This window comes from Nicotiana tomentosiformis, chromosome 3, assembly GCF_000390325.3.
Source record: "Nicotiana tomentosiformis chromosome 3, ASM39032v3, whole genome shotgun sequence".
NCBI classification, from domain to species: Eukaryota; Viridiplantae; Streptophyta; class Magnoliopsida; order Solanales; family Solanaceae; genus Nicotiana; species Nicotiana tomentosiformis.
Window position 1 is genome coordinate 68,701,695 of NC_090814.1, and position 72,089 is coordinate 68,773,783.

Below are 72,089 nucleotides of genomic sequence, written 5' to 3' on the forward strand. Positions count from 1 at the left end.
GAAGCGTTATGCCATTATAGCTCAATGGGGGATAGTAGACGAGCTAATTATAGGGTGTACAAAAATCATTATACGTATTGGATTTAAGTTATGAACGCGAAAATGAAAAGATTGTTTTACACTGTTAGTGTAAATTACTTAATAAGTTAGTTGACACTTTTTATTCGGTATCAATCTATGCTTGTTACAAAGCTAGATTTATTAGTAATTATCTCACAAGTGATGATTGTTTAAATAATTTTTACACTAGTCAATGCATAACAGATGACATGCCAAATCACTACTTCGGTTTCATATTTCTATTTTAGGGGATAAATTAAACAAAGAAATGAAAAGAAAGATAAATAGATATTAATTATATTGTCTTTTTTAAAATAAAAAGAGAAAAAAAGACTCAGAAAAATACCAGCGAAAGCAATACCTTAAATAAGGAAAGTCTTCCACAGGTTAAATGTATTTTTGTGAATATACGTTATACTATGGATAGATAATGATAATTCATTAGGTGAGATTGATCCAGTTGCAATGGACCTAATCCAATATACTCACAGCGCTTCTAAACAGGAATATTTGGAAACCAAGTATTTCAAAAGCCTACGAAGTAACTTTTCTAATTCTTTTATTTACGCAACTTGTTAATTTTGCATCAAGTTGCTCCATCACTTTCTTTCAGAAAAACATAATAAGTCAAAAGTTTTTAGATAAAAAAAATCGTGATATAATTGTTGCGTTAGTCTTAGAGTTGAAAGGTTCAAGATTTTTCTTTTATTTGGGGTACGATATCTGTATTGAAGTTTCGATTAATCCAGATTTATATTGCGTAAGGCCCATAAATAGAGGAAACGCTCCCTACTAGGATTTTTTTCATTTTCAAAGTTCGAAATCGAGACCTCGACTAAGCATGAAGAGATTATATTTATTCTGCAGTGACTCTTAATGGTATAAAAAGTTTCAATAATCAGCAAACATCCCTCGTCTAAAAAGTAAACTAAGAAATGGCAAGAGTAAGAAGAAGAGTCTTTTAAGGCGCAAAATAATAGAGCTAACTTTTGTTGATAATATAACTTTTTTTTACTATCTGATTAGTTAAAAGTTTAATGTAAACAATTATCTATATTAAGTGAAATTAGTAATCAACAAAATAAGATAAAGAATTTCTTATGACATACTAAATTAACATAAATATTACATTATAATAATATAAAATAATGATAATATCATTAATAATAAAACTAACGTATTTCGTAGGATTGATGAAGGCAAATGCGAATGCAGCTTTTGAGTTACGAATTCAACCAAAATTTAATATTTTTGATATGAAATATATTATATAAGTGAAAAATATGACAAATATTAAAAATTAAATTCATAATATAAAATTTATTATGGTTAGAGAGATAAGCAAGTTGAAAGATGTGCACCGGCACTGTATAACCCAGCGCCGCGTCTGAGTATTCGGTTTCGGACCGTGTACGCCATCAGCATTATGTAATTCTTATTCAACAAACACTTGCTCTTATCTTAATGCAAAAAAGCTTTTTTATTTCTTTATTTGTCTCAAGCAAACAAAAAGGAAGTTTACGTTACACGTTAATTGTTTAATGCCATCCTCTTTACACTTTCCTAAACCCCCCCTCTTTCCCTCTCTTTGAGATATTTTATATTTTGTTGCGCTATCTTAGTAGACAGAGCTATTATTTGAAAGTTATGAGTTCGGAGTTCTAATAATTTAAAGTTATTGAGTTTTAAATTAAAAATTAATATATATTTAATAAATTTAATAAGATAAATACATAATTTGGACCAAAGGTTCGGCCGCTAGCTCCGCCCCTCTATGTCATTATTTAAAGCTCAATATATAGTAATAGTAGAATTATTATTTTCTTCATTGATCGGTTTAATTTTAACATTAACTACTACTACTATTAAGCTTTCTCACTCATCTGACTTTTATTACAATTTGCTTTTGCCTGATTTGAACATTTCTTGTGTGTCAGAAAAACTCGCATAATATCCCATTCTTCATCTCCAAGAAAATACGCCCACAATCTTCATTCTTGGATCAATACAATTTATACAAAAACCTCTGTTTACCATTTTCTTCTGATGGATACTTTGGATGGTTCAGAAAATGCAAATATTTCTCCCACATCTCCAAATTCGACGACTTTTGGAGTTCAATTCAGTCCGCTGCGCTTCTTCCAATCCCCAGTTTCCACTTTGCTTGAGTATTCCGGACTCCTTCGGGTCCGACCCGATAACCCAGAAACGGAGCCACTTGTAGCTGATAATAATACCAATGTTAGTGGAGATATTAATAGTAGCAGTAGTGGGGAGGTTTCAATTAGAATAACTGAGGGTGAGGATAGTGGGGAGGGAGAGGGCGGTGGTTCTGTTGAGGAGAGGGAGGGTTCTGGTGTGGACGCGTCCACGGTGCCTACTGTTAGTGCTGAGGATGATGATGATGATGCTGGGAGTAATAATAGGGATTCGACGTACCAAAGATTTGATATACAGCAAGTGGCAAGGTGGATTGAGCAGATTCTTCCATTTTCCTTGCTTCTCTTGTTTGTTTTCATCCGCCAGCATTTGCAAGGTATATGACACTTTGAGAACTTTGTACTAATATTACTCTGATAATGCTGTTTAGCTTATGCAAAAAGAATATGAGATGTCTTAGTTTGAGTTTGTGAGTTGAGCATGCGATTAATTTTTGATGAATCTGGTGTTATTGTTTCGGTATTGCTATAGCTTGGGAAATTAGGGTTTATACCTTTGTATGTAATGTCTTGGCTGGCTTAGCAATGTTGTATTTTAAAGGGTGTTGAATGGTCATGGTCAATGAATCACAAATCACAGGATCTGTGGGCTGTGGCTATTAGCAATCTATGGTTAATGTAAATTGATAGGTTCCACTCAATATTTCAGGTGTAGATGTAGTTTTTTGGGTGATATGCAGTCATATTCCTGCATATATGTGTATGCCGTGGCAGATAAAAAGGAATACACATGCATCGAACTAGCAAACTGAGTAGCCTTCTGTTCTCATGGTAATTTCAATTTTAATGTATGAACAAGTAAATCGATATATCGAGGCTATAGAATAGGTACACTGTTGACCTCGGTTTTTCCCTAGGCTTGAGTGCCTTGACGACTACCAATGAATGTTGGGATTTAACTCACTAGTGTCCTTTATTAGATTCTTTGATATCCTCATATCAGATCTTGGTGTAACAGAAACCTTCATGGAATATTTATTCTTTAACTGTTTGCTGGTGTTTCTATGTACTGATAACTGCAATCAGTTGAGCTAGATATTGTAGGACGGTTGCCAGGATAAATGATAATCTCATGAAATTAATTAGGAACTTATAACTTATATGCGATTTTTGATGGAAGTTGTTGAATATGAAAGCATTTTGATGGTGAAGGTGGTAATGTTTGTTAAACGACCCCTCGGACCCAATTACACCAATTGATATAGAAGTAGCATTATTGACAATTTAAATTGATCGTGCGTGATAAGCTTGGTTTTTCTTTTTCTTTGCCTTGGGATATTTTTAAGGTAAAAACTATTCCCCAGAGAAGAAAATATGAACAAGTTCAACCTAAAATGCACAAATCCATAATTTTCCAAGCAAATTGTGATTGTCTATTTTCTAAGAAAATCTCTACCTGTTTCATGATTCATGTATATCATGCTTTTTTGGGGATAAGTAAATACATGTATATCGTGCTAACTTTTATTTATGCTGAATCACATTCACCATTATATTCTAATTCTTGGACTGCAGGTTTCTTTGTCACAATTTGGATCACTGCCTTCATGTTCAAGTCAAATGACATTCTTCGGAAGCAGACAGCATTAAAGGTGTAATATGTGCTCCATTTGCTGAATTCTGATTTCTTTTTCTTTCAATGCATATTCTATTTTCATCTATCATCAGTAGAAAGATTAAGGAAAACTGAGAATCCTGCAATTATGAATTTTGGCTTTTGCAGGGAGAGAGAAAGATAGATGTCCTTGTTGGTTATTTTGTGGTTTTCGTGATTCATGTTATTGGAATCTACTGGTGGTATCGTAATGATGACCTTTTCTATCCATTGCTTATGGTTCCTCCGAAGGTCATCCCACCTTTCTGGCATGCTATATTCATGATCCTGGTAAATGGTATGGTTCTTGATCTGCCTAATACTTCTCTTTGTTGTTCGCACGTTATTATGGAGTATACAGGCTGTTGACCTTCCAATAATCTCCCAATGCATTGTTATCAATTGCATAAATACACTAAAGAATGAAATCAGGTGCTTTTGAACTCATAGCTGAAATCTGACATGTTCTTCTGATTTTGGCCATTGTTTTGCTCGCTTGAATAAATTCAAATGCATTTATTCCTTTTTCCCCTTCTTGTGGGTTCGGAAGTCAGGTTTATTTCTGGCAATCATATAGTGGAAAACCTCTTTCCTTCTGAACCCGCTCCATACCTTCTTCTCCCCCACTCTACCAAACTTATGGAAAAAGAAAAAAGAAAGAAAAGAACCCGTAAAGATAGGGCCAGATCTCCCAGATAAACAAAGGAATGGAAAAGGAAGAAGAAAGTAGATTCATTCATGGAATCCTGATACGATATGAAATATTGCCGAGCAGCAATTTGCTGTGTGGCCTTTTTTCAGACACCACTAAGGGCCTCTTTTCATAGTTCATGTCTTTCTGGCGTTTCTCTTTTTATATTAGACCGACCGTTCGTGTCAGTTTTAATGAAGTATGCAATTGAAACAAGGTCTTAGTAGGGTGTGCCAGTTTTTCTCTATATTGTTATGATTTCTTCCCATCTCTCCAAGCCTTGGTGGGTAGAGTTACCTGGTACCTGTGCTGGTGCGAGGTAGCAGGTATCTCGTGGAATTAGGTGAGGTGAATGCAAGCCGGTTTGAACACCAAGGTTATCCAAAAAAAAGGTGGGGGGGAAATGTTTTCTCCTCAGTTTAATGGAGCCTGCACTTGAAATAGGGCTTAATGCAAGGTTGTACCAGAATTTGTTTACCTCCTTTGAGGGGTAATGATGGAAAGCTGTTACATTTAAAATCTCATGGGAAGAGTATTGATTTGATCCTCACCTTCGTCTTAACTATTGTTGATTCCAGATACGATGGTGCGTCAGGCAGCAATGGCTTTGAAGTTGGTGCTGCTTATGTATTACAAGAATGGCAGGGGCCACAATTTTCGTAGACAGGTAGACTGTTAAGCAGATTCCTATGTGGTAATTTATTGATTTTCTCTATTCATCTTTGCAAGAAAAGTGAACTGTGTTGTCTTGTAGGGTCAAATGCTGACTCTGGTGGAGTACACACTGTTGTTATATCGTGGACTGTTACCTGCTCCTGTTTGGTATAGATTCTTTCTCAATAAGGATTACGGCAGCCTTTTTTCATCACTGACAACGGGGTTGTACTTGACGTTTAAGCTTACCTCAATTGTTGAGAAGGTAAGGTCTTTTTGTAACTACTGTATCTGCTTGACCATATCTGGTTTTATCTTGCTAATATCAAGTTTTCATGGGGAACCCCCCTTCCCACCCTACTTGATCTTCATGTTTTTGTTAAAAAAAATGTTTTGGCATGATTCCTCCGCAATCCCTCATACTCAGTTTATTTTGTTTAGGTAAAATCATTCTATACTGCTTTGAAGGCATTGTCCAAAAAGGAAGTCCATTATGGGTCTCATGCCACACCTGAGCAGGTATCATATTTTTACTGATTACTGGCTTGCAAAGCTCCTGAGATTTATTCTTGGGAGATGCCAAAAATTTGATTGTTGTTCTTTGTCATTTTGATTTGGTCTGATAAGAAGTTTCATCATCTTTTCTTTGAACCTCCCATGGCTTCTCTAGACTCTAGAGTGCTAGAGCAACTATATTACTATAATAGTTGACCAGTTTTTGCTTTTAATCAGCTTTTGCTAAGTGCTTCTGACTTGATAAAGCAAAGCTGTATTACCAACATTTACTGACGTTCTAAAACCTATTCTTTGTTTGCCTTTATATATATGTGTACAGTTGTACACCCACATACATATAAAACAAGTACTTGTAAACATCTTAGGAAACAAAATGTGTTGACAGGATTTGCATTGGCAGAGTAATAGAAAAATTGTCTGAGATAATTATGAAATGATGCATATTATTACTTTGATTAAAACATTCTTTTGGTTTAAATATAAGAAAGGTACCCCTGAATCTCCAAGTAGATGAAATTGTTTCTGCATTGAGATGTCCATTCCATCCCCTGTTCATGCATCCAGACAAGCAGGGCATGCCAAATACTGGAGCCTTTTTATGCATAGGCCTCGTCTCAGTTACCTAAAGAGGGTAGACTCTATGATTCGAAATCTAGAATCAGCAAATTTAGAAGTACTTGTTGAGTTAAAGTTTGGATGTTTCTAGAAAAAGTTAATTGTCTTAAAATCTAGAATCATCAAAATGAGAAATACTAGTTGAATTAAAGTTCTGATGTTTCTAGAAGATATTAATTTCAGCTAGAAAATATTTTACAAAGCCATTTCTCGCTTAATGTAAGCAGGTAGATTTTTATGGTACAAGCTTAATGAATGTTTGGATTAAAGTGTCACTAGATGTTTTAAGCTACAAATTTCAGGAATATTCTCTTTGTCCAGCTATTCCTTGGATTCGTTTGCTTCATTTTACATTGTCTTGAAGATTTCTAGCTTTCTTTGACAACTGTTGTGTACTTAGATTTTAAATGTCTACGCAGGTAAATGCGGCTGGTGATCTGTGCGCTATTTGCCAGGAGAAGATGCATGCACCAATTTTGTTGCGTTGCAAACACATCTTCTGTGAAGACTGTGTCTCAGAGTGGTAAGTCTTTCTGAAGCACTTCTTCACGAAAACCCTTTAGTTGAACAAATGCATTACGAAGTGCTTTATACTATTTTCTCTAGCAAAATGTCGGCATTACTCCAAAATGTTGTCAATTCGGAGTCAATAACTTTGTGGAAATCAGGGTAGTAGTGTTACTTCGCAACAAAAGGGGTAGTTGGGGGTAACTGACAGTCATGCCATCTTTGTGGGCTCCTACTAGGAAACTCCCAATGAAGAAATAAATGAATGCTTAGGTGACTCTAGTTTAACGATATCCTATTAGAACAGGATTGTTGCAGTTGTATTAGATTCTTTTGCTATGCTGAACTAGTCACCAAGATCATTAATATCTTAACCTGACAACACAAGTGAAACAATTTTTCTAGCAATGAGAGAGCTTTGGTGTATTCAAGATAGTATTTTAGCACTCAGTCTCATGTTGTTTTGGTAATGGTGGAAATGAAGTCTTACTTGACTAACAGAGAAACAGGAAAAGGGGTGAAAAGAAAAAGACAGTGGTCGCGATTTATACCAGTGTCACATAAATAGATAGTTCACGACTCCCATCTACTGCTACAGTTCTTGGGGTTTTGGAGTAGCTCTAATTTTATTTCCTTTTATGGGAATATCTTTATGACTAAATAACCAGTTCACCCTGTGAAGAACTGTACCTCCAGTATGTAATTCACCATTGAAGTTTCTTTTCTGGCTACCTCCAGTATATAATTCACAAGTCCCAAAATAGGGTTTGCTCTTCCTTTGATTTGTAGTGTAATCAAACCAATGACTTAGTGGTCCATGGGGAGATTGTGATTGGCGTTGCTACTACTTTTTTTGCTGACCACAGATAACTTCGTAATACATTTTCTTTTCGTTCTTGTAAATTGGCCTATTTGTTTTTATGTTGAAGCTGATCGTTTTGTCTCTCGTGCTGTATATTTTGTGCCACTTAAATTTTTTCTCTACTGTGAATTTCTCTTCTTTTCTTTGTTTTATGGATGCTGCTTGTTACTGTGTGCATCATCTAAATGAGGAAGTTCTATATCTAAATTTTGCTACCAGTTAGTGTTCTTCTAATAGCTAAAAGGGTTCACCTTCTATTTAGGTTTGAAAGAGAAAGAACTTGCCCTCTGTGCAGAGCATTGGTCAGACCGGCTGATCTAAGATCTTTTGGTGATGGATCCACTAGCCTTTTCTTCCAGTTATTTTAGATACACTACATCCGACCAGAGTAAATATCTTGTCCATGCAAGTGGCATTTTCCACAGCTTTGCACTTGTGGATTCTGGGGGTTGCCCTGTAATGGTTTTCCGCGAGAATGCAGCATTAGAAAAAGGCTAACTCTTCATTGGTTCTGGCTCTACGAAGAAGGAATTTGTGGGGTGAGATAATCTCCTAATCCCATATTGTACATAAATTGATTTTTTAATTATATTATGAAGAGAATATATTCCCTGTAATACTTCTCAAAAAATAGAAAGAAAGAAAATATCCTTGCAATCTGTATGTAAGTCACAATTTCCTAACCTAAGAACTTGCAAATTTTTGTTCTGTTTTGCGTCGTTTTGGGATCCTCAGTGTCATTTTTGAAAACGAAAGACATTAATGTTGTGAAAGTATTATAACATTTGTGTCGTTGCTTATAACGCCATATTTGATTATCACTATACTTTTTCATTTGGTCTAATGTAATGACATTATACTTGAAAGGAGGCAAGTATAATTCTTAGAATTGAAGGGGTTCCTCTTCAATTATGAAGATATACAAGAAAGACAAGTGATAGCATTTCAATCTTATAACGTTATGTCAATCCCTATAAATAGTTGATTTCCTTGTCAAATGGAGTCTAAATAACCTTAAATTTGTCATGCAAATTAAGTATGCCAATATTTTCCAGTAACGAAGAAGCTAGCGCAGTACAGTACATAGGATCAGTATGTAGTTAAAAAGTTAAACCATATCATGAGAATTTGCGACACCAATAGGCTGAAAGATCACAGTTTGAATCGTAGTATCAAAAGTTGAATCAAGTGATCTTATGGTCATTGAAGTCCTATTGGTTTTCTCTAGTATAGAGAAGTAAATTTTTAATAGAAGAGGCACATTTTGTGCGTTCAGGAGTTGGCGTTGAAGGGCAAATGATTCATTTAGAAAAGATCCCCTGCCAAGTAAGGGGGAGCTCAGTAAATGCAGTTTTGGGCAGAATGGCTAATCAAAAGTAATCTTAATCGAAATTTCCTCTGCATTTTCTTGTTATATCATATACATACCGAATCTCAGTATTTCTGGACAAGAAAATAATGTAGAAATGGCGTAGGATAACCACTTTTTAATATGGTATTTAGTTTTTATCCAGTATTTTTAATGCTGAGTAAAAATAGTCACTACTCTATTAAAATTAATATGAAAAGATATTTCTTCATTAGTGTTGTGTAAATATTAAGGACATGATGTCCTTAACATTTACACTGCATACATGAAGTTAAGGACGTTATGTCCTTAGCATTTACACTGCACATATGAAGTTAAGGACATGATGTCCTAAAGTTTAACAACGGAAGGTGCAGTTACACGACACTTTATCCTTAATATTTACACAACATTCATGAAGTTAAGGACACCATGTCCTTAATATTTACATAACACTCATAAAGTTAAGGACACTGTGTTCTTAACATTTACACTACACACATGAAGTTAAGGACACCACATCCTTAACATTTACAATGCACATATGAAGTTAAGGACATGAAGTCCTAAAGTTTAACAAGAGAAGATGCAAATACAAGTTAAGGACATTATGTCCTTAACATTTACACTGCAAATAGGAAGTTAAGGACGCCATATCCTTAACATTTACACTGCACATATGAAGTTAAAGATATGACGTCCTAAAGTTTAACAACGGAAGGTGCAAATACAGGACACTTTATCCTTAATATTTACACAACATTCATGAAGTTAAGGACATCATGTCTTTAATATATTCACAACACCCATGTCTAGCAAAGGAGTATTTTCGTCTGAACGGATAAAATTTATGAAGCACCGGCTAAAGAGTAAATACATTTTAAAGTGTGGCTAAAGGCTAACTGTGCACTTCTCCCGAAAATAATGGTAGGAAGTGTTCCCCATTTTCCCTGGTTTGGTGTACCCAAGTAACAATTTCTCGAGAGAAGGGGCAAATATCGTTAGCCAATGAGTGAATCATACAATTGAACTAAGGCATTCTTGCTTAACTAGTTGGAAAGTAGGGAGTTTGGCCCTTGTGTATTGTTTTGGTCCTCATGTTATTCGATTGAACAAACAGACCATCAACTAAATCTGACATTTGATTTTAGTTCTTGAACCTAGTTAGCATTTTAACAAAATCATCTTTTAAGAGCTGTAAAAAGTGAAGATGATGATTCTATTAAAATATGTTTCCAACGTCTGTCAAAGCTTCTTCTAAGCTTCATAAATTCATACTTCCAATTCTTCTTTTTTTTCTTGGGAGGATCATTTACAGATTTAACCACAAATTAGTAGGCTAGACTCAAACGGGGAGCATGTATATCCTTAAATTTCTGTATATGGTAAAGAAGATACCTCTACTATAACTACTTTAATCCAAGTATAGGACAATCAGACGGTCAATATCTATAGCAGTAAACTGGTACATTTCTTTTATCTACTTCTGACAATACAACTGCACACCTAGCACATAAAGAGACTTATCGCAATTCGCAAAAACCTTGCATGTTCCAAATCTATTTCAAAAAAAAAAAAAAAAAAAAAAAAACATATACCAGTAGATCTTGAGTAAACAATAAATGACGATATCCACAAAAGGGGGCTCCAAATTAATTTCTTCCAAGGATGAATTTCTCTGGTATCAACGATGTTTCTTTATCACTGAGCTCGGGTAATAGACAGCCAGCATGAGGTGGTGGAAAAGCTCACAATACAACTGCACTCTGTCCAGTTCACCACTATAATAAAAGTTCAACTCTAATTAGCATGTGATTTTGGTTCTAACTAGAGCTAGGCCATAAGGAGCTGAGTCTCGCTGCAAGCTTTGCACTCTTGTAATCCTCCCGAAGCTGAATGAACCTGAGTTTGCAGACAACACAATGTTCAAGTATCATTCAAAGAATGAAAAGGAGAAGGGAAGTATTCAAAAATATCAAATCCTTGACCATATTCATTATTATGAAACTCGTTACTAATTGAATGAACTCATAAATGGACCTGCTAAAATTGATATCATCCAATCTTTCTAGTATCTTACTGCTGATATAACGGAATTCCTTTCGTTGAAATATATGATAGACGTGCGAGTAAAAAACACATCTAACTTTATGAGAATATCTGCAGGAGAACAGTCTGTTTGCTCACAGCCTACAAGAATACTTCAAAATGTTAATTACCTTTGTGCATCTTTCCTAATGCTCGGGGTTCCCTCAAACAGTGTGGAAAGACTTTCTGGAGCAACAATAAACACATTTGCCATGCTGGAAAAAGATGATAAACCAGGAAATCAGGATGATATCATATTTTGTGGAAGGCATGCCAATTATTCAAAATAAAAGCAACTTACATGCCCAGCTGTTCAAATTTCTCATCAACAGAAGGGGCATTGAAACTACGAACAAACTCCCCATACTCTGTTATATCACGCTTCAAACGCAATCCTCCACTACAGTAGACAAGGAGACAAATTATGCAATATACAGGCAAGCAGGAAGTTGTGTATTTTCCATCACATGTATCAACTTGGCCATGATTTCAATTTCACAAAGAAACAGGCAACGAGTAAGAAACATCAGGAGAGACTGACCAAGTCATAAAACAATGCAGAAAGTTTAGTTTACACAGAACTGTGCAATTAAATGCACACAGGGATACACGATCGATTTAAATCTAAGTAGAGAATAAAGCATTACAGAGTGTATTATAGTCATTTCAGATTACTGAGTGTACAGGGGCATTACTTAGCATTGCAAAAACAAATAGAGGTGCGGCACTCAGCAGACAGAGAGATTAACTTGGATTTGGGCCTAGCTTACCACTTGAGAGAAATAAGAGAAGACCCGTCAAACAAACCCAACTAACAAGGATTTCCATCATATTGCGCTGGGGTGAGAAAGAGCAACTAAATAGAGCAGAACATGGTTCACATAACAAACCCAACTAATTAAGGGTTTAATCATAATTGATTGATCAAATTGGTGGTGGTGATACGACCCTAAAGCTGACACATTCTCCAGGTAATATTCACTGCCAGGAACATCAGAGTCGCAGAAGAAAAAAATAATAAAATAAATAAATAAAAAGGAGGAGGAGGAGGAAGATTCATCATCCGGAATTGCATGATGTAAAACCCATATCATCCAGTTCAGCATCCGGAATTGCATGATGTAAAACCCATTTCCGGGAAAACTATTTACTCCAAACACAAATTGAATTCTGAAAATAGGATGGTGCACCTCTAAGCTCTACAGTTTGAGTTGGAGCCTAGAGGTGTGTGGAAAGTTAGGTACAAAGAGAAGAATATGAAGTAAAAATTAGATTGTGTTGTAGTAAAAAGATATAGTAGCATTAACAACATGAAGAATACAGTCAACAAATTCAAAATCATTACAGCATGAAATAAGAATACTCAATCTCACAATGGTGTTTGAGGGAAGCATAAAAGAAGATGCCAAAAGGTTATGTTAGAAGAGATGGCTACGAGACTAGTGCGTACAATATGTTGAAATAACAAAGGATGACAAGTCTAATGGGTAAAGAATGGCATCCTTGCTTCGGTGGTTTGAATCCACTTCTGAGCAGGCAAAAGGTCCAAACACCCCTTGAGTGAGAAGCAGATGTTGGTGAAAAAAGGAAGTTGAGTTCAAGTTTGGAGCACATGGCATACGAAAGTAAAGTCCTTTCTGGAAAAAAATATGACGCCTATCACAAATTGAATTAAGGATAAGGATGTAGAAGTAAAGCGAGTTGAGGGATTAACTCAATAGAACTTATGCGAGGAAATGAGACAATCAATGTCACTAGTGCCATATGCTTCACAAGAGACAAACAAATCCTTATTAGGGAGATCAAAATGGTCATGTGGGTAGAGATAGTTATAGTTTTGAACAAGTACATGGTACGGGAAATGATGAAGGAAAGGATATTCTAGAGTTCGCTTTAACATATGTTTTAGTTGTAGTAAATACATATTTTAAAAAGAAGGAATCTCAATTGATAAAATTTAAGAGTGGGGATAACCAGTGGCGGAAGCAGGATTTCCGTTAAGGGGGTTCGAAAAAGAAAAAAGTTAAAAAACTAAAAGAAATTGTTGCTAGTGGGAATTGAACCAACAACCTCACAAAAGTTTTGAGCCCCCTTGACCACTAAGCTATGATTTTGGGTTGTGTCAAGGGGATTCAAAACATAATATATAGAGGTGAAAAACAGATTTTGCCTTATATATGCAGTGTAATTTTTCGGCGATGAACCCCCTTCCGACCCCCTAAATCTGCCCCTATGGGTAACCATACTATGTCCTTACAAGAAGACGTGATAGAACCATGTATAAGGATGGTAAGGTTATACCATGTAGATGAACAACACCCCCCCTAGAAACGTATAGGAAGCTTTCTCCCCAGACATAGACTCTTGGTCTCGGACAACTTCAAGCACTTTATATTTATATTTTATAATGTTGGACTGAGATGAGCTTAATTGGAGCGACATGGTTAGTGAGGATTCATATAGCTTATCCCAACTTGCTTGGGATTGAGATGTTTCAGTTGATGTCCTAGTTGAGTAGTGACTGTTTTCCAGAAAGTGTTTGTCCATGCACAAATTTTGCATTCTCAACCCATGAATGATCCTTGCAGCATCAGTAGTACACAAATTGATACCTTGCTGAAAACAAAAGGAAATGATAGTAATTTCTTATCTGGCTTTCAATTTATGAGCAGAAGTTTCACAACTATTGAACTTCGGGAAACTAGATTCCCATCTGGTTTACAATCGATCGAAAAGAGACTCTATTTTTCTTTATTTCTAATAAGTTGATTTAACAGACATCCGAAATTTCTTTCTTGGCTCCTTGGCAATGCAAATATTTGCTAGAACATAGCTTCCCAAACTCATTGAAACTAATGAGAGTATAAGCATTAGCTTACTCTAGGCAGGGGAATAATTTTTACCATGGATCCTACGAGTCACTGTCACTTTTGCAACTCCAATTTTACAACTTAAACAAGCAGCAATAACAGCATTAGCGAAAGGAAGTACCTTGCATTAAAAGTGAATTTTTGCCAATGATTAAGCAAGCCTTTGTGTAAACGATTCCCCTATTAAAAGTAAAAAATACACCAAATTGTTAGCAGAAATTTTGATTCAAAGAGTAATACAAATGGGGGAAAAATGCAGATAATGTAATCAGCTGGATTTATGAATGCAACAGAACACATTGTGCACAAAGCTCTAAAACGGTTGTAGATACACTAAGGCCTCATTTGTTTGCACTTAATGGAGATTTGAATCTTAATCATTCGGATCTCAAATATTAAGTTTGCTTGTTTTTTAAGTCTGAATCTTAATTAGTCAGATCTTAATCATTAAGTGTGTTTGTCTTTTTATTTCCCAACCACTTAATGGGTCTGAATAAATCTAATTGATTAAGATCTATAACAAAGACTTAATTTCATTAAGATGCTATAATCCACATTTACTACTAACCGCCGACACCGCCCACCATTATCACCTATACCACCATGCACCATCCAACCACCATCATACTCAACCACCACCACCAACCGCCACTGAACTCAAACACCACCACTGACCACCACCATCCTCAACCATAGCCGCCACTGCTATTATTATTGACTACCATCACCCCCAACCCCACCATTATTGATTACCACCACCCACCACCCCCATCATTATCAACTAATGCTACCACCATCATCCTCAACAACTACCCACCCACCTCAACTACCACCATCAACCACCCCACCACCATCAACCATAGGCGCCATTGTCCACCATTATAAACTATCACCCCCGATCACTACCTTCCTCAACCATAACTACCACTACCAATCACCACTAACTACTACCTAGAACCACCACATTAATCAAAACCACCACCAACCACCACCTTTGGTCGGCATTCATAAGTGCCACCGTCAGCCATCACCACCAACAACTACTATATTATTTTTAAAAATATTTATTAATAGAATATTAAATTAATTAGTATTTTATTTGAATTTTCTATTTATCAATTGTTAAATAAGAAAAACTTTAGATGTTGAAAAAACAAAACAGTCTTAATCATTTAGTATTCAGATATTAATACACATCTTAAATATTCATATGTATATTCTGATTCAGACGTTCTAATCTTGATACACATCTTAATATCCAGATATGCATTCATATTCAGACGTTTAATCTTTAAAAAAACAAATGAGGCCTAAATATTAACATGTTCTTGACAATCCAAAAACAGTTATATAGGCGCATAGAGTAAATATCTCCTGTTATAAAATGCATGTTTGTCAGTTCAATTATTTGGAGGTTCCATTGGGTAGGAATTTTGGAGTCACAGGCTACAGGGTCATTCTATACCAACAAAGAAAAACAAATCCCCAAAAAATAAAACGTTAACCAGTTGGGTCAAGGATCACTTAACCAGTTGGGTCAAGGATCACTTAGCGTAACTTGTAGCCTAAAGATTGGGCAACTCAAAACATAACACAGAGGACATTGCCAGCAGTATGGGGTCAGCTAGGATAAAGTATAAGCAGAAACAAGAACAGGATTATACCAATTCAGTCAGGAAAGCTTGTTTGTTAAGCCCTTCCAGTGCTGTGAATGCCAATTCAAGCACCCGTGAAAGGTATGCGACAACTCTGGTAAAGGGAGAAGCCGTAAGAAATAGGAAATATCCTTCAGAATTTAAAAAAAAAAAATTCAAGAGGTCCTGAGATGTAATACGAAGAAAGAGATAAGAAAATATATGAAAGGCCAATTCTATGCTATCAGAAACTTTAGTACTTTGATGCATTCTTGATTTATTGAGAATGGCATGTTTTGATTTTTTGCAAGCCAGTAAATAATAGGCAAGCTTAATATCCTTCCAAAGATCATATTTTTATAGCTTCTCTATTCTACATGACATAAGTAAAGTTTTAACTGGTTCAGACTTTGAACAAGCTTGTGTTGGCCGATGGTCAGGGGCAATGCCGTCATCAGGTGATCGATAATCTGTGGCTTTTTGTTCAGTTGAAAGTATGCGTTCCACCTGAGAACAGCCAAAGAAAGTGTAAGCAAATATCAAAGTACAACTCTGATTGAAAGGAAACATAATAGAATCTGGGAAATTCAAACAGACTGGTAGTGAGTAGTGACTATTGTGATGGTACTGCTGAGGCCAATTCCCACATACAAAGCCTAGAACAGCCCTAAAACCAGATAAAATGTTTTGAATCACAGACCTCTGCCATAACAGTTTCAATGCACTGCTGAAGCCCCTTATAAGCAGCACCCTCAGCACTTGACATAGCTGTAGCCATTTCTTCACAGGAAGCAGCATGCGCACCATCCACAGGTAGTAAAAGCCGAGATATAGAGTTCGCGAAATACTGAAGAAAAGGAGTTCAAAATGAACATTACAAGAGACAACACAAGATTGTGTTATTTCTCTAATCAAACAAGGATTTTCACAAGTCCACTAGCATCAAACCAACATACTTGCTGCACAATAGCCACACTGCTCCCACAACGTTGCACAGCAACCATGAAAGATCTGAAACTGCTTTCACCAGCCGCAGCTGCTGCTTCTGCCTAAATACCACAAATGATATGCTTAAATCAGCCAAATCTATGAAAGTATAATCATCTACAATGAAAATTTACATAAACTTCAGATAGTAGTAAACAGGAATGCCAAAGTAATTACAGCAGAAGCAGCTGCAGCAGCTACCCTTCGACTAACGCTAGTTCCAAGCACAAATCTTTCCCTCAAAGCAGCAGCCTCGGTAAGGCTGTCTCTGGCTCTTTCAAGACCTTCAGTTATGTATATACTAACCTGAAAAAGTTAGAACAAGGCAGGTAATGATACCACATAAAAAATGAAAATATACCCAATCTCCCAGAAAACTCATTTTGAATTACCATTTTTACCTTTCCAAAAAAAAATTCATTAAGTTACATACTCCGCATGCCAGATGAAAGTAATGTAAATACTGCCAGCAGAAACAAACTTCAAAATAGAAAGGTAATGAACTTACTTGATCTAGAAGGCATGTAAAAACAGCTCTTACATTTGCAGCAACTGCAGCAGGCTGTACAAACAGACTAACAATCAATTAGTTCAATCCTGTAAGGTCTGAAATGAATCAAGTTAGATCAATATCAATCTCGTAGGACAAGGTGCTGTTCGAAGACCTTTGCACAAGTCTACAGGAAACGGACAACAAAATATTTGATTACTTTACTCCTCTAACATGACCAATAAACTTGTTTGCAGACAAAGAACATGACATCTTCAAAAGGAAATTAAAAATAAGCATCAACTTTCTAATTTTTGCTGTGGATAACTAGCATACACATTTTCAGGAAGAACTGCCTCTGTTCGCTAAATAATTTAGTTCGTTCTAACAGAAGACAAAGCTACGTGCACAAAGAAATCAATGAAGTTCAGAGTAATACAGATGAAGTTAGCATGCCAATCTTTTCTACATCACAGTTTGCCAAAATATATGGATAAGCCAGAATAAAATCCTTGCAACAATAAGTGCAAGAAAAAAAAGAAAAAAAACAACTAAATTCTATCCTTGATTCAGTTTTTCTATAAAGAAGGCAACTAGTAAAATTACATTGTTTCCAAGTATCTGGTATCTCTTCCCACTTCTACAGCAAATTTCTCTAAAAAGCATCACGATGAGGACAAGAAAGACTCCATCTCCCTCTTCCTCCCTCCCTCTCTCTATCTCTCTGAATAAAATGAAATAACCACTGGCATCCACTCTCGAACCCTTCTCTCACTATCAAGATTTATTAGAGAGAGTCCGTCAAACCGAAAAGGCTACATATGGAATTTGTAAATTCACTTGAGCATTCAGGAATATATATTTTTTGGATCTTCCACTAAGCTTAATTTTTTAAATCAAGAAGCTGTTCCCCGCCATCTTGGAGGTATTTGCATTTCAAGAAAGAGTAAGTTGTAGCTCGTGCAACATCTTGAAACATATGTCACATATACCTGTGATGAAAACAAAGTGCATCTGGATACTGCTTCTTCATTCCAACGCACAAACTCTGTCACCACAGTGACAGAGATTTGCTGGTGAGAGGATGCCATTGAAGCACCTTTTGAGCGTCCAATTGTTCCAGATGACTCAGAGGATTGCTGGCCTTCGGTACGCAGCTCTTCCATCTGCAAAGTGTAACCAAAGTGTGTTTACACTAGTTCATAAGTACATGTCAACATAATATGTTAAAGGTGGAAAGCTTCCAAAAACACTGAGTTTTGCTGCAAGTTCATGCCACTAATAACGATCTTTTTCTGCTAAGGTTGTACCCCTAGAAGTTCAAGATTGTTTAATGGTTTCCAGAAAATCATAAGTGAGTCAGCTAAACTACTGTACTTTATGTAAATAGATTAGGTTAAAATCCACCCAAAGTTATCCTATTGCAGCTTATTTGGGCTCTGCAAGGAAATAATTTCAAAATTTCACAGAACCAGCTAACACAGCAAGTTGCCAGTCAATAAATCTGTTCTCTTTCTCTTTACAGTGCTTCAATCTCCAGTTTATTTTAATTGATCCTCACAACCAAATAAAATATTGGAAAGCAGACATGTTAATATTTATAGTGTTATTTCAGTAGTTATTTACCTCTATGGTGTAAAAGTCTCTTCTTAAATTTTTCTTCTGCGACTTAGAGGATGAAAAAAAGGGTAAAAAGGAAAGAGAGGACTAGATAGAGATATATCCTGAGGTTAAGATGATAGACCACTAAGAGACAGAGTGTCCCAACCTTAGCTTTGTAAAGTTGTCTAAGAGAGGCCTGCTCATACTCGATGTATATGTCTTTGTGTGGTAGAAACAGAGATTCTGTTAATCCTGTAACAAGAGGAAAAAACTACATGAGAATGTAACGGACATATACCAAAGGCATATATAATAGAAAAAAGGAAACAGCACCTGCTTCTTTCGAGACCATTTAAACAGTAGAAAATTTCTTCACCAAAAAGTGTTGCAGAACAAATATTTGATTTTACCAATCAAATATTTCTGTACTTTTTTGGAACTCAAGCAGACGCAAAGACTAACTTAGGATAACACAAGAAAGGTCAGGTTTAAGATTTGGTATTTACATCTACATATTCCTCATTGTAGTTTAGTTCTATTTAACTAAAGATAAACATTCAGCAACTAGGACATTATAATTGATCAATGTTAGAATGTTAAAAGTTAGAAATAGAATATTAGAAGTGTCCAGTTCTAAAGTAGGATACTGTCCAACATTGGAGAGATAACATGCGCATATCATGGTTAACACCTATAAAGTGGTGCTTCTTTTATTTATCCAATCATTAAATCATCAGTATATCTCATCTCTTATCTTTATTTTCTCACTAGATATCAATCCTCTTCTAGGTAAAGATCTAGGTAGCTTCTGTCTACATGGCAGGTCAGCTGACTAATGTTTTTTACTCTTTCATAATTTTAGTACCGTGCCCGTGCTCGTGGCACCAGTCACTCTTAATTTTGGTGACCTTTCGGCCTACCATCCTTATTGACCATTCCTGCAGTACGTGCCCCCTCTGATTATTGCTTCGGCAGCACAGTGCCTTTTGCCGGCAACTGTTCTAATGGTACTGTATTTCTCTTGTGGTGACCATTTCAGATCATCGTGCCTCCTTTTTGATTATCATTTGGCAGTACCATGTCTCTTTCTGATGACTGTCCCAGCGGCACCCGCGTCTTTCCATACCATAGTTCTAGCATAAATTTTTCGACAAGATCCCGACGACTAAACCTTTTCCACTAAGATTCCAATAATCATAACTTTCCGACAATTGTCCAGCAAGATCTCTGGCAACCATATCGTTGATTATGTACTTTATACTTTCATAATAAGCAAACTCAAATTGGTTTTCCCACTTTAATTTCAAAGGGACATGTCAGGTGTTAGAATTAGAATATTAGAAGTGTCAAGTTCTTACATAAGATATTGTCCAGCATTAGACGAATTTATATGTGTATTATCATGGTTGACACCTACAAAAGGTGTATAGTGTATTTACCATAACATCGACTCATCAATATATCTTTTCTCTTTTCTTTATTTTCGAACTATCAATAGCTAGAGAAAACAGATAATACTTGGAATGAAAGAAAAAAATTATTAAAAGGGAGAATAGAACAAGTGAGGAATTGTCCAAGACTTCAGCTTTTTGTCATCAACCTATTTCTTAGTGATACATAACTTTTGGTGGTAAGGAAAGAACTCAAGTTTCTTCAACAATCTGTATTTACCACCAAGCTTCACTAGCCATGCGGTACCTTCTTTTTGCCCATTCAATGGTAGAAGATATCCGGTCTTCCTTCTTTTTGCCCATTCAATGGTAGAAGATATCCGGTCTTCCTTCTTTTGCTTCTACCTCCAATTCAATTAATTGATCTTCTTCCTTTACGCCAGAAGGGGGAAAAAAAAAAGAACAACTTTATCATCTTTCTTCCCAGACTAGTGGATCAAATTGATTAACTGCTTATCCTGCTGCCATTCTTATATTGTTTTTTCTGCTATCTTCAGTGTCTTTTCACACTCCTCTTAACGAGGAAATGAACGTTCTGTAACGGAATTGAGGTAAATCTTCTGTTTTACATCCAATAGCAATACCTTATTGTGTAGGGCTTTAGAGATTTGTCACAGCCCTCATCCTAGTTAACAAAGTGATTTCAGTGTCAAGACACTTTAAAAAATTTGGCTTATACATGTCTCCATTAAAGAATACTTATAACTTTTTGGCGTATACATGTCTCCATAAAAGTACATCCTCAATATATCATTTTGAAGCAATATGTAATCCAAATGAAAAGCAGTTATGTACGGTGTACCAGTCTTTGTATTCTTCACTTGGAGGTTCCAGCACATTCACACAACAAAAAAGTTAAAAAAAGATGTTTGTGAAGTTGGGATGATGGAAGGCATTTCTACCTTCAACATCCAAGTCGCCACACCCTACCCCACGTAAATCTCTTGCAAGCTCCTGTGTCTTCTCATATGCCACGGCTAGCAATCTGAGATACTGAATGCACAAAAATGAACAGCAAAGGGATCAATTAGTGGGTCATTCTTTCCCTGTCAATCAGCACCTTAGAAGAAAATCTCGTCATGTTACTCACTAATATAAGTCCTCCTTCTTCCATGGGAGGTGCACTGACAAGAGACGGTTTCAGTAAGAGCTTCTCAAGAAGCTTTGGAACACGATCCTCCAAAACACGCTGAACAACCACCACGGATTAGTCACTAAATCACAATTCACAAATCACAATACATTTTTTGCAGTAACGCATTTAGGCAATCATTTTACTTGAATGGCAACCAGAACCAATACAGAATAGCAGATGACGTGGAGGAAGCTCAAAACATTAAATAGGGAGCAACGTTACAGAAAAATCAGTGAATATTCATCGGAAAGCATGTTGGTCATATAACAAGTCAAAAATTAGCAAAATCACTCTGATATACTGGAAACATCATCGCACCAGAGGAAGATAATTCTAGAACTAATCTACCTCAAGCACAACGCCAGTAGTAACCCACCCATACCTGAACCAGTATTGACATTACATCGTTTGGGGAAGGAAAAACGGCTGCAATAGTGGCTGCTTCTTTCCGCACAGTCTCTGAAAGTAAATCCAAGGCGTCAGGAGGCATGTACTAAAAAGAGAACCACTGTTAGATTTTCATATCAATTTGTCAGTGATAACCTGTAATCTCTTTAAAAATTGAAGAAAGACCACGCGCGACATTGCTAGGGCTGGGCTGGGCACCCTGATCTCCAAGAACCAATTCAGCATCTGCATTCATGACCTCCACATCGAACATGGGACATAATCCCACATAGTGTTGCATAGCACTGGTACCCCTATTAAACTGCTTTCCAAAAGTAACACGTCAAAAGCTGAAATTTTTTCTGAAATGTAAATAACCTAGAATCTGATACTTGACTCTAAGTACACAACGGAAACATCAGATGGTTCAAAGGAGAAGCAACCAACCGGGATCAAGAATGAAAAACTTAATAACCACTTCGTAAAGCTCCAAGCTTTTTTTCTAGATTATGATCAACTCAACTTATCCTATTTTTTCCATAGAACTTTACACATGGAGCTTTGTGACCAGAGGAACAAAACTATACGTCTACGTGATTTACTTGGTTTACCTGCGACAAAATTTTAGCACATTCCCGCATTGTAGACAACTCCCGCTTCTGTGAAGCCGCATCAAATCGAGCTAGTAATCTGTTTTCCAACTCTACAGGCACCAAATAAGAAGAAACTTAATATGTCCTTTAACAAAAAGCAAATACTATTAAATTGTAGGTTAGAAGGCCAGGAAGAAAATAAAGACGAATAATAAGGAGAGTCCTCACTTCTTTATTCTTTTCCCAATTAGTAAGTTGCCAACCAATTTCTATAAATATTATCTTCTCAACATTATCATTCTACAAATCGTGCATGCAATATATATTATCAATCAATCAACTACTTCTAAATCCCAAATATGATCCTATGTATCTATTACACTCCATGTCTCCATCAGGTCTATTTCTTTTCAATACAAGGCAACTTGCCTTTTAGGACAAATTAAGGGTTATCTAAAGGTTCTCTAGATTGCACACTTATTCTTACATGGACATATACGTCTCTAAATAGGATAGAGAGACTTTTGATGACAAACCTAATGCAAGTATAACAACAACTAAGTCTTAATCTCCAAAGAAGAACTGCATAAAGAAAACAAGGATGAACAGACAAAAAGCTGCCCGCACGAGAGAACATAAAACCTTCCTTAGAATTACCTAAGACAGATCTTAAACTACAGTACTATGTGTCTGCTTCATAAAAGACACATGAGAAAAGAGGCCTTCAAGATTGAGAGATAGGGGAATTTCAAAACCTGGTCGAGCTACTGTGCAGGCAGCATTCACCAGAAGCAATATCAGATTAGTGGAGAGTGTGTGTGTGTGTGTGTGTGTGGGGGGGGGGGGGGGGGCAGGGATGGTCTATTCATGGTTAAGCCTTGCTACCAAAGTTAGTGAGAGAGGAATCAAGCTTCCCACACCTATCAATTCGGGTCCCAAGGGCGTCTATGAAGGTTTGTTTCTTCATGTGGTTCGCAGCAAGGGGGAGTGATACTAACAGCAGAAAACCTGCGAGATAGGGATCACTTATATCAATTGGTGGACCATGTGCATATATTTGGGTGAAGACGTAGACCATCTTCCGTTAAATCGTCAGGTGGCTGCACATTTCTGGTGGGTGGTTCTAGATTGGTTTGGAGTACAGCGGGTGATGACGGGAACAGTGAAGGAGGCATTACACAATGGAGGTTTTAGAAGGGGGGAAAGAAGACTGAAGGCATGGGATGTTGCTCCATTAGTCCTCATCTGAAGGGTTTGAAATTGATTTTGTAACATTAAAAAATAGTCTCTTGTTCCTAGTATCTTTTCGCTGTATAGAAGATGGTGTGTGTAGGTTCTCTATTATTTGTGTACGGCTTGTACACGGAAATTCTCCATCATTAATAAAACAGAAAAGGGTCAAATATATCCCTCTACTTTCATAAATTGTTTATTTATACCCTCCGTTATACTATCCACCTCTCAGAGCCCCTACCGTTACACTTCGGGGCCAGATATACCCTTATTTTAGATTGAGTGCCACGTGTCACTACCAGATTAAATTGACCTGTCCCTTTTTTTTTCTAACCCGATTCACTTAAAAAAAACACATTAGCCGACCCAAAGTCCACCCTCTCACCTCTTTTCCTCCTCTCTTCTCACTGTTGTAACCATGGCCGGAATGTCCACCGGCGAACTTGCCGGCTAAGTTGCTCCGACATGGCAGTTTGGGTGCCGCACCCGTGTCGACACGACACTAGTATGGGTGTGGGTATGGGATCCGTACCGGATCTTGTCAAACAATTTTGGGTACTTTGACCACGACGGACGGAAAAATTCGAGACAAGATACAATTTGATTCCCGAAATCATAACCAAAACAAGCGTAAATTTGAAGAAAATAACATAACTTATTTAGGAAATCAATCATTTACTTGTTTACAACTTGAGAATAAAAAAGAAATCCACACTTTACAAGCTATACGTAAGTATTCCATAAAGTTTATCATAATTTAGAGATATTTTTTAATTTTTATTTTATTTTGAATTATTTTTAGCTGGATCCCCGCACCCGGATCCGTACTAGGATCTGTATCCCCGAATCTTAGAATTTACATTTCAAAGGATCCGACCTCTAGATCCGCACCCGTGTCCGAGCAACTTAGCTTGCCGGAAACCATGGAGAACCTTTAGATTTGTCACCTCGCACTTTTTCTTCCCCTTTCTCTATACCTACAAACACATTTACACACAGATCTGGAGAAATACATACAAGAGACCGGAGATCTGAAAGTTTCGGTTCCAGATTTTACTGGATCTGACCGGAAATACATTTTTCTGGCGAGTCATTGCTCTCTTTTCTCATGTTTTCCTTTTATTTATCAAATCCGTCAAGAGGAAAGTTGTTGATGTTTGGGGTTGCAAAGACTGCAGCAAAGTGAAAGCTGGTGGTGGTTACACATTGAACACTGCTAGTGATGTTACCGTAAGGAGCACTATTCGAAGGCTTAGGGCACAGAGTGAGAGCTTGAGTCATTTAGCTGCTTATTGAAATTTGAATTCGAAATAGTCTCCACTGTTAGATATTAAGAGAGCTTGAATCTTGATTTTGCAATTAGACAGCTGGAATAAGTACTGTGTTTGAAAATTTTGGTTTAGCCTAAGCATTGGAACGATATTCCCAATGTGATATGTCCAGGAAAAAAAGGGTTATACATACTGGTTTTATGTCCGTGCCTAAGTATTAATTTCTAATTAATAGTAGGACAATAGACTTGCAAAGAATTGTCACCTGAGAGAGACGATAGTAGAACAATGTTGCAGTTTGTATTAACTATTTTAAGCATTGAATTGATGGGTTTCAGAAGAAATCACAGTGAGGCGAGGGAGAAGAGAGGAGGAAAAGAGGAGAGAGAGAGAAGCTGTGAGGGTGGACTTTGGGTCGGGTAGTGGATTTTTTTAAATGAACCGGGTTAGGAAAAAGGGGATGGGTCAACTTAATCTGGTAGTGACACGTGGCACTCCATCTAAAATAAGGGTATATCTGACCCCAAAGTGTAACGGTAGGGGCTCTGAAAGGTGGATAGTATAACGGAGGATAGATAAATACAACAAGTAGAAGTGGTAGATGGATAAATAAGTTGCTAATTTTGTACCATTGCAGTATTCTTGGAGGTTGGCAACAGCAACTTCCAGCCCTCTACTCGCAGTTGCATTACCAACACCTGATGAGATAGTCATGCTTTGTCTTCCAATATCGTCCTCAGCAAATGATCCTGAAATAGTATGGATGTCAAAAGATAATCTTCATAAAAATCTTCGGAAAAAGAAGAAAATAAGTCCTAACATGAAAATCCCTTGAAAATATTGTTGAACATAACTGCAGCCAGAAAATACAATATTGTTCCACTCTTGTATACCAACAAAGAGTTCAGTGTCGAGTCCATTTGTTTTATCTAAAGAGGAACAGCACAGAAGTGAAGGATAAGATATCCTCCTCAAATGGAAACGAACATTGTGCAAAGTGCATGCATCAGTATATTTAAGATATTAAAAACCTAGGTCTAAAGTAATACAAGCGATGAGGAGAATGAATAGTGATCAAGACAATTGGTCATTGACTGGGACACGCAAAATCCAACGGTCAAACCAAACCACTCTCAAATGCCCCTCCTAGCCCTCAAAAAAGAATTTAGAAAGGGCACAGAGCAGCAGGATATTCGCGTCAGCTATTCTGCTATGTCATTTGTCATACATATGATATGTTCCTAAGTAATGGAAAACATGTATAGAATGCGAGCCGCTACACATTTTATGGCACCGGCCAAAACATTTATAGTTCATAAAGTTTCCTCCATGATTATGAGATTAAAATACAGAGATACTAGATGTTATGTCAATGAAAACCTCATGAGAAGACAATGTGTTAGCTTTGCTTAGTCAAGGAAGCAAAATATCTAAATCAGGGTCTAGACAGGAAAAAGAGGACCCAGCTCCAGGCTGCTCGGGGTATAGCTGAAAACTAAAATAGGGAACTGAACAGGAAATAATGAGGAAGAAGACGAGATACATAGAGAATACAGAGATTAGGTTCAAGACACTGATATAACAACTCCACATCGGAAGCCAACTGTATAAACTGTATTATTTATAAGACTACAGATAAAAGCCAAATGACATATGATTAAGATACAGAGGCTTAAAACTCAGAAGCAGCTAATTTTCTTAAGGGTCATTTGGTTTGCAACAACAAGTTATACCGGGATTATAATGTTGGGATTATAATAGGGGGAATCATATAATAACGGCATTATTTAGAGGATATACTCTTTTCAATAGATGTTTGATTTCTTTGGATTAAAAAAGGGATATATGGGATATGATATAAAACCTGTGTTCGGTTTTAAAATAGATAAACTAGGATAAACTGTCATACCAATTTTAATCTTGGCCTTCTTAAAGGACTTTGGGAGAAGAGCTTTGGAGAAGGGCACTTTTATCATTTGGTTGTTTTGCCCCCGGGATTAGCTATCCCAGCATTGTTATCCTATATTGAATGTGGTATAAAAATAATACCCAAATTGTGGTATAACTAATCCCAAGATTGCTTATACCAGAAAAACAACATCCAACCAAACACGAGCTTAAATAATCCCACATTTTATCTTATCCCGGGATTATTCTTCTTTTATCCCATGATACAAACGACCCCTTACTTTATACATTGGCTACTAGGTAATAAATGCAAGGAGTTAGACTTTACAATTGACAGCTCAAATGATCACGGTAAAAGAATTTTTAGGTAAAAAAAGTATGATTTTTACCACATAGAATATTAAGGAAGCATATGGATCTTACTTAATTTTTGAGCAATTGAAGCAGCTTCAGCAACACGACTATCATCAGAGAACAAAGGAGAAAGTTCCATCAGGTCTCCTGGACTGCTATTGAACTCCATCAAGTACTATGAAATGGAAAGCAACTTACACTGTCAGTTTCCAAATGAGGATAGAAACTAGAATAGCCCTACATGCAAGGATTATTTTGCCGAATGCACGAAGCTAGTCATGAAAAGTTTACCTTTATGAGCTCTATCGTCTGACTAGCAACTTCTCTCTGAGCATCTGCACTCTGGACACAAACAGAGATTCAGTAGATATTAGACATACTAACAGTATTAAACAGCTCAGGAAATTAATCAACATGGACAAAATAATGGAGTTAGGTCTTAAGGAAAAATTTCTTTTTCTTTCTGCTCTTAAAAGTAGGCATTTCATTATTAGTAGAAGAAAAGCAAAGTAAAAGGGGAAGGATACTGTGGAATTTCTGGAAGCAAACAAACTTGCACTTGGCCATAACGAAACACTTTCATTTGACCAATTGTTTTTAACATAAAATATCATACGACGACGACAACAACAACAACAACCCAGTATAATCCCACTAGTGGGGTCTGGAGAGGGTAGTGTGTACGCAGACCTTACCCCCACCCTGGGGTAGAGAGGCTGTTTCCGATAGACCCTCGGCTCCCTCCCTCCAAGAACTCCCACCTTGCTTTTGGGGCGACTCGAACTCACAACCTCTTGGTTGGAAGTGGAGGGTGCTTACCACTAGAGCAACCCGCTCTTATCTAAAATATCATACGAAATTAACCTTAATCAAGCATCAAAACAAGTGCTTACAAGACTTGCAAAATGCAAAGAATGAATTAAGCTGCTATACCTGTAGATGATCTCCTATTTTGGCAGCTGTTTGACCCACACTAGATATACGCAAATCCAACCGTGCAAAGCTATCAAACAAGCCGTCTACACCTTTTTCCAGCTGCACATTGCATTGTTCATCAAACTTAAACTGAGGTCTTTATCTAGGTAAAAAGCATCTCTTTTTTTTTAATATCCCTAGAAGTACAAAGTGAAGAAAGAGACAACAACAGACCAAGTGGATCGATTCTCATTTTCATAAAACAAATTTAAAAAGTATATCGAAAACATTCCCCACATACTGTGATTTAAAATGTTACCTAGGCAGCACTTTGTCATTTATTTGCTCTATCAAGAAACTTACTCCATTAAAGGAGCAGATTGCACTAAAATGAGCTAATCCCCAAAACTATTTCCAGAAAAAAGGTTTCCCTTAAAAGAACTACAACTTCATCTTATAATGACCACAGTCCAATGAACTAACCTCAGAAAGTGTCTTGCGGTGCGTTGTATCTTGGACAGCAACTTCCTTCTTAAGATTGTTAAGTTTCCCATCAATCTTTGATCAAATATGAAGGCATCAGTAAAAAACCTTCAGAAACAGTATTACCTCACTGAATCCACATATAATCCTTTACTATACCTGTTTTCTGAGATCAACCAGTTGTTTACACGAATTCTTAAATAAAGATAATAAATCATCAACTTCAGGGAATAGCGGACTTGACATTCCTTGTGCTGACTTTCCCGCATCTGGTGGTGTCCGCAAATTCCCATTTGGTAGAGCATCATGGCCTTCAGCTGCATCTGATTCTTCTTCTTGATAAGAAGGTAATATCTCATTCACCAAGTTACCAAACAAGCCGTCAAAGGAGAACTCCCCCTGCATTTAGTGGGTAAAACACGCTGCTGTCAGTTAACTACCAACTTTCTAAAGCTTAAGTTGGCATAATCCTCCATACACATTATATGACATCTGAGGCGTCACCTTGAAATCATCTATGTCAAGAACAAGCGGATCAGAGTCAGCAGATGCGGAACTTGAAAACTTGTCAACCCTCACTCCGTCTCTAGTCTCTCTCATCTATTCTGAGTCACAAGAAAATGGAACCAGAAATTATATCCGTCATCTTTGCTAAAAAACTGGATTATAATCATTTGACAAGCAGGATAACTGAGCTAAAAAGTAGCATAAATTTGGTGGTGTACAACACAAGACTGTGATCAGTCCTCATTGGTTCCTTGCCAACAGCTATAGGATAGACAACCAACAACAACAACAACATACCCAGTATAATCCCACAAGTGGGGTCTTGGGAGGGTAGCGTGTACGAATACCTTACCCCTACCTGGAGAGGTAGAGAGACTGTTTCCGATATACCCTCGGCTCAAGACTATAGGATAGACAACCAAGAAAGAAAAATGTAGCAACAAAAAAAGTGAATTTCTAAAAGTATAAATTATGTTAAAAAACCTAAAAGCCACAAGACATTCAGCAATTTCATTCAAAATTCAAAACACAGATGAGATGTAAGTGTGTGTATTGGCCATTTCTAGTAACTATTGGATCTGCTCTAAACTAACCTTATACATAGCAGGGACATATATATGTTCCTTTTTTTTCTTTCTTTTATCAGGTACGATAAGATTTCATTAAAGATGTGGGAGACTCAACCCTAGGTCTGCTAATGCATCAGAGGCGGTGCGCCGTGGATTAACGGCACCATCCTTAGCCGGTTCTGCCCCTGCAACAGCGGCCATCGTAGAGGGGCACAGGTCACTAGAGCTCGGTGAAGGAGTGCCACTGTGTGAAGCACCATGGCCAGAGGAAGGAGGAACGACTGTTCCCATATGCTTAGGAGCCTTATCATGCGTAGCTTGAAATAAACTGGGCCCCTTAGGATCAATTCTAATGGAATTGGGGAAAGTTGCTGGGCCCATGTGAGGAGGCCCAGGCCTATACTTGCTGAAAACTTGCCCGGCCCTATGATAAGTAGAAGAGGATCGTCTCATTCTGCCTTTCCAGCCCGCCTCACTGACCCATTCACGTCTTCTCCTCCTATTATAATTTTGTCTTCCTCCCCCAATTTCAAACCTCCCGTCTCTTTTCGATCTAACGTTTGCTTCCGGCTTAATCCAGTGATCCGGTGAGCCCTCCCCTCCCCTCAGAGACTGATTTCCTCTCCCCTCCCTTCTATTTGACCTTCCCTTTTCTTCCGTCGCTATCACAGGCATAAAGATAGGGCGAAATTCAGGGCTCAACCAAACCCTAACTCAGGTAGCCATCTTCCACCACAGTGGAGATAGGGATTCTGCCCCCTTTCCTCACCACAATCCTCACTCGCGAGAGATCATGTAAACTGCAAGTGACATCAATAAAAACCCCACAGATTTCCCCTATCTTCTTGAATAGGTCAAGACACCAAAGATGCACCGGGAGACCCACCATGTTGACCACCAATGTTTCGCCAGTGAAGCGAGGGCCAAGACACCCATCATGCTACACCCATCTGTCTAGATTTAAAAAGTTCCCATCGAACCACATGTTTCCTCTGACAAGAATTTCTGAAGCTTGAGACTTGTCAACAAAACGAAAGAGATATTGAGTGTCCCCCAATTGCGATATTTTCAGCCCGTCCTTGACGTTCCATACCTCTGCTGCCCAGTTCCTAACAGCCTCCGGAGAACCAATCCATTTGGAGAAAAGACCCAATGAGACTAGATTCCAAGAAACCCTTGCGCCTGAGAGTGTGCTCCTCGGACAGCGAGAAGTGCGGCTCCTGTCCTACGTCGAGCTTTCGATGGCATCTTCCCCCAAGTTCTAGGGCTGGCCAAGAGACAGCTTTGATAAAAGACATGTTTTCCAGTTTTCTAGATTCTAAAGAGAAAAAGGAGCTTCTCTCTGTACAATCCATCATATTCTAAATGCGGTTGTCCCGGAAAAATTGGCCGGAAAAAACCTCAATAGTTGGAATAACAGTATTCACAGTGGGTGAAAACAGTATATAAGAAGGGAGTAAGGTTTTCTCGTACTGAACAAAAGAAACAAACGTCAGAATCTGGGGTTTAAAGGCCGGAAAAAGAAAACATCGTCAGAATTTGGTGAAACTTGCACGGGATGGCTCGGAAATGCCTCGAGAAGAGGCTGTCTGAAGAAAGTTTTTTTGAAAAGTCGCCGGAAAAGGCCACACGCGCCGGCGAGTGGCTAGGATCTCGCCGGAAAGACAGGCGAGTTGGCGGCGCGTGAGGGCTCGATTGCCGGGGAAATTTACTGGGGTTTGGTCGCGGGGAGCTTGGCTCTTGATGGGTGTGGTAGAAGTTTAGGAATAAGAAGAGATGGAAGAGGCTCGGCCATAGAAAGCACTGTTCAGGCATCCATTAGCAGACCTAGGGTTACTAACCTTTATATGTTCAAAATGATAAAGAAATGGACCTTGAGTCTAACTCAACCCAAAATCTAGCTTATGGGGTGAGGACTGCCCAACCTATATAAGGAGACCAAGTCCCGCATCCCCATCCGATGTGGGAGACTCAACACCCATGCACGCCCAGGCCTGCAACTGGAGCGTGGACAATACAATATGGGGACCCAACATCGGTGAAACAGAGAGTTGGGATGGGTCCGGCTCTGATATCATGATAAAGAAATGGACCTTGAGCCTAACTCAATCCCAGAAGCTAGCTCATGAGGTGAGGATTGACCAAGCCATAAAAGGAAAGTCCCAATCCCCATCCCCATCCGATGTATCCCCTATAATTTCCTAGGGAAGGGACATATATCTTTTTTTACATCACTTTCATCTCAATTCTGGCTTTTTCATCTAAAACAACCATTGGTTTTTTTTTTTTGATAAAGTAAGTGATTTCAATAGATGGCATCCAGAAGAAGCAAGAAGTACATGATTTGGCATTTGAGCATACAAAAAATATCCTGGCTTCTATACTTAATTGGCTAAGCCAGAGCTAAGGAACTAATGAAATCCAAAAGATGATCGATATTATTGATAGGGTAGAGTCTAGACCAACAGTACAAATTTGCAATACACATAGCCTTTAAAGAACCTATAGAAGTTGAGTTTCCATCAAAACATCTCTTGTTTCTCTCTGTCCAAATGCACCAGAAAATACAAGCAGGAACCATTGACCAGATTTTCATGATGGCTTCATCAACTCTCCATAAACTCCAGCTCTTATAAGCGTCCTTGACTGTGTAAGGGATGACCCATTTGAGACCAAAAAGGCAAAAAAACATGTACCATATGTCTGAGGCCACCTCACAGTGTAGGAGCAAGTGGCAGGTACTTTCAGCTTTCTTTTGACACATGTAGCATCTGTTAGGTAACTGAAAGTTCCTTTTCATCAGGTTATCTTGTGTGAGGCATGCCTCATATAATGTTGTCCAGGTGTAACAGATAACCTTTGGTGGCAGCTTGGTTCTCCAAATAAGTTTCCAGGGCCAGTTATCTATCATGGGATTACTAGAACACATCTGTTGATATCCCATCTTGACTGTGTAGATGCCTCCACCATGATTCCCCCATTTAAGTCTATCCACTACTTGGGAGTTAACATTGCTTTGTTGTAGTCTTGCATAAAGGTCTAACAACTCGTTTATTTCCCAATCATGCATGTCCCTTATGAACTTCAAGTTCCAATTGACCCCTTCCCTATATGCAGCAATAACCGCATTAGGATCTTGGGCTATGGTGAACAAGTTAGGGAATGCAGCTTGGAGGGTAGAGTTTCCAAGCCATTTATCCTTCCAGAATCTGATGTATGTACCATTCCCAGCTTCAAAGTGGATGTTCTGAGCAAAAGAACTCTATAATTTGCTGATGCCTTTCCATAATCCCACACCGTATGGGGAATTTGAGACTTTTGAACACCAGTGATTCAGCTCTCCATGTTTGGCTTTGATGACAACTTTCGAGAACCCAGAATCCTCTATATTGTATCTCCACAGCCACTTCATCATCATGTTTTTATTGTGTGCTGCTAGATCTTTGATTCCCAACCCCCCTTGAGTTTTTGGTTGTGTAACCTTTTTCCACTTGATCAAGTGGAATTTATGTCGTTCATTATTGCCCCCCCAGAGAAAGTTTCTTCTTAGCTTATCAAGTTGCTTCAAAACCTTTGCTGGGATGGGAAATAGAGACATGTAGTAAGTTGGTATGCTGTCCAATACACTGTTGATAAGTGTTAATCTGCCCCCAAATGAAAGATATTACATTTGCCATGATGCAAGTTTCTTCTCAAACTTTTCTATGATCCCGTTCCAAATTTCAGTGGATCTAAATTTTACTCCCAAAGGTAAACCAAGATAAGTAGATGGAAATGAACCAATTTTACATCCCATAATACCAGCCAACTCAGCCAGATTTGGGACTTCATTAACAGGATAAATGGTACTCTTCGACATGTTCATGTGCAAACCTGAAATAGCTTCAAAAATGAACAAAGTTAGGTTTAGTTGGATCACTTGAGACCTCTCAGCTCCACAAAAAATCAGTGTATCATCTGCATAAAGTAGATGAGATACAGCAGTTCTGCACCATTTTACTAAGCCCTTCCATGGCCAAGATAAAGAGGAACTGTGAGATAGGATCGCCCTGTCGGATACCTCTTTGTGGAGAAAAGAAACCCACTAGACCCTTGTTCACTAAGATCGAATACTTAACAGTAGTGATGCTGAACTTGATCCATCTTATCCATCTTTCCCCAAAGCCCATGTGCCTCAGAATTGTGAGCAAGTATGACCAGCTCACTTTGTCAAAAGCTTTCTCAATGTCCAGTTTAAATAACAACCCTGGCTCTCCACTCTTAAGTCTCCAATCTAGTGCCTCATTTGCAATGAGAGCAGCATCTGTGATTTGTCTCCCTTTTACAAAAGCATTCTGACTCCCCGATACCAACTTCCCAATGACTGTTTTAAGCCTTTCAGCCAAAAGTTTAGAAGCAATCTTATAAACACTGCTTATAAGACTGATTGGTCTATAATCCTTGAGCTCGGTTGCGCCTTTCTTTTTAGGAATCAGAGCAATAAAAGAGGCATTAATAGATTTAACCATGTGGCAGTTGTGGTGAAAATGATTCATTGCATCAATAACTTCCTTTTTGATAATCTCCCAAGCATGTTGAAAGAATGCCATAGTAAAACCATCAGGTCCTGGAGCCTTATCCGGAGCACATTTTCTAATAGTTGAAAGAATCTCCTGTTCCTCAAACTCCCTTTCCAACCAGTTTCTCTCAGCTTCTGAAATCCTAGCTAGATTGTCAAATCTAGCTGTCGGCCTCCAAGGTTCATTCTCTGTGTACAACTGCTGGTAGAAGTTCAGGATTTCACTTTTGATTTCCTCCTTATCTTAAATGATGACTTCCCCCATCTGTAGCCTATCAATGCAATTGTTTCTCCTATGAGCATTAGCCATCTTTTGGAAGTATTTTGTATTTCTATCTCCATCCTTAAGCCATAAGCATCTTAATTTTTGTCTCCATGAAACCTCCTCAATCTTTGCTAACTGCTAAATTTGTGATTGCAGGTTAATCATTTGAGCCTTCTCAACTTGAGTTTGAACTCTGCCTTCAGATGATTGTTCCAGTATAGTTAGTTCATTAAGTGCCTTACTTTTTTGGGTTTCTAATTTTTCAAATACCTCCTTGTTCCAGCATGAGATGTCTTTCTTCAGGTTTCTCAGTTTTTGAGTCAAGATGAAGTCTGGACTGCCCACTACCTGATAACTGGACCACCATTCTTTAATTGAGTCCATGAATCCCTCTGCTAGCAACCACATATTCTCAAATTTAAAATAAGACGAATTGGAGTCCCAATCCCCCACATTCAAGCATTAATGGCTTATGATCAGACTCTACTCTAGGTAAAGCCACCTGCTTTATTGCATTGAAACTGTCATTCCACTCATATGAGATTAAGAACCTATCAATTCTAGAAGCCTGAAGTTGTTCTTCACCTCTAGACCATGTATATTGAGCTCCATGTAGGGTTACCAACAGTTCCAATTCCAATATAATATCAGAGAAAGATTTCATTGCTCTGGACCTTCTAAGACAGTTGAATTTTTCATGCTCATATCTGCATACATTAAAATCTCCCCCTATCACCCAATGCTCATCCCAAATACCCTTTATTGCTGTCAATTCATGCCAAAGATCCTTTCTTGCCGCATTTGAATGTCGCCCATATACCCCAGTGTAACACCACCTGAATTGTTCTTGGAGACTTTCTAGAATGACAGAAACCGAGTATATACCTTGCTGAATGTTAATGCTTTTCCACAACCTCCTGTCCCACAAAATGATAACCCCACCTCTTGTGCCATTTGCTTGCAAATCTGCCCAGCTAGCCCATTTATTTCCCCATAAAGAACCTACTAATTGTTGTGACCACTCTTCAATTTTTGTCTCCTGCAAACATACTATATTTGCCTTCCACTTCATCAACAAAGATTTGATGATCCCCCTTTTCTTACTCTCATTCAACCCTCTAACGTTCCAACTAAGGATTTTTACTTTCATCCCAAATGAGCTTTGTGAATCCTGCCCCTTACCCTACCTTCCCCTTTACCCTGGCTTAAATTCGAAACTAATTTTTTCAATTCTGTCACCCCTTTCTTCTTTTTTGTCTTTGAACAACCCCCTTCTGACTCCCTTTGCTGCAATTTAGATTGTCTTCTCTGGTCCATTCTTAGAATCATATTCAATAATTTGTGTTCAAAACCAGTTGCATTAACCCCAAATGCTTTGCATGCCTTCACCATAACCAGCTTTGTCCATTTCGAAGTGGATATAACAGAAGGAGTATGAACAATTTGTTGATTAGAAGAGTTATCAATGTACCAAGGAAGGGATAGAGTATCACTGTGAGATTGAGAAGAGTAATCAGATTCTGAGCCAAACACTGGTGCTAATTCCCTGATCCGTGGAGGAATAGAAGGAAGTTCTATATCCTGGGGCAATTTTCCTTCATCATCAACATCGCAGAGGCTCGGGCAAACACTCCATTCTGAATCAGACACCATACGCTTAATTTTCAGAGCATGGAGTTCTATGGAAAGGGGATCAAGATTATGTGGTGGAGGTGAAGAGTGTGTTTTAAGAAGGCATGGGTCTTGGGTTCTAGCCTTCCAGATCTGTAATATCTTATTTCTTCTTTTTGGGCCTGTGTTGTAATAAGCCTGATCTATTTTCTTTGTGTTTGAAGGCCCAACTTCATTAATAATGCATGCCCCTTTGTCTGGTTTCTTAATAATAATTGTTTTAGGCCCAATATCCTTAATAATACTGGCCCCTTTGGCTGGATTATTAAACCTAATATAGGGCCCCACCTCATTGGCATATGACAATTTTGAATTAAAGGCTAAAGGCATGTGCTGTCCCTGTGGCCTATCTACTGATTTGACAGCTGCAGACCTCGAAACCCTAACCCCTTCTTCTTCAATGAAACCTTTGCTGCTGCAATCCACCCCATCTCCGGCGACCCATAATTTAGTGTGAGTATCTGAAATTATAGAAATTTCATAGCTTAGTACTCCCACTTTCAATTCAAGTTTACTAGGAATTTCTTCAATTGATTTGTTGACACAAATCCTAGCCCAGTGCAGGTGAGTCCTTTTCTTGGTGTCTTCGTCGGTGTCAACGAAGCCGCCACACAATTCTCCAATAACTCTGAAAGAGCTTTCCAACCAAGCATGGAGAGGAATTCCAAAAGCTTTTATCCATCTACGTTCGGAGTTTGGTTCCGCCATTCCCAATCCTGTGACTGCTGACCACCACTCCAATGACAACCTTCTTCCATTCCAGTATCAATCACCTGCCTTGACTCTAACTGCTTCTTAGCGAGAAGGCATCTCAAAGAGGAAGAGATTGTGCGCAATTGGTGTAACCTTCAAGCCTGCTGTCACTTTCCATATGTTAGTAAACCATTTTTGAACAACTTCATGGTTTGGAGACATGTTAAATGGGTCATTAAATCTCCCAACTAGACATTTAGCAAGAAAATGAGAGCTATTTGCTTCAGCCTCTGCACTAATTTTGATTTTGTTCTGATCTGCTACTGCACCATTCGTCTCCATTGAAGACCAGAGCTCAGGACTAGCAGCTTCAAAATAAGATCTTAACTGACTTTGATAGTTCCAGTTCGACGCCGGTCTTTCTGGCCTCCAAAGAAATCTCAAGATTTTGTCAGCAATGTCGCACCATCCTCCGTTTTCAATAATTTCTGGGATAATCACCGATGATTTCCTGTCACCCAACCATGCCTCAATACGAACAAATCTGTCGTAACTGTTGAAATTCTGGTATACTCTGTAAATATAAGCCTCAATTTTCCTTCCCCATCTCCTGCACGAGTTCCCCTCTCCCCGTGAGGCATCTTTCAAAGCAGCGCATACCCATCTTAGATTGTTTTCATCGATTATGATCTTGCCGATGAACCTCCTGCTGCGTTCATAGAGTAAAAACCATCTAACCCGATCTTCACTGATGTCGATTAGTTCGAAAGACTTGTCTCCTGCTGAAAAAAAGGTCCCCCCTCCATCATGGAGGATGGGAACTCCCCGGAAAGGACCAAGAACTAATCAGAAAAGTTGTTGTTTGAAAGTTGGCTCATTTCCCAAGAGAGAGAAAAAATTTATAGTTGGCTTTATTATTGATTTACTTGATGCATTTCAAAAACAACCAATGGTTTCTTTTCTACCTAAAAGCACGTATCCCGATATTAGGGATATCAATCCGACATGCATGTTAAAGAAGCAACTAAACATCTATAGGGCTATTACTAAATACGCTATTAGAAGTTCCAAGATGATTTATAAAAGAAAGACTTGATGAAACCCCTATCGCCGATGGGATAGCATATATGTTCACAACAGCCAGATTAGTGGTGGACTATGGAGAGGAATTATCGGAAAACTTGAGTTCTCCGTGTCCAATGATTCGATATTGGAAGCAAACCTTGATTTGGCATATCCAACTCAGTTGTCAAAGACTCTTTTAATGGACTCTTAAAATTTTCACCTTGAAACATCTCTAGCCGTGTGAAGTGAAGGAGCAAGAAAAATCCCACTGTGATGAGCTCCCAACACCAAGATGTATATGACACGTTGAATTTGGAAATGCCATTGGGTCAATGCTCAAGATGGATGAAGGGATAAAATTAAATAGTTCGGTAACAAATAGGGACATCCCAATTATGCCCTACAACATATTCTTTTGTGCTTCAAGAATGATCTGTGGTTGCACGTAAGCAATTTGATGAACCGATGCTTGCAAATATCTTGCCATTTTTGCAAGTTGCTCGAAATGCATTCCGATGCCAGATGACTTAATCAATAGAATTGAGTGGACATATCAGTTAATGGTTCGTCTGGAAATTTCACGGAGAAGATCTGATTCTTCTCCTCCTCTACTATGTGTCTGCCACAGAGTTGTAAACTTTCATCTTAGATTAAGCTTGCCCATTAGTCATTACATGTTGGTATTAGAAAATGACATGTCGACCAAGGACAAAGAAAATGCTTTGAATTCCCTTCACATGTTATGGTCATTTTGGATGGAAGAAATAGGAATGATTTTGAAGGTATTAAGACTCTTATTTGGAGATCAAGGGTTACATTTTATGTAATGTTGGAACATTTAGATGGCTAGTTCAGTAAGACTGTAAGACCATCTTTACCAGCACCACCTTGCTGTTTCTGATTTCCATACATCTATAGGAGTCGGTTTAAGGGACATACTTCCTTCCTTGCTGCTCAATTCAAAGTGCAATAAGGTCATTGTTCGCTCCCCTTTAAACTTTCTAAGGTAGTTGGGAGCTTATTATATTGGTTAATTTCAAGTTTCAGCAATATCTTTTCTCTCATATATTTCTAGGATTACAAATTTCGCGGACCTATTTATCTTAGGGTCACAGAGCTTCACTTTACCCTACGTTTGCTGAAAAAATAGGAAATCCAAACTAGAACTTGCAACTTCAGTAGATAATCCAGCTAATTCATTCCTCTTTTAAGAATACGATACTTTTCTAATAAACCGGAGAACACTAGAACCTGCACTTCAGTGGAAGTAGGTGAGATCTCATCACCTGGTTACAAAATATCAGAGCAATTATTAACAGGTGAAAAGCAGAGACACAGAATCCAAGCGAAAACAACTCCAACTAGCACAGTGTTGTCAAAGGGGCCTGAAGCTCGGTGAAGCCCAGGCTATGCGCTTCACCTCGCTTTGTTGGCGCTTTACTGTAGACATTAAGGTGCTAAGGCCTGCGCATATTCACGAACGAGTTTTGTCTTTAAGAGCACAACACTTGACAACAAATATAGTTGACGAAGTGGTGCCTTATTCTTAAGAAAATGTCATGACTAAACTTTTAGTGATTAAGAACAAGAAATTAGAAATTCAATTACTTCATTTTAACTGCACATATATAGTTCAATTACAGTTTTTACACTCTTTGTCCAAATATTTATTGTTTGTGTTTTCTTGCTGTTATATTCCTATTTTATTTCTTCTCTATTGGCGCTTTTCTTCACTAAAGCCCGTGCTTTTATCGCGATTTGCACTTAAATCCCCAATAGACTTTAGCACTCTTTTGCGCTTTTCGCTTTTAAATACACTGAACTAGCAGCAACATGTACATGCAAATATAGCAGCACAAATTAAAGAACACAAACTAGTCACGGAAACACAAGGTAATTTGGGACACACAACAGGTAATATCAAGATGTTTAATTTTTGTATAAAGCAAAATTAGAGACCCTACTTATCTAATCCAATTTCAAGCAGGCACTCAGTCTAAAACAACGAAACGAAATCCAGTTGAAAATAAAAGCAAGAAAATTCTTACGAAAATAAATAGTTGCAATTCAAACATCAACTAATGAAACTGTAATTATATTTTTATTAATGACTAGGATGTGAAGCTGAATGGTATATCTCACAACAATGAACAAACACAGAAAACTAAAAAGTATCAGATTCAAACGCTTCAATTGCAGAAATTTAACAGTAAAAAGGAAGTGAAACAAAAATAAGAGCTGACCGCTAATACTGTCAATCTTAGACCTGCAAGGTATTTTCATTTGATCTCATAGACCCAGTTGTATCTCAATTTGTAAAAGTATGCAGGATAATAAGAAAATGCATAGCAACTGAATTGAGCAAAAAGTACAATTGAGTAATTGAGTAGAGAAATTAACTCGCCTTTTTTTCTCTATAATGTAGAGAAGAATGAATGGGGCAGTCTGCAGGACCACTAGCTCAATTGGAGTCCGCTCTGTTTCCAGCTAATTGGCGATCAGGATAACCTGTCGAAAATTTCAGGATTAACAAGAAGTACAAGGAGAAGAACACGGTTTTCGTTGGAGTAGAGAGAAGAAGATCTCAACGAAAGTAACAATGAGCTTTTCTTTACTGTATTTGTTTGTATTTTTTCCGTTGTAAATGTAGACCGAGAACCTCGAGGCAGCAAGAAGAGTCATGGAGTAAGGGACAATTAAAGTTTACTTGTTGGGCCGGGTTGGCCTGTTTAATTCAACTAAGATATTGTACAAAATATGATTTTTTATATTCTCCTTTGAGAAAAGCAGAATTTTTGATTGGGTGGGCTCATTACCTTACTTACTTTCCTTTTCCTTATATCAATAACTCACTATCTCCAAGAACAAATAGTCTGGTATGCTTAATACCTTTAGTTTGATCGGTATTTGTTTTAATTCGACCTTTTTTTCGAATAGTTTTTTCTTCGGCATATTGCTCGAGACCTATACTTTTTGAAAACTAGAATCATCCTTGTTTGCAAAATAGGCTTTTTAGATTTGTTATTATTTTGACAAATTGATGAATAGAGCTTATTTTTATATAATATGTAAGACTTATATTTTAGATTTGAGTTTGTTTGGATCGTATGCTAAATTATTAAAAATTTGAAGAATAAGTTGTTAATTCTGGGCAAAATTTTGTTTAAAAATGTCAAATGGCACACTTAAGAAACAAATATACGAAGATGGCCTTACTAAGTTGGACCATACTTCAGGCAAAAATATCCTTAGTTTGATCTTGCCAAAGGTCAAGGCAAAAATATCTAAACCTTAAAAAGTTAGAGCAAACTTTAGGCAAACATGTCCTAAATTTGGCCTTGCCAAAGGCCACACTTAAAACAAAAAGTTTGTTGCCAAACTTCATACACGAATTTTGCAACTTGGTTCTAAATTGAGTAAATTTTATAAACTTTTTTAAATATTGGTAACGCTTAAATAGCACTCCCAAAATGTGATATATGTGCACTTAGCCCTATTTTTTTTAACTTTCCATTAAAAAAAGATTTCTTTTTCTTTTTCTCTTTTTATTTAAGTTCATTTGTCTGGGGAGAAAAGATTCAAATAAGTTTTAGTGTGACTTTTCTTTTTGGGTAAGGAGGGACGTGGGAAAGGCTATGATGTCACTCAAACCACACAGACAAGGTGATCTGACATGAGGAGCTTGGTGGCAAGCTGTAAGTATATCTCTTAAGCGTTCACCTCTTTCTTTACTAAAGCATGGTGATTAATTATCGGGAACGATGCAATCACTCTCAACTATTTAATATAAGTACAATTTCTCTTATTTTTATTTATTGCTTTGGCTATTCGCTAAGAACTATACTAACTTGGGCATTAGATAAGGTTTCACATCGCTATGGCGAGTTGATGTCTAGGCTAATACATTTGCATTTTCATTTAATAAATTCTAGCAAAGTACTAAAAGTAACCAACCATGAGGAAGAAGATTGCAGACGACAAAGCACATATATAAAAAGTATCAATAACGAAGATAATGATAGCCTAATTGTTGGAATTCAGTAAAGAACTCGAGGGTTAAATAGCTGGATCAGGAGCTTTACAGAGAAGCTCGAGAAAATCAACAATGGTGACGAGAGAAAGAGGATTAATTGAGAGAATTTAGAGAGTTATTTGTAATAACTGTTTACTGATGGTTGTAATTTCTGAAGTATAATATTCTATAGAGATTGCAATGAATCATGATTGAATAACAATCGCATCTCTGCTCTCAGCTAACTATAACCAACTCAACTAACTATTGTAACTAACTCTAACTGACTCTAACTGACATGGCTTTTTAACTAACTAATTGTATCAGAAGTTGTATTTTGTGTATCAATACGTCATCCCACAAAAAATCCTTGACCATAAAGATCAAAATGTGTGAACCTTGTCTTTAGGACATTGAAGAATTCCAAGTAGCGTGATCTGCAGACAGTCCTATCCACTTAACAAAGACCTAGCCACTGCATTATCCCCATTTTCATCATTTTCCTTTACAAATTTGATTTAGGTCTAGGACAACGAGGACTAGCAATATAAACGATAGGAGGGGTTGATATTTGAGGAGGCACTTCATAGCACCTTTTCAATAAAGATACATATATATTAGGATGTCGCACTGAAGATAGAAAGAAAAAAAGTATAGGCTATTGGTTACATTCTCTTGACAACCTCGAAAGGACCATAGTACTTTGAAGCTAACTTGTACAATGATTGCGTTAATAGGCTAATATGTTTGTAAGGCTAAATCTTCAAGTACACCCAATATCCAACATTAAATTGTTTGTCATTTCTACGAGAATCATCTTGTTGTTTCATCCTTAGACGAGCTCTTAACAGGTGATGTTTAAGCAGTTACAATTTCAATTCCTTATTCAACAATATATTATCAACATCACTTGAAGTTGATTCTCCTGATAAGTAAGGTAAATGTAGTGGTGGTGGTGGTCTTCCATAGAGTGCCTCATAAGGAATAGTCTTAATAGCAGAGGGGTAGGATGTCACGATCCCAAAATCCCACCTTAGGTAGTGACGAGCACAAAACACAATACGAAATTGATGCTCGTTAGCGAAAGATAGTATAGTTTAATTATCGTCTCCACGGGGATTGAATTTAAACAATGCTCAAGGAATTTCTAGCTTAACGCTATTCAGGATAATTAACACTTTGGTTGGGAGGATTAATAACTAGAATTAACTATGAAACTAAAACAACTAACAATTGATCACAAAAATACAAGGGTTGAGCAACACAAAATATCAATGAGAGAAATAAGGGTCATGACAGGATAAGTGCAAGATATCTATTTAGGATCTAACTCTAGTTCAATTCACTCTAAAGTTCTAATGATTCTCACGAATTTATTCGATGATTTAGTTCAAACATGTAGTCAAGACTCCTCTCTCGATTAAATCTTAACTCTACGAGGTGAACCAATATAAGCACTGTGAACATATGCAAGCATGCGTTAATGGATTAGTCTTCAGGAAACGTCTCTCGAATATTCTCCTAACTTGATTTAATCAACAATTTAACAAGCTCTTTCGATTACTTAAAAGAATCATTGAATTAAACCAAATAAAATAATGCAAATATAATCACCAAAATATTACTCTTTCGATTAAATAAATTGGCGAATAAAGTTACAATCAATTCAAAACTCCATAAACGAATTCAAGCAAAGAACTAGAGTTAAAATCTATAAATATTAATCAAAATACCATATCCATCAAACTCTATGGTAAACTACTCCATATTTATGGAGAAATTCATCACAAATAAAGTTGAATAATAAGAAAACATGAATTCAATCCAAACTCCGGTATTGAGTTTGAGAAAAGAATGATGAATCTTTGTGCTTTGAGTCTCAAATGCTCTTCAATCTTCTGTAGGTCAAAAGTATCTTCAAAAAATATGTTTCCAGCGTATTTATACCAAGTAGGAACGAACACGGACGAAACTACCTGCTTTGCGCCGAAGTGGGAAAACCTGCAAATATTTTACTCCATGCGTCGCACAGTGCTACGTAAGGTGTGTCACATTAGTGCATTTTGCTCGGTTGTAAACTCTCTGAACTTAGCTTGTCTGACAAACTTTTGTACTAATGTGTTGCATTATGCCACGCGTTATGCATCGCACTAGTGTATTTTTCTGCCAGTCCCAAAAACTACAAGTCTCTGAACTTCTCAAATTTCCGACAAACATTTGTACTAATGCGTCGCTCTATGCCACACCTTATGCGACACACTAGTATATTTTGCTCCAGCTCATACGCTTTCTTTCAACTTTCGTATGCAACGCCGGTCCACGACCCCCGGACGCGATCCGAGTTTAATTCCTTGGGGTTTTACTCAGACTTCAAAGCTCCAAATTATTCGATTTAGCTCCAGAACACCTTCTTAACTCGGAATCATCTCCTACAAAGCATAAAACATATTTTAATTGAAAATAATCATCATTTAAGCTCAAACACGCTCAAAGTGCAGTAATTAGAGTGCAAAATATGGCTAAAACACGTGTTCCTAACCTACCATCAACACCCCACACTTAAACCATTGCTTGTCCTCGGGAAATCAAATGACACTTCACATAGAGACGACCTTCTCATTAGACAACTTCTATAATGCATCATGTCAAGAATATTTAAAGCAGACTAAGCACCATATCATAACATCCTAGCCTCAAGACTTGACTCACACGTGCCACGTATTTCAAAAACCTACTCACTTACTCTAACTCAAAGGCCAAAGATATTACCTTTCCTTCGAAAATTATGTGCCCTCACACCAAAGATAGAGAGTAGTTCCACACATAATAAAATTCAAGAACAAATAGAAACTCAAGATAGAAAGAATTCACGCACTCTCATAATTAAAATTCATGTGACACAGAGGACGCACCATATGCTTGCCCGTAGTATCGTACTCTAATAATTGAGCTCATTCAGTCAAAGATCAAGTAGGACTTTATTTGGTTGTAATGTAGGATGCGGGACGGGTAGTATACATTTGGATATAGTGACTACACCTCCCTAAGCACTTTAATACATATACATTAACAATTTAAACCCCAACACTAGTGTTGAACTAAACACCAACCCTCACACATAATAACATCAAGATCCCAATTTCTTTAAGCACAGACACAATGCGAGCATACCACTGGCAATGAATCTTTTTTTCTTTCTAATACATATACAAACTCTTTTTCTTTTCTTTCTAAGTTCTGATTCTTTTTTCTTCAAGCAACTTCATTGTTTCTTCTTTCGATTCCTTACAAGTGACTCTCCTAAATTTTCAAACAGCGTACCTATCTCCATATTTCTTAGTTCCACTCGAAAACCCAACCATACCTCCACTTAGCCTTTCACAAGCTCATAACAATGTCAAGTGCTCAATAGAGGTAAAATGTTCAAGCAAATAGCCAATTCAAATAAAATGGATCAGGCTTGTAGTGTGGTTACCAAAGAAGTAGGATTATAGGCTCAAAGGAGATACTAGGATACATAACAGTTAGACGGGTCATAAACGTATAATTGGCTCAACAAAGAAATGCTTATATCACTTCCTAGACTGAACAAGACTACTATTTTGCTTTACAAATATACGGGGCAAGTTCTAGACATCAACGGACATGCACAGAATATCAACAAAATCTCATACACACATTGGCATATAACTCACTTAGGGCCAGATCTATCCCAACTCTCTAGTCAAAGCAGTTAAGCAACATCAAAATCAACCAAATTCATGCACTTATACATGAGTTAAGAACTGAGCCTAGGCATCACAAATAAGGCACCCACTACTCTCAAGGCATAACAAAGTCAAGAAAAGTCATGTACATTTAATACCATAGCACATGACTTCACTATTCCTAATAAAAGAAAAACTAACTGCATTCGGTTCAAGCAAAACCCTTGGAAAAGAATCGCGACACAAGAAAACCAAGGAGAAATTATTACACTGCCTAAGAAAAACAAAATTTATTTTTTTATTCGACTTTGATCCCTCAAGAAGACAGTCGAGAAAATTCATCATCGGGAAACACAAGAAAACAAATATACATGTACATATTTATATCCCCACCCCACACTTTAAATTGAGGCATGTACCCATGACACACAAATAAAAATCAAGAGGCAAATAAAACTCTCATGATTCATCTAGTCAGGGTCTGAATAAAAGTCGGGATCTCCTTTGCATGCCCGACCCAGTGCACACGTCCATGCTGAGAGCTTTTTTTTCCCTTCTTTGGGTACACCCCATACTTATCATGTTTACTCTTTCCAGCTAGTTCTTTTAGGGGCCCCATTGCTTCTTCCATCTTAAAGACTACCCTTCTTTCCCAACTCTGAGCATGAGCTGCCTTGCTTGAATGTTTAGAATCGCTTTGCCAGTAGCCAAGAAGGGTCTCCTAGAATCAAAGGGACTTCCCTATTCTCTTCTATGTTCACCACGATGAAGTCCACAAGGAACACAAATTTGTCCACCCGAACTAGCACATCTTCCACTATTCTTTCAGGTATGATTGTGGTCTGATCCGCCAGCTGCAAGGACACATATATCGATCAGATTTATCCAATTTTCCCTCCAATTTCATGTAAATAGACATGCATAAGGTTAATGGAAGCGCCTAAATCACACAAAGATTTTTCAAATTTAGTACTTCCTACAGAGCAAGGTATAGTAAAACTCCATGAATCTCCACACTTTTGATGGAACTTATTTTGTAGAATGGCACTACAATGCTCTGTGAGCTTGACTACCAATGTCTCCTCGACTTTCCATTTGTTGGAAAATATCTCCTTTAAGAACTTGGCATATGCTGGCATCTGTGAAAGCACCTCTGTGAAAGGTACATTAACATGCACCTGCTTGAGTACTTTTAGAAAATACCCAAATTGCTTGTCCAACTTCTCTCTTCTGTGCTTCTGAGGGAAAGGTAGAGCAGACATATATTTACTCTCTTCGATCTCATCATTACTTCTTTGTTTGTCTTTCTTCTTCTTTGTTGGAACTTCGGATTTATTCTTCTTCTTCAGATCATTCTCTTGCTCTGCCCTCACTTCATTCCTACGATTCTCATCACTTTTTTGCTTTCCTTCATTCTTAACTTGATTTCCCGTTAACTCATTCTTCTCTGCTACCAACAGACCTTGCAATACTTTTCCATTCCTCAAAGACACTACATTTATTATTTCCTTTGGATTCCTTTTGGTGTCCGCATGGAGGGTTCCTGGAGACCTCTCGGATAACAGACTAGCAATCTGCCCCACTTGCCTTTCTAAGTTTCGAATAGTTGCACCATGAGTTTCAAATCTCTCATCCGTCTTAATAATAAAAGCCTTCATTAGATCTTCCATGCTAGACTGATTAGAATATGAAGGCTGGTATTGCTGCCTTTGCTAATTCTAAAATCCTGGAGCTTCGTGTCCCTGGGGTCTCAGATTATTCTACTGCCATAAAGTTAAAATTATTACCACTCTGGTAGTTGCCTCTATCAAAACTTCCAATATCATTTAACACTTCATCTGCAGGTGAGGTCAGACACTCATGCGTTGGATGACCCATTCCATAAAAACCACAAATCGAGGATTACTGGCTCTGGACCTTGGCAAAGGTTAACTTTCTTATCTCTCTGGCCATAGTGTCTAGTTGGGGTTGCACTGATGTGTTAGAATCCACTTGATGTACCCCAACCCTTTTCCTTCTCTCGTTATCATCTGAAGGCCATTAAACTTGCATCTTCTGATAATTCATTTAGAATTATAATAATCTCCTCAGGAGTTTTCTTCATAAAAAAACCTCCAACTGCGTTGTTTAGCGTCCTTCTACCAGAGAGTGTCAGCCCATCCTAGAAATCTTGGAGTTGTATCCACAAGTCTACTCCGTTATTCTGACATCTTCTCACAATATCCTTAAGTCTTTCTCATGCTTCAAACACCATTTATGTATCCTTCTGCTCGAAGTTGTAAATCTCTCTTCGAATTTTCCATGTTTTTGCAACTGAAAAATATTTTTCAAGGAACTTCTTGTCATGTCTTCCCAAGTTCGAATTGACCCAGTCGGCAAACTCCGCAACCAGTGCTTAGCATCTTTCCTCAATGCAAAGGAAGTGTCCTTAAGTAGATAGCATCTTTCGATACAACATTGTGCTCGAAGGTATTCATAATCTCATCAAAATCCATCAAATAAATATTTGGATCTTCGTTTGGTTTGCCTCAGAAGGCACAATTGTTCTGAATGGTCTAAAGTAGCCCTTGCTTGATCTCAAAACTATTGGTCGCGATTGGAGGAGGCCGCACACAGATACTCCTTGGTTGTAGACTGGCCTGGCATATTATTTTCAAATTCATCTTCAACTAGAGGTCAGTTCAGGTTGAATCTTCGTCCTCCATTCCCGTCCATCGTTTCACCACCTCTGAGAGTTGCTTAAGCAACTGCCCGTGCGACTCCTTCCGGTTGGGCTGCTTTCCATGCAACCAAATCAACTATCTCCTCACCGTTCTTAGCCATGTTCTCTTGGGTTGAAGATTGCCCCAAGAATTTCCCTGTGAGTTCTTTCTCTTTCCTCAACTGTCGCATATTCTTTTCCACCTCTGGATCATATGGGATGACTTCTTTTGAAGAAGATCGAGTCATACACCAAAGAATTTAACATGTTATCTGCACACGGAAGAGAAAAATCTTGAAGAATAAAATAAAATAGGTTCCTGAATTAGCATCAAAAACTATTTTGAACACTATTGATTGCCAATCCTCGGCAACGGTGCCAAAGTTTGACGAGCGCAAAACATAATACGAAATTGATACTCGCTATCCAAAGATAGTATAGTTTAATTATCATCTCCACAAGGATTGGATTTAAACAATGCTCAAGTAATTTATAGCTTAACGCTATTCAGGAAGATTAACACTTTGGTTGGGAGGATTAATAACTAAAATTAACTATGAAACTAAAACAATTAACAATTGATCACAGAAATACATGAGTTGAGCAACACTGAAATATCAATGAGAGAAATAAAGGTCACGATAGGATAGATGCAAGATAGCTATTTGGGATCTAACTGTAGTTCAATTTACTCTAAAGTTCTAATGATTTTCACAAATTCACTCGATGATTAGTTCAAACGTGTAGTCAAGACACCTCTCTCGATTAAATCTTTACTCTATGAGGTGAACTAATATAAGCACTCTGAACATATGCAAGCATGCATTAATGGATTAGTTTTCAGGAAAACGTCACTAGAATATTCTCCTAACTTGATTTAATCAACAATTCAACAAGTTATTTTGATTACCTAAAAGACTCATTGAATTAAACCAAACAAAACAATGCAAAGATAATCGCCAAAATATTTTTCTTTCGATTAAATAAACTTGTGAATAAAGTTGCAATCAATTCAAAGCTTTATAAACGAATTCAAGCAAAGAACTAGAGTTAAAATCCACAAATATCAATCAAAACACTATATTCATCAAACTCTAAGGTAAACTACTTCATATTCATGGAGAAATTCATCTCAAATAAAGTTGAATAATAAGAAAACATGACTTCAATCAAAACTTTGGTGTTGAGTTGAGGAAAGAATGATGAATCTGAGTCTCTAATGCTCATCCAATCTTCCATGGGTCAAAAGTATATTCAAAGACGTGTTTCCAGTGTATTTATATCAAGTAGGAACGAAGCCGAACGAAACTACCCACATTGAGCCGAAGTGGGAAAACCTGCAAACTTTTTACTTCATGCGTCGCACAGTGCTACGCAGGGTGCGTCGCATTAGTGCATTTTGCTCGGTTGTAAACTCTCTGAACTTAGCTTGTCTGACAAACGTTTGTACTAATGTGTCGCACTATGCCACGCGCTATGCATCGCACTAGTGTATTTTCTGTCAGTCCCAAAAACTATAAGTCTCTGAACTTCTCAAATTTCTGATGAACATTTGTACTAATACATCGCTCCATAGAGTGCCTCATAAGGAGTAGTCTTAATAGCATAGGGGTAGGATGTCATGACCCAAAATCCCACCTTAGGTAGTGACGAGCGCAAAACACAATACGAAATTGATGCTCGCTAGAGAAAGATAGTATAGTTTAATTATCGTCTCCATAGGGATTAGATTTAAGCAATGCTCATGGAATTTCTAGCTTAACGCTATTCAGGATAATTAACACTTTGGTTGCGAGGATTAATAACTAAAATTAACTATGAAACTAAAACAACTAACAATTGATCACAAAAATACAAGAGTTGAGCAACACCCAAATATCAATGAGAGAAATAAGGGTCATGACAGGATAGGTGCAAGATAGTTATTTAGGATCTAACTCTAGTTCAATTCACTCTAAAGTTTTAATGATTCTCCCGAATTCATTTGATGATTAGTTCAAACGTATAGTCAAGACTCCTCTCTCGATTAAATCTTAACTCTACGAGGTAAACCAATATAAGCACTGTGAACATATGCAAGCATGCCTTAATGGATTAGTCTTCAGGAAACGTCACTCGAATATTCTCCTAACTTAATTTAATCAATAATTCAACAAGCTTTTTAGATTACTTAAAAGAATCATTGAATTAAACCAAACAAAATAATGCAAATATAATCGCCAAAATATTCCTCTTTCGATTAAATAAATTGGTGAATAAAGTTACAATCAATTCAAAGCTCCATAAACGAATTCAAGCAAAGAACTAGAGTTAAAATCTATAAATATCAATCAAAATACCATATCCGTCAAACCCTATGGCAAACTACTCCATATTCATGGAAACATTCATCACAAATAAAGTTGAATAATAAAAAAATATGAATTCAATCCAAACTCAGGTGTTGAGTTGAGGAAAGAATGATGAATCCTTGTGGTTTGAGTCTCAAATGCTCTTCAATCTTCCGTAGGTCAAAAGTCTCTTCAAAAAATATGTTTCCAGTGTATTTATACCAAGTAGGAACAAACACAAATGAAACTACCCGTTTTTCGCCCAAGTGGGAAAACCTGCAAACGTTTTACTTCATGTGTCGCACAGTGCTACACAAGGTGCATCACGTTAGTGCATTTTGCTCGGTTGTAAACTCTCTGAACTTAGCTTGTCTGACAAACGTTTGTACTAATATGTCGCACTATGCCACGCGCTATGCGTAGCACTAGTGTATTTTTCTGTCAGTCCCAAAAACTACAAGTCTCTGAACTTCTCAAATTTCTGATGAACTTTTGTACTAATGCGTCACTCCATGCCATGCCTTATGCGACACACTAGTACATTTTGCTCCAGCCCATGCGCTTTATTTCAACTTTCGTATGCAACGCCGGTCCACGAGCCCCGAACGCGATCCCGGTTTAATTCCTTGGGGTTTTACTCAGACTTCAAAGCTCCAAATTATTCTATTTAGCTCGAGAACACATTATTAACTCAGAATCATCTCCTACAAAGCATAAAACACGTTTTAAGTGAAATTAACCATCATTTAAGCTCAAACACGCTCAAAGTGCAGTAATTAGAGTGCAAAATGCGGCTAAAACACGTGTTCCTAGCCTACCATCAGGTAGTCATGATGGCACCTATTCACTGAGACTAGGTAAGCCTAACATATGCTGAGAATTAATGCAATTTAACTAACTTAACTGTAATACATTAGTTAATAACTGAAATAACTCATCTGAACCATCGTCGGTCATACAATCCCAAAACCGCTAGTACAAGTCATAATCTTTCCTAAGAGTAACTAGGAATACCAAGTACATCACTATTCCAAAACAATAGTAAACAGTGGATATAAAAGACAATAGAAGGTGACTTCCGGGGCTTGCGAACGTCAAGCAGGTATACCTTGAAGTCTCCAGTCATACATACATAAGTCTAAAAACCAACTCGATCAGAAGTACTAGATCTTCACAAAAAAATATGCAGAAGCATAGCATGAGTACACCACAACGGTACCCAGTAAGTATCAAGCCTAATGCCGGTAGAGTAGTGACGATGCCAGGTCAAGACACCTACTAGACATAGAAACCTATGCAGGATATAACATATAACGAACAATGAAAATAACATCAATGTAAGACCAATAGTGGAAGGATCACAATTTACAACCGACAGTGAAAATAATAGAAGCATAATGGAAACAAGAAGTAAACATGTAATAAAGCAACAACATAGTTAGAATACATATGAAATATGTATGAACTCAAGTAAGAAAAACCGATGACAAACTCAATTAATCAAATCGTTCCTAATACATGAATTACAACAAGAGTTACCCTGAGGTACCACTTCTCGTAGTCACAAATCATGAGTCACAATTTTTGAATCTTACACGTATGGCACCTCGTGCCCCTCAATAGCAATCACCTTCGTACGACAAAGTCCTCATGCTACCATGTACATCGTATCCGTGTCAAATATAAATTAAAGTGATCGAGAAATATATATATGTAATACCAGACAACCGTAATAATTGTGTGAAATAAAATAAGGCGTCAAATGTGATAATAAGTTTATTTTAGAATTCAAATAAAGTAAAGTAAGAACAAGCTATACAAAATTGAGTATCAGATAGGTTTAGTTTAGAACCTAACATGACTTGGAGTTGGCCGCGATAGTTCATGCTCTGAATATCTGGAGGCATTATCTTTATAAGGTGTCTTGTGAGGTTTACACCGATCATCGCAGCTTGCAGGATTTGTTCAAGCAGAGGGATCTCAATTTGAGGCATTGCAGGTGGCTTGAGTTACTAAAGGACTATGATATTACCATCTTTTATCATCTGGGCAAGCGAAATGTGGTTTCGGATGCCTTGAGCAGAAAGGTCGAGAGTATGGGTAGTTTGGCCTTCATTTCAGCAGAGGAGAGACCATTCGCGGCCAACAAACTCTTGAGGTTGGATATTTCAGATCCTAGTCGAGTTTTTGCATGTGTCGTTGCTCATTCTTTATTATTTGAGTGGATCAATGCTCGTCTGTACGATGATCCACACTTACTAGTTCTTAGGGAGACGGTACTACAGGGTAGTGCCAAAGAGGTTACTATCGGTAAGGGTGGTGTTCTGCGATTCCAGGGTCGTCTATGTGTTCCTAATGTTGATGGATTGAGGGATAGGATTCTAGAGGAGGCACACAGTTCTCGGTATTCTATTTATCCAGGTGTTACAAAGATGTATCGCGACTTGAGGTAGCATTATTAGTGGCGGCGGATGAAGAAGGACATAGTTGAGTATGTAGCGAGATGCCTAAATTGTCAGCAGGTTAAGTATGAACACCAGAGGCCAGGTGGCCTACTTTAGCATATGGTTATACTTGAGTGGAAATGGAAGCGCATCACTATGGACTTTGTAGTTGGGTTGCCGCGGATGCTGAGGAAGTTTGATGTCGTTTGGGTCATTTTCGATAGGTTGACCAAGTCGGCATACTTTATTCCGGTTGTGACTACGTACACGTCAAAAAGATTGGCTTAGCTTTACATTCAGGAGATTTTTCAGTTGCATGGTGTGCCTATTTCCATCATTTCAGATAGGGGCCCTCAGTTCACTTCACACTTTTGGAGAGTAGTACAGAGTGAGTTGGGCACCCGGGTAGAGCTTAGCACAACCTTTCATCCGCAGACCGACGGGTAGTCGGAGCGAGCGGTTCCTGGATAATGTGCTCAAAGCATGTGTGATTGACTTCGGAGGGCAGTGTGATCGATTCTTGCCTTTGGCTGAGTTTTCTTAACAACAATTACCAATCCAGCATGAGATGGCTCTATTTGAGGCTTTGTATGGTCGGCGATGTCGTTCGCCCACCGGATGGTTTGAGCCCGATGAGGCTAGGTTATATGGCACTGATTTAGTGAAGGATGCCTTGGAGAAAGTGAAGTTAATTTAGGAGCGACTTCGCACAGCACTGTCTAGACAGAAGAGTTACGTGGATTAGAAGACGTATGATTTATCATTTATGATGGGCGAGAAGGTTCTCTTGAAAGTCTCGCCGATGAAGAGAATCATGAGGTTCAGGAAGAAGGGCAAGTTAGGCCTAAGGTTTATAGGTCCATTTGAGGTGTTGAGGCGAGTTGGGAGGTTGCTTATGAGCTTGCTTTGCCTCCAGCCTATCGGGAGTTCATCCGGTTTTTCATTTTTTATGCTCTGGAAGTATCATGCTGACATGTCGCATGTGTTAGACTACACACGGTTCAGCTAGATGAAAGCCTGGGTTATGAGGAGGACCCAGTTGCCATTGTTTATTGGCAGGTTCACCAGTTGAGGTCTAAGAAGATTTCTGCAGTAAAGGTCCAGTGGAGGGATCAACCAGTCGAGGAGGTGACTTGGGAGACCGAGGAGGACATGCGGAGAAGATATCCACACCTATTCAGCACTCTATGTATGATTCTAGACCCGTTCGAGGATGAACGTTTGTTTAAGAAGTGGAGAATGTAACGACCTGACCGGTCATTTTGTTTTGATTTTTAGATCGTTATTCCCCTAATTAAGACTCCTAATATGTGACTTTACTTTTTTTATCACTTGTGGGGATGGTTGGTTCATGTTTGGAAGGGTTCTAATTGTAATCGGGACACTTAGTTCCTTAACAGTGGCCCATAATGGCCAAGTTTGACTTGAGTCAACATTTTGAGTAAACAACCTCGGAACCGGGATTTGATGGTCCCAATAGGTTCGTATGATGATTTTTCACTTGGGCGTGTGTTCGGATCAGGTTTCGGATGACTTGGGAGCGTATCAGCACTTAATGTTGAAAGTTGGCGCATTGAAGGTTTTCAAGTTCTTTAAGTTTGGTTTGGAGTAGGTTTTGGTGTTATCGAGGTCCGTTTGGGATTTCGAGCCTAGGAATAGTTCTGTATGGTGATTTATGACTTGTACGCAAAATTTGGCATCATTCCGAGTTGATTTTGTAGGAATCAGACGCAGAGAAGTGTTTCTAGAGGATCTTGATTTCATGATTGAATTCATGCGTTTTGGCATCTGATTAATGATTCTAGATGTTATTTAGGTATTTTGATCGCGTGAGCGAGTTTTCATGAAGTTTTTAGACTTGTGTGGATGTTTGGTGTGAAGCCTCGGGGGCTCGGGTGAGTTTCGAGCACGTTCAGAGTATTGGAGGAACTTTAATTTTTTGGTTTCTGGTCTAGTGCTGCAGGTCTCGCAAATGCGAGGTTTTGTTCGCATTTGCAAACCTCGCATTTGCGAGTAGGGATTCATATTTGCGAGATTGGGGAAAACACTGAGGGCTTCACATTTGCGAACATTTTTGCCGCTTTTGCGAGCTGCCCATCTTCGCATTTGCGAACAAGATGTCGCAAATGCGATATCTTCGACTGGTGCAAGGGCTTTTTATTAAGGGACTTAGCTTCATTTTCCTTATTTTCTACTTGGTCTCAGGCGATTTTGGGAGCATTTTGTGGGTAAATTTTATCCATATCAAGAGGTAAGCAATCCCTATCAATTCTTTAGCTAAACACGCGAAATTAGTGAGATTTTGTGAAGAAACTAGGTTTTAGGTAAAATTGGGATTTGATCATGGTTTGGGTGGTGGAAATTGGAATAAATTATATATTTGAGTTGGGGAGGTCATGGGTAACTTTATATTCAAAAATTTTCGGAATCCGGGCACGTGAGCCCGGGGGTAAATTTTAGGAATCTTTCAAATTGGGTTGGATAATTACTCTAATAGTTAAATTATGAACTTTTGAGTATATATTGATTAATTTATATAACATTTGGCTAGTTTTGGGTTGTTCGGCACCGACTTGAGGATTTTAGAGTGATTTGTGGACCGGAAAGTGAACTTTGGAACGAGATAAGTATCTTGCCTAACCTAGTAAGAGGAAATTTACCCCATAGGTGTTTTAAATTACTATTTGCTACTAATTTTGGGTGCTACGTACGCACGAAGTGACGAGAGTCCGTACATAGCTACAAATCATGCTTATATCCGGGTAGTTTTAGGACTCTATTTTGTAATACTTGTATTAATTGCACTCTACTTGTTAATTTAAGTGTTTAACTTATATTGAAGTAAAGACCGAATTTCATTTACCTTAAGTTTTGGCGGGATACTTGACCATTGGTAGAAATTGTGCCTCCTTGTGTATTAGTCTTGTAGTAGCTGTTAAATCAGAGTTTGTAGAGTATTCTCTCTTCTTGTGGAGCGGGCCGAACGCCTCGGCAGTGTAGTAGATGCATCTATGATTCGCGCCGGTCGACCCTCGACAGTGTACACATTATTCTGGATCGGGCCGTACGACCTCGACATAAATCGTACGTGATAATGCTCGGAGTCCGATTACACTTGATATTACTTACATGACTTGAGACTTTATAATTTACTTGATGGCTCGTATTGGTTAAAGTTAGTATGTGTTAATTGGAGATCTTAAATTGACATCTAGTTAAAGAATCATCTATTTACTGTTCATTATTGCGCTATTACTATTGATGTATTCCATGCCTATTTAGAATTTCTGTACTTTATTTATTAGCACATAGTAAGTTTCGATGTCTACCCCTCATCACTACTTCTACGAGGTTAGACTAGATACTTACTGGGTATATGTTATTTGTGTACTCACACTACACTTCTGCACTAACCATGCAGGGTCTGAGGCAGGTGCATCTAGTAGTCATTCAGGCGCGAACCCCTGTTACCCCGAGGCATAGTGGTGAGTTGCTCTTTATGCACATTCTACAACACCCACAATCTCTCTTTTGTATTTATTTTCTGTCTATCTTATTTCACATAGTAGTATAGGATATTTTGTATATTCTACTAGTTGCTCATACACTTGTGACACCGGGTTTTGGGAATATTCTAGTAGATACTTTATGGTTTTGAGTATTAAATTTACTGCATTTACTCTTTCGTTAGTTTATGATTTACTTTTCTATAAATTCCTATTAATCATTCTCTTAATAAATAAAATCAAGTACTTTAAAATTATTAAAAAGAACAAATCCATGACTAGTTCACCGTAGGCTTGCCTAGCGGCAACGTTGAGCGTCATCACGGCTATAGGAGAAATTGGGTCATAACACATGATATCCTTTGTTGCCCGGTTGTTCTCATGCATGTAGACGTAGTACTAATTCGTGTAATCTCCTTTATTGTTAGCTTAATTCATACACTAGAGTCTGAAGTTTGCCATTTCATATAAGTACTTTTACTATCGAGGTTATTCGTAAACAATTAACTGGAATTGAAGTTACCAAGAGTCATTAATCTATTCTAATTGAATTTGTGTTTAAAGGTGGTGTTGTTATTTATTGAATTACTTTTCCGTTCATTTTTTTTGTTATTGAGATTCTATATACGTTGTGCTGAGCCGTGGGCTATTTGTTGTGAAAATATTGATATCGTTGAATCTTTGGAAATGTTGTGGCGTACGAGCACTTGTGATATGGGTTGATATGTTGTGTTGTTGTGATGATAGCGCATGTGAATTGTATATGGTTTGGTTGTTATGTGGAGTATAAAGGTAGCATTTCACCGTTGTTGTTATGCGGAGTACAAGGGTGGCATTTCACCGTTGTTATAATGTAGAGTATAAGGGTGGCATTTCACTATTGTTGTTATGCGGGGCATAAGGGTGACATCTCACTGTTGTTGAATGTTCGGGGTGATTTGGGTAGCTATTGTGTTATTGTCCGGGCGGAGCGATAAGGGTGGCTAATGATAATATAAGGGTGGAGTGATACGGGTGGCTATCAGAGAGATAAGCGTGGCAATGTCAGGGATGGTGTGTGATGGTCGGAGACATTATGTTTGTGATTTTCGTGTGAAGGTGTGCTTTTCCTCGTGTTTGTCATACACCTTACGTAACTTGCTTTGTTGTTTCGATAGGTTATTCGATGTCTTTGATATTACTTGTTTGACTTGGGCTGCAGTAGTACACTCACACAAGCATACACCGTAGCATGCCACTTATACTAGCCCAGGAGTATGAAACTTGATATTTATTGATCATGCCCATGTGTTCTTGTATTCTGTTTCCATGTTGATATTGAGCAAGTGACCATGCTAGGCGGATTATGATTTGTGAGCTTGTGATCATACCGGGCGGATTGTGATTGTGAGCCTGTGACCATGCGAGGCGAATTGTGAATGTGAGCATGTGATCATGGCAGGCAGATTGAAATTTTGGAATGTGAGTTGTCTGTCCGATTGTGATGCAAGATGTGGGCATGAGGTGCCGCAAGTATATGACGGTGGGTTGAGACCTGTGACTTGTGACTATGAGATGAAGTACCACGGAGTGATTTTGTTGTGAAACTTGTGTTAGAACGGCTTGATTAAATGATTGTCCTTTGAGTTTCCTTATTGTGTTTTCATGATACTTCACGGTGTTCTTAATGCTTTACTATTTATATCACTTGTTGGTTCTTGTTGCCATTTACTGATTTCCGCTTTTCGTTATTAGTTTTATACTTCTATACTGCACAGGTTATTTTGTCTAGTGAGTATTTTGACTTGTACCTCATCACTACTCCACCGAGGTTAGTCTTGATACTTACTAGGTACCGACCGTGGTGTACTCATACTACACTTCTGCACATTTTTGTGCAGATCCAGGTACTTCGGAGTCTATTGGTTGTTAGATAGCGGATAAGATATTGCTGTGGAGACTTCAAGGTATACCTGCCATCGTGTTTTCATGCCTCGGAGTCACCTTCGAAAGTTATTTTTGCACAATTTATTTCTATTCCGGAACAATTGTACTTAGAGATTTTCTAGAGAACTCAGTATAGCTTATAACCTGTACCACTGATTTTTGAATTACTGGCCTTGTATAGAAATTTTAGTTTCATATTTAATAGTTGTTGGTTGAATTTTGCCATTAATTCAGTAAGTGTTAGGCTTACATAGTCTTAAATACTAGGTTCTATCACGACATCCTACGAAGGGAAATTAGGGTCATGACAAAATGTAATGACCCGACCGGTTGTTTTGAGAATTAGCACCCCGTTCTACAGCTTAAGGTCTCGAGTAGCTTTGTATTATGTATTATGACTTGCATGTGTAGCCGGGTACGATTTTCAGATGATTTAAGATCAATTTGGAAGAAAGATTCTTATTCTAAAAGTTTAAGCGGTAAGAGTTGACCAGGACTTGACTTTTATGTATACAAATCAGGAATGGTATTTTGATGATTCCAATAGCTTTGTATGGTGATTTTAGACTCAGGCGTATGCCCGGATTTGGATTTGGAGGTCCGTAGGTTGATTTGATACATTTTGGCAAATATTCAAAAGTTGAAGGCTTGGAAGGTTAAGAGGTTTGACCGGAGTTCTCTTTGTTGATATCAAGTTCGAATTTCGATTTCGGGAGTTGGTATAGCTCCTTTATGTCATTTGGAACTTGCATGCAAAATTTGACCTCATTTCGGGCTGATTTGATATGATGCAACGCTAGTTGTAGAAGTTAAAAGTTCATTAAGTTCAATTCGAGGTGCGATTGGTAATTTTGATATGGTTTGATGTGATTCGAGGCCTCGAGCAGGTCTGTGTTATGTTATGGAACTTGTTGGTATGCTTCGACGGGGTCTCGGGGGCCTTGGGTGTGTTTCGAATGGGCTACGAGCCATTTCTTTATGCTTTAGAGTTGTTGGTTTCTAGTGTGCCTGTTGTTCTTCGCGATCGTGAAGGTTGAGCCGTGATCGCGAAGTGTTTCTGGGAGATCAATGATTTGTTCATCGCGGACGCGATGGCGGTCATGCGTTCGCTAAGCTCCAGGTGTTTGTTGTCCGCATTTGTATCCATGTTTACGCGTTCGCGTAAGGGAGTTAAGGGCTGGTGGAATATTTCTCATCGCATTCGTGGTAGGATGGATGCGTTCATGTAGCTTTGCGTCATTGTTTATCATGTTCGCGAGGTATGTGCCGCGTACGCGAAGCTTATTTTCTCTAGGCATCAACTTTGTGCTTCACGATCGCGATGCTTGTTCCACGATCGCGTAAGAGGAATACCTGGGCAGAAATATAAGAACTCTATTTCGAGGGTTTGGTCATTTTTATCATATCTTGAGTTGTAGACCTCGGATTTGAGCGATTTTTGAGGTATTCTTCACGTGTTGGTTTGGGGTAAGTGTTCTTTACCCGAATTTGATTTTATGTCATGATTCCATCTTTATGTTTATCATTAAATTAGTGGTTTGAGTTAGAGAAAAATGGAAATTTTGTGAAAACTTTCAAAATTGTAAAATGATGATTTGAAGGACGAATTGATGTCGGAATTGAATAAATTTGGTATGGTGGACTCGTATCAGAATGGGTGTTCGGATTTTATAAATTTTATCGGGTTCCGTGGCCCGGGCCCCGGGGTTGACATTTTGGGTTGACTTTTTAGTTTTCATTAAAGATCGAAGCTTTATTATCTGCAATTGTTTCTTATGGTTTTTCATTATGATATTAAGTTATTTGGCTAGATTTGAGCCGTTTGGAGGTTGTTTCATACGAGAAGGTCATTTTAGAATATCGGTCTAGCTTGTTTGAGGTAAGTATCTTGCCTAACTTTGGGGGGGGGGACTACCCCTTAGGACTTGAGTAGTTTGTGCTATTTGTGTCATGTGAAAGTTGTGTACGTGAGGTGACGAGTACGTATTCAGGCTTATATGTGGAAATTGACCGGTCTAGACTCTTAGGCATCTTTTATGTACTTATTTAGAATTGTTATCCACGTTATATCCTTTATTCATCATGTCTACTATCACATGCTTTATTTGAAGTTGTCGTTACATGTCATATTCTTTACTTGTCGAGTTTGCTCTTGTATGCTTTATTTGGAGTTCTTATCACTTTGTGTCATTATGTGATTTCTTTTATTGTGGAACTACTCTTAGTTGAAATTGTCATCACATGTTATCCTTTGTTGCCAGGTTGTTCTCATGCATTTAGACGTAGTACTAGTTCGTGTCATCTCCTTTATTGTTAGCCTAATTCATACACTAGAGTCTGAAGTTTGCCATTTCATGGAAGCATTTTTACTATCGAGGTTATCCTCAAACAATTAATTGGAATTGAAGTTACCGAGAGTCATTAATCTATTCTAATTGAAATTGTGTTTAAAAGGGGTGTTATTCTCTGTTGAGTTACTTTCCGGTTCATTTTATTGTTATTGAAATTCTATATACGTTGTGCTGAGTCGTGTGCTAGTTGTGAAAATATTGATATCGTTGAATCTTTGGAAAAGTTGTGGCCTACGTGCACTTGTGATACGAGTTGATATGTTGTGTTGTCGTGATGATAGTGCATGTGAATTGTGTGTGGTCTGGTTGTTGTTATATGGAGTACAAAGGTGGCATTTCACAGTTGTTGTTATGCGGAGTATAAGGGTGACATTTCACCGTTGTTATAATATAGAGTATAAGTGTGGCATTTCACCGTTGTTGTTATGCAGGGCATAAGGGTGGCATCTAATTGTTGTTGAATGTTCAGGGTGATATGAGTGGTTATTGTGTTATTGTCCGGGCGGAGCGATAAGGGTGGCTAATGATAATGTCAGGGCGGAGTGATATGGCTGGCTATAAGAGAGATAAAGGTGGCAATGTCAAGGATGTTGTGTGATGGTTGGAGACATTGTGTTGGTGATTTTAGTGTGATGGTGTGATTTTCCTCGTGTTTATCATACACCTTGCATGACTTGCTTTGCTGTTTCGATGAGCTATTCGATATCTTTGATATTACTTGTTTGACTTGGGCTATAGTAGTACACTCACACAAGCATACACCTATGCCACTTATACTAGCTCAGGAGTAAGAAACTTGACATTTATTGATCATGCCCATGTGTTCTTGTATTCTGTTTCCATGTTGATATTGAGCATGTGGCCATGCCAGACGGATTGTGATTTGTGAGCATGTGATCATACCGGGCAGATTGTGAATGTGAGCATGTGATCATGCCGGGCGGGTTGAGATTTTGGCACGTGAGTTGGTCGTGCAGTTATGATACGAGATGTAGGCAAGCCGACGTTAATCGCAGGTCTAATTTCGCGATAAAAGTGCTCTGTTTCCAAACAAACTTGCCGTGAGTATATGATGGTGGGTTGAGACATGTGACTTGTGACTATGAGATGAAGTATCACAGAGTGATTTCATTGTGAAACTTGTGTTAGAACGACTTGATTAAATGGTTGTCCTTTGTGTTTCCTTATTTGGTTTTAATGATACTTCACTGTGTTCTTAATGCTTTACTGTTTATATCACTTGTTGGTTCTTGTTGCCATTTACTGATTTTTCGCTTTCCGTTATTAGTTTTATACTTCTATACTGCATATGTTATTTTGTCTAGTGAATGTCTTGACATGTACCTCGTCACTACTCCATTGATGTTAGTCTTGATACTTACTGGGTACTGACCGTGGTGTACTCATACTACACTTCTGCATACTTTTGTGCAGATCCAGGTACATTAGAGTCTGTTGGTTGTTAGATAGCGGATTAGATATTGTTATGGATACTTCAAGGTATACCTGTCGTCACCTTCGCAGGCCTCAGAGTCATCTTCGGAAGTTATTTTTGTACAGTTTATTTCTATTCCGGAATAGTTGTACTTAGAGATTTTCTAGTGAACTCAGTAGAGTTTATGACTTGTACTACCAGTTTTGGGATTGTTGATCTCGCCCAAATCACACCTCAGTTTGGAGTTGTGAAGCGGTCGATTGCAATAATAATTACCCAACTGGGAGTCGGGATCGAATCCACATGGAGCTTAGATGGGATTAGGTATATATTCGGACTAAACGCGTAAAGTGTCTAAGATGCACTTCCACAAACTCTGTTTTGATTCTACTTCTAAATTATGCTACGGTTTGCAAATGTAAAGCTATAGAGTATTATTTTTGGTGTTATTTTTCAAGTATGTAAAATATCTAGGGTTGTAACTTCCACCTAGGTGTTTGCCTAATGGGTTGTGGGTTTCATTGGTCGGGGTGTATTATAGCAATCAACACACAATTACCCACTCAATACCTCTCGGTAATAAAGTGGTTTTGCCCAATTTGGTTCTCTCTCGAGTCCAAATGGGTAATGCACAAAACAGTTGATAGATGATCAAGTCGGGTTTTACTATCTCTAGATTCAACCCTTTAATTGGGACTATCAATTTCTTGAGTTCATCCCAATTTTTTGTTAGTCAAGTTTTCCTAGACTAAGTCTCTCTTTCTCAAGTAGAGACTAAGTCAAATAGGCTTGAATCAATATTTGCAACCATTAATTCTACAATTATAGCAAGAATTAGGCTAAATATTACACATACAACCATAAACAAGCCCTAAATGAAACACCCATTAGGTACCCACACTAGGGTTGGGTCACAACCCTATCTAAAAATTTAGCTACTCATAGTGGGTGATGAAGAAAATAAAGAAGAAAAGATGATTAGACTCATATTTAATGATAAATAGATGAAAATCCAATGTAAAATTGACAAGCTATGATAAAGTTTCCTAAAACAGTAAAGAAAAATTGCTACCAACTTTCAGATATTCAAAACTTGACCTAATTTCGTCAAAAAAGACTATTTATACACAACTGTAATTTTCGGACAAAATTGCCCTTTCGGAGGTTCTACAGTCACATAATTTTGTGTGCGGTCATCACTTTACTACAGCTCTTGACAAGAGTGTTTTCTGCAGCCGCACAATTTTGAACTACGGCCGCACTTCTTGAGTTCTGCGGACTGCACAATTCTGGGTGCGACTGCACATTTGATTTCTGCGGCCGCACAATTATAGTGCGGTCCGCAGATCTTGATTGTCTTGAATTCCCAACTCCCTGAACCTTGACTTCTACGTCCGCACTCACTGTGGATCCCAAACTCCTCCTCCTATACTCTACGTTAGCCCATCTCACTTAAGATTGTAGCACTCAATTCAATGATTTGTGAAAAGTTCGCTCATCACTCTCAAAAGAATGTCACAAGTAAAACTCTAAGTACCATATGCTTGCCCCTCATATAAATTATCACTAATAGAAGATCACTCGGCTTGAAATAACGTAAGGCGTTTTCGGCATGTAATGAAGGCTTTTGGACTAAGGTAGGAAATGTTGGAATAGAACGGATTCATCTTTCCTTAAGTACTCCATTTTCTCTTTTTGGATCATGCTTTGCCGACTCTTTTAGTCATTTTCTTTTTCCTTAGGAGAACTAGAGAGACTTGACATTACTTTTTCTTGGTCATGATATTCATTTTCTACTTCTTTGTTTTCTCCATGCTTTGCACTTTTGCTTTTCTTTGAATCCCTTCAACTCTTCAATTTATTCACTTTGTTTTTGTGTTTTTCTTTTATTCTTTCTTTTTCTTCATTTCTTTTCTCTTTTTGTACCTTGATACCACTTTTTAACTCCTCGTCTCTCCCCCAAACTTATGTTTTCACCAATTTGCTTCTCATGAGTGTTAAGGAAAGCTCGGGTGCCAAGAGAGGGTCACTACAAAATGAGTAAAGGCTTATAACATGGTTATCAAATGAGAAAGGCTTTAGGCTCAAAATGGTTGACTAGGGATAACATCATTGGTGGGACATGAAAAATTTCAAAACGGGTCAAGGAGAGTCTACAATTACTTCTCAATCCAAGCAAAACATAGAATTTCGCCTAGAAATACATTCGGGGCAAGTTCTTGACCATTCACCCCGGTACTTGGATTTGTAACAAAATATTTCACCTCTCACACAACTAGATTGTTAAAGAGGATAGAGGCGAGGGCCCACAATAACCGTATTCAAGATTGAAAATCACTAATGGTTCAACTAAACTACTCGATGATTTCCTAAGTCAACACAAGAGTCACAAGGTCACTAACTAGAGTCATTTCTTTCCAAGAACTTGTTTTTAACCATAAGTGTGTAGTTAAGTGTGTTGGTACCAAGTGAAACATACTTGACCCTTTTATTCATTATTACTACTATTTTTACCTAATCATCAAAAACGGACTCGGTCCCTTAAGAAGGTTGTCACGCCATCCATCGTTGGGAAGAGCCACCCGGTTCACACAAAAACCAACTTTAGAAAGAACCGTGGCATTAAGAAAACCAAAGACTTATTGATCACCTAAACATAAAAAAAACTACCAAATCAACAAGAAGCTAAACTACTAAGAAACAAAATAAAGAAGCTATGAAGTAACTACTGAAAGCAAAAATGAATATACAAGCCGGGAATGGGAAAGAGAATATATACATCAATAGAGAGGGAGGAATATATACACATGAAAAAAAAAATAAAGATAAAAAGAGAGTATTATAGTTATTACAGGCCAATGTCATATCAAATCAAAATAGACCACTCCCCTGAATAAGAATAAGCATTGTCCTCAATGCTTAACAAAAATCAAAATAAGGAGGGGAAGAGAGTAAAGAGAACTCCCTATGCGATCTCAGTGTGCATGGCAACATCACCACCCTCAGGCTCCACCAACTGGATCTCATCATCTTCTGCTCGGGGAGTAATGGGGTTGGTGAACATCTGAAGCACCTCTTCAGCAGTATGAGCAACAAGGTCTGGCTCGTCAGACTGGCCAGCTGGTGCCACTAGTGCTGATGGGGCTGCTGGTACTGATGGATCTGTCTCCATCAGTAAGTCAAATGGAAGATCACCAGTTGCTGCTATCTTGGTCACCTCTTTTCTCAACTTGTCCACTGATTTTCTTGAGGCCTGTGATTTCCTCGTCTTCTTCACTTGTTTACCCAACTCCTTAATAGCTCCCCCATGTGCCACCAATGTATCCATGATGGTGTTCTGATTGTCGAAGATCTTCTTCAATGTTTCCTGCACTGACGGAGGAACCCGTGGTGCTGTTGGGGTAGAAGTCTGAGATGCAACAGTACTGGATATGTCAGATAGCTTTGCAGTAGTTGTCTGCATCCAGTTGTTGAAACTCGCCAATATCTGGGAGACTCACAGCCAGTGAGTGGATATGTGGAGGAGGAATACACTGATACTGATGCTGATGGTCTAGAAGATGGAGGTGGTGGCATGTCAGCTGTCTCGGTGGAAGGACCGGTTGATGTAGAAGGCATGGAAGATGTAGAAGGCATAACAGCTGGATCTTCAACCACCATCGATGGCTCACCAGACTGGCATATAATAGCAGTTGACTTACCCTTGAGCTTTGGGTTCCTCGGGTCCTTCAAAGAATACCAGGAGAAGGGCTTCTTAGCCCGAACCTTCGTATCAAAGCTCCTCGGCTCCACCCCCGCATCTGTGAGATACTCCGTGAGGGTGTTGCGATACGGGTAGGAGCTCTCACCCTGTATGACAACTACTGACATGTTGGCCGACATGGCACCCACATTGATTGGGTACCCAGCTATGATAAATGCCACCAAGACTATCTGGGGGATTGGAAGATTGTTCTCACTTTAGCTCGGGTCTATGCGGCTGCACATAAATATTTGCCACCCTTTTGCTTCAAAGTTGAGGGTAGCTCATGAAATGGGAACCCCCGCTGTGATCTATGGTAGTGGTGTTCCTGGGGCTGCCAAGATCTTTGCTAACCAAGGGCGAGCTGCATCACCCATTGAAAACTTGTCCAAGTACTGAACTGGCTCCACCTCCTCAAACCCCAAGTAGGTGTTCACAGTGCTTTGATCAAATCGAACCTTTATGTTTTTCACCTTCGTCACGTTAGTACCCTTCTTGATATGTGCCACATTGGCATAGAACTCCTGTACTAAATGCTCCCTGGCATCCATAACACTCTGAGTGAACCATGTCTACCCCTTTTGCTCCCTGAACTGTTTAGACACATTTGGATTGAATCTATCCAAATCCTTCAATAGAAACTGTTGCTCACGTGTGAGCGATCTTTGGGGCACCACTCTCTCAATTTAGTAAATGTCGTCAAGCTCACAAATCTGTCTTCCCAGACTTCCTTATTTTTCGACCTCTCTAGGCCGGCCATTCGCATATCACCCCTTCTACCACCGTCTGGAATATCATCATCATCATCCACTGCGACTGGTGCAACGAGAGTGTGTGTAGAGGAGGGTTATGAACCCTGGCTGCCTTCATCTGAACCCTCAGACGAGCTTGCTGAGGTAGAGGGTTTATTTCGGAGTTGGTATTTCCCAGGGAACTGTGGTGGTTGAGATTGGGCCTCAGGTTGTTCCTCCATTGAGTGGCCGTCGGAAGCTTCCCTAGACGAGATATAAGAACTTGATTCAGAGGGCTCTGTGGCCCTACCTCTCCCAGTGGTTGGCTTCTTTGATATTGCTTTCTTCTGCACTGCAAAAGGTTGAGTACTAGTGGCGGGCCCAAGTGGTGGCTAGCGGGTTCAACTGAACCCACTTCACAAAAAAATAATATTGTGTATATGTATAAATTAGGATTAAAGCTGTGTAAATTTTGCATAAATATTTTATTTGAACCCACTTGAAAACTACTATTTTACGATTAAGTTTATATACTTCTAAGATTGAACCCGCTTGCACAAAATTCTGGGTCCGCCACTGTTGAGTACCCCTGCCTCGACCTCAGGAGGGTTCACCACTCCCTTTAGAAGTATCACCATGACCTCTTGATCGAACTATTGTCTGCAATCCAAAGCAACATGAGTCAGTTAAAGTTCAGAAGCGAACTAAAAAAAGTTACACAAAAAATAATATGCAAAGGTTAAAGTGCAGTCCGCATAATTCTGAGTGTGGCCACAGACTGCCTTGTGCGGACCGCACAATTTGGAAGTGCGGCCGCACGGTTGAAGTGCGGACCACATAATTGTGAGTGCGGCCGCACAATTCTAGGCCCAATAAAACCACTTCAGAGAGTTTGCATTTTTGGGTCTCCAGTTGTGCGGCCGCAGACTCCTTTCTGTTGTGGCATGCAAGATTGTGCGGTCCGCACAATAAATGTGCGGTTCACACTTTTTCAACACTTAGCCATTTTTTCGAGCACAGTTCCTGCAAAGCACACTCATTCCTACAATTCACTTTAAAATCAGTTAGCACAAAACAAAACCTATCTAAAAAGGAAAAAAAGAATAAAAAGAAACTTGGGTTGCCTCCCAAGAAGCGCCTGATTTAACGACGCGGCACGACGCAGATTACCATCAATCACTTGAAATGAATTAATGCCACGGCGTGGCCATCATCAACTTTTACAAGATAATGCTTCACCCGGTGACCATTGACTCTAAACACTTCATCATTTTTATTTTTCAAGTCTAATGCACCAAAGGGTGTCACCTTCACAACCTCAAACAAACCACTCCACTTAGACTTCAACTTTCCCGAAAATATCCGTAACCGAGAATTGAACAATAACACAAGATCACCTTCTTTGAACTCCTTGTTCCGGATGTACTTGTCATGGAGGTACTTCATCTTCTCCCTGTATAAGGAAGAACTTGTATATGCATGGTACCGAAATTCATCAAGCTCATTCAATTGTGCTACCCTCAGGTTAGTGGCGACATACCACTCAAGATTAAGATTCTTCAATTCCCACATAGCCTTGTGCTCAAGTTCCACCGGAAGGTGACAAGCTTTCCCAAACACCAACCGGTATGGATACATCCCAATCGGTGTTTTGTAAGCCGTCCTATAAGCCCATAGAGCATTATCAAGTTTCTTCGACCAATCCGTCTGGTTGGCATTCACGGTCTTTGACAAAATACTCTTGATCTCCCGGTTGGAGACTTCCACTTATCCGCTTGCTTGAGGATGATAGGGGGTCGAGACTTTGTGAGTGACACCATACTTGGTGAGTAAGGTATAAAAATCTTTGTTGCAAAAGTGCGATCCCCCATCACTTATAATGGCCCTTGGAGTGCCAAATCTTGTAAAGATATTATTTTTCAAAAATGCCACCACACTTCGAGCTTCATTGCTGGGTAGAGCAAAGGCCTCAACCCACTTTGACACATAGTCCACAACTACCAAAATGAATGTGTTCCCACAAGAGCTTACGAACGGTCCCATGAAATCAATGCCCCACATATCAAAAATGTCAATTTCCAAGATGGTGGAGAGTGGCATCTCATTTTTCTTAGAAATCCCACCGGCCCTTTGACATTCATCACAATGCTTGACTAGATCATTAGCGTCCTTGTAGAGGGTAAGCCAATAGAATCCACAACTCAACACTTTTTCCGCCGTTCTCGCTCCACCGTGCTGACCACCATATGTTGAAGAGTGGCAAGCCTCGAGAATTTCCACTTGTTCTTCCTCTGGCACACATTATCAAATCACACCATCGGTACAAATCTGGAAGAGATACTATTCATCCCAATAATAGTCAAGGCAATCCCATTTGAGCTTCTTCCTTTGGTTTGAAGAGAACTCATTTGGTACAATACCACTCACAAGATAATTTGCTAAGTCGGCGAACCATGGCATCTCGATCATTTAAATGGCTAGAAGTTGCTCGTCAGGGAAGGAGTCATTAATCTCAAGGCCGTCATATGGCCTCCCCACCTCCTCCAAGCGAGACAAGTGGTCCGTCACTTGATTTTTACTGCCTTTGCGGTCTTGGATTTCGAGATCAAACTCTTGCAATAAAAGCACCCACTATATTAACCTCGCTAATCTTTTTTGCTCATTAAGTACCAAAGAGCCCCATGATCGGTGTGGACAATCACCTTTGTACCCATCAAGTACGGGCGAAACTTCTCCATAGCAAAGACAATAGCAAGGAGCTCTTTTTCGATCACCGTGTAATTGACTTGGGCATCGTTCATGGTCTTACTAGCATAGTATACCAGATGGAAGATTTTGTTGATACGTTGCCCCAAAACTGGGGAGAGGTGATTAGGCAGGACATGACGCTGCTTCAGCTCACTGAGGACATGACCCTTGATAGGGGGTGTGGAGGTCGAGGATTAAAATAGAAGGTTAGTAGGTAGTTTATAGTTGTTCACCGATAGTCTTAGTAGCATGCATGTCTCTTCATATTCTTAGATTTTTATTACGTTATGTGGTTTTGTTCGTCTCAGGTATTGTATTCCCTGTTACTATTATTTGGTACTACTTATCCTTTATCTTTCCCTTTTTCTTTTCTCTTCCATCTTTCTTCCTTCCTTGCTTTCCTATACTTCTTCTTTCCCTTCCTGAGCCGAGGGTCTATTGAAAACAACCTCTCTACCTACATTAGGTAGGGGTAAGGTATGCGCACAAACTACCCTCCCCAGACCCCACCTATTGGGATCAAACTGAGTTTGTTGTTATTGTTGTTGCCCCAAAACTGTTCCGACCGCCACATCACTTGCATCACACATGAGCTCAAAAGCAAGCTCCAATCCGGTGCGGTGATAATAGGAGTAGTAGTCAATTTGAACTTGAGCAATTCGAATACCTTCATGCAATCCTCATTGAAATGAAATTTGGCATCCTTCTCCAAAAGCTTACACAAGGGGTTCACCACTTTGGAAAAATCCTTGATGAAACGGTGATAGAACCCCGCGTGACCCAAGAAGCTCCTCACTCCCTTCACGGATGTAGGGGTGGGAGTTTAGATATCACCTCTATTTTGGCCTTGTCGACCTCAATACCATTCTTTAAAATTTTGTGGCCAAGGACAATGTCTTCCTCGACCATGAAGTGACACTTCTCCCAATTGAGCACCAAGTTTGTCTCCTCAATCTTGCCAAGACCTTATCCAAGTTTTTCAAGAAATCATCAAAGGAATTTCCAACCACAGAAAAATCATCCATGAAGACCTCAAGAAAATCCTCCACCATGTCGGTGAAGATAGCCATCATATACCATTGAAAAGTCGCTGGTGCATTGAATAACCCAAATGGCATCTGCGAGAATGTGAAAGTACCACAGGGACATATGAAAGTAGTATTCTATTGGTCCTCCGGATCAATAAGAATTTGATTATAGCCGGAATATCCATCAAGGAAAGAATTGAAAGCACGATCGGTCAACCTATCAAACATTTGATCAAGGAATGGATGTGGGAAATGATCTTTCCTTGTGACTTTGTTGAGCTTGTGATAGTCCATACACACTCTCCACCTGGTCACCGTTCTTATAGGAATCAACTCATTCTTGTCACTGGTGACCAGAGTCATGCCCCCTTTCTTTGGGACACATTGCACCGGAGAGGTCCACGAACTATTGGAAATAGGGTAAACAACCCCGACATTCAACCACATTATGATCTCCTTCTTCACCACCTCTTGCATTGCTTCATTTAGTATTCTTTGATGTTCAACGGAGGGTTTGGCATCCTCCTCCAAAATAATCTTGTGCATGCAAAAGGCGGGGCTTATACCCCAAATATCTGCCAATGTCCATCTGATAGCTTTCTTCATCTTTTGTAGCATCGCCAAAGTAAAGTTTAGCTGCACGTTAATCAAATAAGAGGAAAGAATAACCTATAAAGTAGAACACGAGCCAAGAAATTCATACCTGAGATGTGGAGCCAATAGATTTAACTCCAAGGTGGGAGGCTCCTCGATTGAGGGCTTTGTTGGAGGAGTCTTCTGGTTTTCAAGATCTAAGGACAAGTTGCGGGGTTCATAAGTGTACGATCCCATTCCTTGCAATAAATTCACACATTCCACATAGCCATACTTCTCATCATCATCATGATTAAGCAATATGGCCTCCAAAGTATCATCATTCATCATAGCACTAGCATCATCAATAATCACCTCGGTCACTAAGTCCACAAACGAACAAACTTCACTGCTATTCGGTTGCCTCATAGATTTGCACACATGGAAAACCACCTTTTCATCATCCACTCGGAAGGTGAGCTCACCGGCTTCCACATCAACAAGTGTCTTCCCCGTAGTAAGGAAAGGTCTACCTAAAATAATAGGCACCTCATAGTCTACTTCACAATCAAGAATCACAAAGTCTGCCGGGAGGATGAACTTATCAACTCGAACCAACACATCATCAATAATACCCAATGGTCTCTTCATAGTACGATCCGCCATTTGTAGCCTCATAGAAGTGGGTCTTGGTTGCCCAATCCCCAACGTTTTGAAAACCGAGTAGGGCATCAAGTTGATACTCGCCCTAGATCACAAAGAGCTTTGGCAAAGTCAGCACTTTCAATGGTGCAAGGGATTGTGAAAGCGCTGACATCTTCCAATTTAGGAGCCATTGAGTGCACAATTGCGCTCACTTGATGTGTCATCTTTATAGTCTCACAATTCATCGACCTCTTCTTTCTCACCAAATCATTCAAGAACTTTGCATATCCGGGCATTTGCTCCAAAGCCTCAACCAATGGCACATTAATAGATAAGCTCTTCATCATGTCAATGAACTTTTTGAATTGGTTCTCGCCATTTTTCTTAGAAATCCTTTGAGGGTATAGAAGAGGAG

The 72,089-nt window shown here is 38.5% G+C and overlaps 3 protein-coding genes across 5 annotated transcripts; 1 reads left to right on the top strand and 2 right to left on the bottom strand.

The window, feature by feature from the left end:
• The first annotated feature begins 1,965 nt into the window (after positions 1-1,965).
• Positions 1,966-8,521, top strand: LOC104116403 (uncharacterized). The gene is made up of 8 exons (XM_009627256.4): positions 1,966-2,596; positions 3,795-3,871; positions 4,003-4,171; positions 5,143-5,231; positions 5,319-5,483; positions 5,660-5,737; positions 6,769-6,872; positions 7,981-8,521. The coding sequence occupies exons 1-8, from the start codon at positions 2,107-2,109 to the stop codon at positions 8,084-8,086; spliced, it is 1,278 nt and encodes a 425-aa protein (XP_009625551.1). The 5' UTR covers positions 1,966-2,106; the 3' UTR covers positions 8,087-8,521.
• Positions 8,522-10,651: 2,130 nt separating this feature from the next.
• Positions 10,652-40,460, bottom strand: LOC104116405 (exocyst complex component SEC10b). 3 transcript variants are annotated; one of them, XM_070197089.1, is made up of 25 exons: positions 40,200-40,460; positions 28,972-29,067; positions 28,627-28,866; positions 28,468-28,542; positions 28,003-28,104; positions 27,361-27,411; positions 27,139-27,244; positions 25,437-25,556; positions 22,322-22,413; positions 21,867-22,032; positions 21,706-21,782; positions 21,279-21,377; positions 21,091-21,181; positions 18,904-18,989; positions 18,128-18,301; positions 17,154-17,207; positions 16,823-16,951; positions 16,615-16,707; positions 16,359-16,505; positions 16,068-16,165; positions 15,689-15,773; positions 14,146-14,204; positions 11,456-11,554; positions 11,286-11,369; positions 10,652-10,968 (listed from the first exon to the last, which is right to left on the bottom strand). In XM_070197089.1, exons 2-25 carry the CDS (start codon positions 29,065-29,067, stop codon positions 10,890-10,892), a joined length of 2,502 nt encoding a protein of 833 aa, XP_070053190.1. In that variant the 5' UTR covers positions 40,200-40,460; the 3' UTR covers positions 10,652-10,889. The 3 variants fall into 3 exon arrangements, with proteins under 3 accessions (XP_070053190.1, XP_070053189.1, XP_070053188.1); XM_070197088.1 differs by having other exon boundaries at positions 28,972-29,072; XM_070197087.1 differs by lacking the exon at positions 40,200-40,460 and adding an exon at positions 29,568-29,591.
• On the bottom strand, positions 29,637-34,733 carry LOC138907961 (uncharacterized). The gene is made up of 5 exons (XM_070198588.1): positions 34,637-34,733; positions 33,604-34,344; positions 33,212-33,500; positions 32,046-32,752; positions 29,637-30,205 (listed from the first exon to the last, which is right to left on the bottom strand). Exons 1-5 carry the CDS (start codon positions 34,731-34,733, stop codon positions 29,637-29,639), a joined length of 2,403 nt encoding a protein of 800 aa, XP_070054689.1.
• Positions 40,461-72,089: the final 31,629 nt, after the last annotated feature.

What these genes read in the sequence shown, in the direction of transcription:
- LOC104116403 (XM_009627256.4), top strand. Translation starts at nt 2,107, where the DNA reads ATGGATACTTTGGATGGTTCAGAAAATGCAAATATTTCTCCCACATCT. An exon ending in ATTCATGATCCTGGTAAATG is followed by an intron (nt 4,172 to 5,142) that starts GTATGGTTCTTG and finishes TGTTGATTCCAG; the next exon opens with ATACGATGGTGCGTCAGGCA. An exon ending in GAAGACTGTGTCTCAGAGTG is followed by an intron (nt 6,873 to 7,980) that starts GTAAGTCTTTCT and finishes CCTTCTATTTAG; the next exon opens with GTTTGAAAGAGAAAGAACTT.
- LOC104116405 (XM_070197087.1), bottom strand. An exon ending in TAATGTCAATACTGGTTCAG is followed by an intron (nt 21,378 to 21,705) that starts GTATGGGTGGGT and finishes GTGGTTGTTCAG; the next exon opens with CGTGTTTTGGAGGATCGTGT. An exon ending in CCAACACAAGCTTGTTCAAA is followed by an intron (nt 15,774 to 16,067) that starts GTCTGAACCAGT and finishes TCCCTTTACCAG; the next exon opens with AGTTGTCGCATACCTTTCAC.
- LOC138907961 (XM_070198588.1), bottom strand. Translation starts at nt 34,733, where the DNA reads ATGGTGGTCCAGTTATCAGGTAGTGGGCAGTCCAGACTTCATCTTGAC. An exon ending in TTTCTTTTCTCCACAAAGAG is followed by an intron (nt 33,501 to 33,603) that starts GTATCCGACAGG and finishes TACTTTATGCAG; the next exon opens with ATGATACACTGATTTTTTGT. An exon ending in TGGAAACTCAACTTCTATAG is followed by an intron (nt 30,206 to 32,045) that starts GTTCTTTAAAGG and finishes TGCCTGTGATAG; the next exon opens with CGACGGAAGAAAAGGGAAGG.